This window comes from Dysidea avara, chromosome 4 (assembly GCF_963678975.1).
Source record: "Dysidea avara chromosome 4, odDysAvar1.4, whole genome shotgun sequence".
Taxonomy (NCBI): domain Eukaryota; kingdom Metazoa; phylum Porifera; class Demospongiae; order Dictyoceratida; family Dysideidae; genus Dysidea; species Dysidea avara.
The window spans coordinates 35,841,735-35,913,673 of record NC_089275.1 but is presented as its reverse complement, the minus strand read 5'-3'; the positions used below and the strand labels follow the sequence as shown (position 1 = coordinate 35,913,673).

The 71,939-nt window shown below is 37.9% G+C and overlaps 5 protein-coding genes across 15 annotated transcripts; 3 read left to right on the top strand and 2 right to left on the bottom strand.

The window, feature by feature from the left end:
• Positions 1-1,689: 1,689 nt before the first annotated feature.
• On the bottom strand, positions 1,690-4,706 carry LOC136254836 (uncharacterized). Of its 10 annotated transcripts, XM_066047599.1 has the most exons (11): positions 3,935-4,706; positions 3,236-3,275; positions 3,038-3,081; positions 2,806-2,925; positions 2,700-2,755; positions 2,462-2,570; positions 2,272-2,411; positions 2,129-2,221; positions 1,990-2,075; positions 1,876-1,936; positions 1,690-1,824 (listed from the first exon to the last, which is right to left on the bottom strand). In XM_066047599.1, exons 4-7 carry the CDS (start codon positions 2,906-2,908, stop codon positions 2,350-2,352), a joined length of 330 nt encoding a protein of 109 aa, XP_065903671.1. In that variant the 5' UTR covers positions 2,909-2,925; positions 3,038-3,081; positions 3,236-3,275; positions 3,935-4,706; the 3' UTR covers positions 1,690-1,824; positions 1,876-1,936; positions 1,990-2,075; positions 2,129-2,221; positions 2,272-2,349. The 10 variants fall into 10 exon arrangements, 3 of the variants coding, with proteins under 3 accessions (XP_065903671.1, XP_065903669.1, XP_065903670.1); XR_010700790.1 differs by lacking the exon at positions 3,935-4,706 and having other exon boundaries at positions 2,462-2,646; positions 2,696-2,755; positions 2,806-2,983; XR_010700792.1 differs by lacking the exon at positions 3,935-4,706 and having other exon boundaries at positions 2,462-2,646; positions 2,806-2,983.
• A 14,384-nt stretch (positions 4,707-19,090) lies between these two features.
• Positions 19,091-20,170, top strand: LOC136253803 (TNF receptor-associated factor 4-like). The gene is made up of 2 exons (XM_066046460.1): positions 19,091-19,147; positions 19,235-20,170. The coding sequence occupies exon 2, from the start codon at positions 19,241-19,243 to the stop codon at positions 20,168-20,170; it is 930 nt and encodes a 309-aa protein (XP_065902532.1). The 5' UTR covers positions 19,091-19,147; positions 19,235-19,240.
• Positions 20,171-20,623: 453 nt separating this feature from the next.
• On the top strand, positions 20,624-21,353 carry LOC136253802 (TNF receptor-associated factor 5-like). Its single transcript, XM_066046459.1, has 2 exons — positions 20,624-21,025; positions 21,279-21,353. Exons 1-2 carry the CDS (start codon positions 20,624-20,626, stop codon positions 21,351-21,353), a joined length of 477 nt encoding a protein of 158 aa, XP_065902531.1.
• Positions 21,354-21,966: 613 nt separating this feature from the next.
• LOC136254828 (serine-rich adhesin for platelets-like) lies at positions 21,967-70,725 on the top strand. 2 transcript variants are annotated; one of them, XM_066047585.1, is made up of 25 exons: positions 21,967-22,101; positions 22,155-22,207; positions 22,993-23,100; positions 23,801-24,079; positions 24,611-24,658; positions 24,958-25,146; positions 26,489-26,542; positions 28,249-28,314; positions 31,188-31,283; positions 32,153-32,428; positions 33,005-33,661; positions 38,408-38,683; positions 39,665-39,760; positions 39,829-40,098; positions 42,762-42,830; positions 43,172-43,657; positions 49,238-49,540; positions 51,162-51,218; positions 51,346-51,762; positions 53,062-53,364; positions 61,363-61,431; positions 62,013-62,327; positions 62,418-62,492; positions 70,465-70,524; positions 70,581-70,725. In XM_066047585.1, exons 3-25 carry the CDS (start codon positions 23,046-23,048, stop codon positions 70,646-70,648), a joined length of 4,584 nt encoding a protein of 1,527 aa, XP_065903657.1. In that variant the 5' UTR covers positions 21,967-22,101; positions 22,155-22,207; positions 22,993-23,045; the 3' UTR covers positions 70,649-70,725. The 2 variants fall into 2 exon arrangements, with proteins under 2 accessions (XP_065903657.1, XP_065903658.1); XM_066047586.1 differs by lacking the exons at positions 70,465-70,524; positions 70,581-70,725 and adding an exon at positions 64,027-64,671.
• Positions 63,923-66,252, bottom strand: LOC136254835 (uncharacterized). Its single transcript, XM_066047595.1, has 6 exons — positions 66,192-66,252; positions 65,959-66,135; positions 65,725-65,906; positions 65,564-65,660; positions 65,258-65,519; positions 63,923-65,207 (listed from the first exon to the last, which is right to left on the bottom strand). Exons 1-3 carry the CDS (start codon positions 66,229-66,231, stop codon positions 65,749-65,751), a joined length of 375 nt encoding a protein of 124 aa, XP_065903667.1. The 5' UTR covers positions 66,232-66,252; the 3' UTR covers positions 63,923-65,207; positions 65,258-65,519; positions 65,564-65,660; positions 65,725-65,748.
• Positions 70,726-71,939: the final 1,214 nt, after the last annotated feature.

Here is a 71,939-nt window from a genome sequence, read left to right as displayed (position 1 = left end):
CCACTCCTAAGGTCCAGTGTGGAAAACAACTTAGCCCCAGCAAAAGTGTCTAGTGTCTCGTCAATCTTAGGAATGAGATATGCATCCTTTCGAGTAATGCTATTGACTTTGCGATAATCGACACAAAATCTTGTCGGCCCATCTTTCTTCTGTACTAACACAATGGGCGATGCCCAAGGACTGGTTGATGGAGTAATCACATGCTTTTTCAACATGTCTTGCAATAATTTCTTCACTTCCTCTTTTGCTGGCAAGGATAGTCTGCGAATTTGTTGTCTAATGGGAGTAGCAGTGCCAGTGTCTATGCTATGTTGTAGTACACTAGTGCATCCTACATCTTGCTCATCATTTGAAATTACATCACTGAAAAGCTCTATAGCAATGCCACAATTTGTTCCTTTTCTTCATCTTTAAGGTTCTCTGGTATCAGACTTTCTGGAATGTTTGGTAATGCAGGCTTACTTGGTACCTTGCTGAAAAACAGTTGAAGACAAAAAAAAAAGGTCACAACACAGGGGCGGATCTAGGATTTATAAAAGGGGGGGGCTAACTCAAGGTACTAATCTCTTGGGTAGAGGTAGCGAAGCACACTTCCCAGCATGCGAAGCATGCTGGAACTAGGGGGGTCTGTAGATGCTAAAACACTGCAATTTGGAGACATTTCCACATAAAATTCATAATATTTTCTGCCTGTAGATATTTTATATACTGCCTTTAGATTATAGGTATGGCTCTCTGAAGCATTTTGCTAATGAAAAGTTTGGGTAGGTACAGACAACCAAGTACATGATGCACCCCTCTCACAATTGCACAACACTGAATAGGTGCATGTTAGAATAATAATGTTGAAAGTGGAAAATTTTGAAATTTGAACAATACCAGATTGAATCTGAGAGCATTTTCAATGGAAATTGTGAACCTGAAATTAAGTATTGTCATATATATTAACTGCACAAGTAGATGAATGAAGCCCTTTAAACAGACCATTTCTTTTCATTGCATGTATAGGTGCAGGCAGATTTGGAAAAATTCCGTAACAGAACCAACTACATGTTTCCAGTGAATGTTCTATTAGAGTAGTTAGCTGACTGCTCTATTAGAGTATCTCGATCTTGTAAACTTCCAATGCTGATTCGGGTCCTTGTTGCATAAATTTTAGCATAAATCCACTGATAATACCTTGGAAAGACGTTTATAAGGTGGTTTTATGAGTATTTGTATTATTAGTGATCATATAATTATGCTAAGACAAAATTTCATTATAATACTCAGCATATTGATCAAGTAAAGCCTAAATATGAAGGGGGGGGGCTTCAGCCCCCAATGCCCCCCCCCCCCCCCTGGATCCGCCCCTGCAACAATAATAGCTAGTTATCCTTTACCAAATATATCACGTCTGTTATGTAAAATAAAATCCTATTTATAGCTTCATAGGTAAGCTACACTGTGAAAAAGCTCAGAATAATAAGGTCTATAACAGTCTTATTATGTTAGTACTGGAATGAAATAGTACAGCATATATTAATAGATTAGGACTTTACTATAACAAGCTTATTGAATACATTTAAGACAGTCATATATTAGAGATTAAATCACTAGTATAGTGCGGTGTATTATCAGACTATACTAAACCTATTTCAACCATATATTGGCTACTATACTACTGTACTTTTTTACTTTCCATAAATATTTTCTATAATTATATTTGTAATGAATTTAATTCTGTAAATATGTTAAAACCACAATAGGTACAGCTAGTAAATCAATGTCTCCTTGGCCATGACAGTATCAAATCAATTTCGTCATTTATCAGTCTTTATCCAACTGCAGCAGGTAAGACAGTAAATACAATTCACAAGTTCCATTACAAATTACCTGTATTATCATCACTATGTAGAACTCTGTGACAATCGTCTGGTAGAACTGTCCCACAGCTCTAATACAAAGATGGTAAATATAATGTGTATTCTGGACAATCGTTGGACTTACAGTTTGTAACAATATGAATCTCACAAAACCGAGACCTTGTCTGGAAACCTAGTATTACCATGTAGAACGGCGGCTAGGTCCCACAACTTTATTAAAGATGGTAAATATAATGCGTATACTGAACAATCATTGTACTTACAGTTTGTAACAATCTTTTAAAACTGAAACCGAGTCTGAGACCGACAATCCATGTACAACTAAGACAAGTCTGATAAGACCAGGTCTCACAACCCTAAATGGAGGCAAACATGATTCATATTCTGGATTATTTGGTGTACTTACAGGTGTTATCAGTGAGCCTAACCAGACATAAAACAGCCACTTAGTATGTGACTTGTTGGGCTAACGTGTTATGTAAGCTCACAAGAAGCATCTGATACACTGATAACCAAGTCCAAGAATCTTGTAATCACTAAGTACAACTGAAACAAGACTAAATATAATATAATTTGCATACTCTCAGTGAACTTACTTTTGTTTGCAATACGAGCATGGTCAGTGAAATAAGGACAAACAAGACGGAACAGGTTCTTGAAAGCACTCAACTCATTTACAGTGCCAGACAAGGTAGCAGCCGTCAGCTGTTGATAAAAAGTAGTGAAAAACATGAAGAAATGAGACCGGTTCCCAGAAGAAATGAGACCAGTTCCCACAAACCTAAACGGGTAAATATAAATTGTATACTGGACACTCTCAGTGTACTTACTTACAGATGTTAGCAATAAGAAGAATCTCCTAGAACTGAGACAAAGTCTATAATTCCTACCTTATTAAAAAGAAAATGAATAAAAACACAATCAGGCTTAATGCACTTACAGCTGTAAGTAATTAGAAGATGACGTTGAACAACTCCATGCAAAAAGAACAAAACTGTCCACATATAGTCGCTACCAGATTCTTTAAAGGAAGCAGCTGCCATTGAAGGAAACTAACACTGCAGATGTTGTACACTGACATCCTGTAGAACTAAGAGGTCTGATAAGAAACTGTACCTCTGAAGAGTTATATAATATACAAAATCATAACAGCGGACCATGCATACTCTTACCATTGATGGCTGATGAACTGTGTCGAATCGTCATCCGCCATAAGCTGAGATATATAACAGGATATAAAACATGTAATACGTACACAGCAACACCAAAGTTGAATCCGGCATTTGCAGGCCATTGTCATACGATACACAATAAACAATTTAATACGGCTAAACCTATCGTACAAGCTATCATTTTAGTCTAATACTTACTCATCTAGAGCTGTTTTTGATTGCTGCCATCGAAGGAATTATTTATTTTTTATTTTTATTTTTTATTTTAACTGCTTTTTAATGCAGGCAAGGCCTGCATTAATGGTCTGTGGGCAACTGGTGTCCACAGCCAGAAAAAGTATACGTACAACTTACAATTACAATTGAATGTATAAAATTACAATCAAATTAAGTTAGCTGGCTAAGGTTATTACATACATTTACATTTGGTATATAGTTGAACTATCCTATAATTTTAAAACTTACATGTGTATTTAATAATAAACTTACTTATATAGCTAAGTACTTATTTTAAGAGAGAGCAAGAAGAAGAAAAAAAAAAAGATTAATTACTGCTGAAGTTTGGTGGGCGAGGAGACTTGGAGCAGGTACTACAAGGGCAAACAAAGTGCATACTGTGGGGATTGTCAGAGTTAAAATTGTTTATAAAATGCTGCCAGAAGATCTTGAGTAACTGTGATTTAATGGTGGGAAAAGGTTGATTTAAGTCAAGTACTGGTAGACTGTTGTAGGTTCTTGGTAATCTGTTAAAGTAGAAGTTACTTTGTTTGTTGGTTGATGTAAAATTGTGTTGAAGCTTGTTACTGGTGGAGGATCTGGTAGGATTGCGGCAAAAGTTGACATAGTTACTGATATTGAAATGATTAGATGGATGCTGGATTGATTTTACGAAGAATTGTCCACTTGGCCGCGCCACTTCACCACTACAGCCAGCAGGGATGTACAATTGTGGTCCATAACTATCATCGTGGCTCATTGGACGATGGCGCCGATCGCGCACACTCTTTCCGCGAGATACACCGTCATATCACTCACATTTACAACTGCTGTACAACAATAGCGACAAAGATGGCGACTTAATTGCATCTAATACGCATGCGCACACCACTGACCCCTTCAATTTTAAAACAGGTATTACTACGAACTTTTGCAGGTGTCCTAACTGTGCAAGAAAATCTAGATTTGTATGACTCTTAGATCGAATAATTATTTTTTCTGGTATTATATGCATTACCGTATGAAAATGTGTGCGTATGAAATTATCACAACAACTAGTTAGCTAGCTATTGTGATTAACAGAAGTGTAGCTACTTATTGTAAAATCATCATGACTTTGTTTGGTACAGTAGAAAAAAATCTTAAGTCACATGAGATGGTGAAGCTAAAAATGAGACAATAATGAGATCTGATGGTGATTCTAAAAAGTTATCACATTTAGTTAAGTAAACAAAGCCATACAAAGAATGTGTATTAAACTAAAGTATAATCTGTTTCCCATAATATAAGATGGGGTTGATAATAAAGTATAAGATAGTTAGTATAATGCAAGACTATACTGAGATTATTTGTATAGTTTAAGCCATTAGATATACCATCTTATATTCCTCTTTTTTCATAGTGCTACACTGCCTCATGAACATTGTGACTGCTTTATTAGAGTAATCGACTGCTCTATTAGAGTATCTCGATCTTGTATGCAATTTCGTGAAGGGGGGAGGGGGGGAATTTGCCCCAAATGCCCCATCCTGGATCCGCCATTGCTCTTCCACGCCTAGGGGGTTGGTATCTACGCTGAGATGCATCTAGATCTAGTTCCAATTTCTCTACTTTCTCAGCCAGTTTCTGCATTGTCCCAACCAGATCTCGTTGCACTGCTTGGATGCTCTCAACCACTGGTTCCTCATGAGTTAGTACGTGGGAAACACTGCTGGAATTCCGTCGAGTGTTCGGTTTCGTAAGGTAGGACTCCAGTTCTATAGTTGAGCTCACTGCTTCATTTATAGAGCAGTTTCAAAACCATGGTAACCAAAAATTACGCAATGGACCACACCCAAATCGCCATGTTTTTGTACCAGATTGCTTGATGTTGCAAGTTGAAATCCTCGCTAAATCCATGCCAAGACTTAATAATTTGTGAGTAAAATAGATGACAGTGATAGAATAAAATGTACAGGTGAGTTATTAGGCATTAAAAGATACGTACTGCCTCCCAACAGGGCAGTTTCGAAGGAAAGAGAAATGCGTAAAAATGGATTTGACCAAATTACGACCTATTCACCGCCCAAAGGTGGTTAAAACTAGGGGAAACTTATAGTATAGGTCTTTACCCAGCACCACAGCAGCGTACAGCCACATCCAGCTATCCCAGGATTAGCCAGAGCTCCTGAAAGGCACGAGGCAGGTAATGGCGTACTACCAAACTGTGATAAAACGCCAGCAAAAGAAGACTCTTAGTCGTGAATTTTGCTAGAGTTAAGTTTTATTGTCGAAATCAACCATCAGTTAAACTTTAGCGGTCTTATTTTGCTGTCTGATTTTTCACACCAAGTGGGAATCCCAGCACATGAGCGATTCTGGCTAACTCGGGGATAGCTCGATGTGGCTGTACGATGCTGTGGTGCTGGATAAAGACCTATACTGCAGGTTTCCCCTAGTTTTAACCGCCTTTGAGCGGTGAATAGGTCGAAATTTGGCCAAATCCATCTTTACGCATTTCTCCTTCCTACGAAACTACCCTGTTGGGAGGCAGTACGGATCTTTTAATGCGTAATAACTCACCTACATGCTTTATTCTATCACTGGCATTTCTTTTACTTACGTATTAATAAGTCTTGGCATGAATTTAGCGAGGAATTCAACTTGCAACATGAAACAGTCTGGTACAAAAACATGGCGATTTGGGTGTGTCCATTGCGTAATTTTTGGTTACCATGGTTTTGAAACTGCTCTATTGTTTTGGGCCTGCGTTGTTTCACACCAAAGGCCACTTCCGCTGGTTCTAGTTGATCCAGATATCGTGACAGAGCAAACTGTTCTTTAGCCTTGTATTCAAGGGTGGGGAAAGCCTTGTCCACTAATCGTAACAGCTCATCTCCGAAATCGCCCCAACTCTCTGCCTTGCTCTTTCTACGACTTTCAAATTCTGCCTTGGATACCTCTTGCTTACTAGTAGGCTCAAATCGTTCGGTGAGCGCCGACTTCAGTGCCACATATTATTATTATTTTATTTTTTATTATTATTATCAATTTTTCCAAAGATGGGTAACACAAAAGGCAATACTGCCTGTACAAGGTGATCCCCAACACAGAACATACATTCACATGTACAATTACACACAAACAAATACAAAAGGAACATGAACTACTTAATAATTACAAAATCAATAAACCTAATTACAAAAAAAGATAATGTTTTAACCTAGTCTTAAAACTGCCAGCAGTCCTTTGAGATAAAATTTCAAAAGGAATTGAGTTCCAAAGAAAAGGTGTAGTCACAAAAAATGAGTGCCGAAATGCGTTGATAGTTGACGACGCAAGATTTAATGTCAAAGTATGTGACCTCATAGCCAATGTGCTAAAATGAAAATACCTTGAGAAATTGATGGCAGTTCTTTTATGATAAATGGAGTAGAGGGTCCAGATAGATATATAGCTTCGACGTGTTTTAAGTGAAGGCCATCCCAGTTCACTGATGCAAACCGACGACGACTTAGACCATTTTTGAGCAGCTGCATCCCAAAAGCTTTTAATCCAGCGTGCAGCTCTATTTTGCACTGATTCCAGCAAACTAATATCCTGTGCTGTGTACGGCGCCCACACTACGCAAGCATATTCAAGGTAGGGTCTAACCAGTGCTTTGTAAGCACTAACTTTAGCTGCTTGGGTACAACCAAACATAGCACGGCGTATACGGTTCAGGCACTTAGTAGCTTTACTGACTACATATCGACAATGATCATTCCACCTAAGCTTTGAGCTGATTACAATGCCAAGATATTTAACTTTCTGTGACCATGGAATTGGATGAGATCCAATAAAGTACTCAAAGTTGATTGGATGCCGTTTATTAGTGATGTTAACTGCTTCACACTTCTTTGGATTTAATTTAGGATGCCACTTCAAAGACCAATTATAGACACTTGACAAATCCTCCTGTAACTTTAAACAATCATCATAACACGACACCCGAGAATAGAGTGAAATATCATCAGCAAAAGATTTAATTGACGAATGCTTGACAACGTGTCTAATATCATCAATATATAAGATGAAGAACAGAGGACCCAAAATGGAGCCCTGAGGAACTCCGGACACCACAGGGAGCCACTCTGAAAACTGACCATTTACAACAACCCTCTGAGAACGTGTGGTAAGAAAACAGTTAACCCAACCAAGCAATTCACCAGATATACCCAGGGCCTGCAGTTTTAACAAAAGCCGATGGTGAGGCACACTATCAAATGCCTTTGCAAAATCTAAGAATAAGCAGTGGCAACAATCACGGCATTCTAAGGCTCCAGCCCAATCATGTACAGCCTCAAGTAAGAGATGAGTGGTTGAATGATGGTTACGAAAGCCAAATTGTTGAGCACTAATCAAGTTATTAGATTCTAAAACTGCAGTTAGTTCAGAATTGATTATACGTTCCATAGTCTTGATAACAATAGATGTTAAACTGATAGGTCGATAGTTGCTAGGAACATGTTTATCATCACGCTTAAAGACAGGCACAATATTGGCACATACCCAATCTCTAGGCAAGGTACCTGTACTCATTGATTTCTGAAACAAAAATGAAAGAGGTGAAGATATTTGCTCAGCACAACACTTAAACAAATAGGCTGGAATAAGATCAGGGCCACAAGCCTTTGACACATCTGAAGTTAGCAGAGTGTCATACACAATAGATGGTGAAAAATCTACAGATGATATAATAGGACATTGATGATCCAGAGACTCTTTCAAACAACCCAGACTGGACATATCTTCTTTTGTAAAAACTGAGTAAAAGTAATGATTAAATATATTGGCCTTGTCTATATCATCCTTCACAGGTTCACCATCGTGTACCAATATAGGAATGGGATTACGTTTACCCTTTGAAGAGTTAACCCAGCTCCAGAACTTCTTTGGGTTTCCAGCATACTGTTGGCAAATTTGTTCAGTATGTCGTTTAGTTTCCAATCTGGTCAGGCGACGAACTGTATTACTCACATAGGACTGGTGCGCACATAGGACTGGTGCGCACATAGGACTGGTGCGCACATAGGACTGGTGCGCACATAGGACTGGTGCGCACATAGGACTGGTGCGCACATAGGACTGGTGCGCACATAGGACTGGTGCGCTTCAGTTGGAAGTCGTGTGAATGCCACGTGAGCTTTTTCGGCCAGCCGTACTCCAAGCCACAGCTTCTTCTCTTCTTCAGTCCACTTATTAATAGCAGCAATCCCTTCGAAATGACTAATCCACTCACTGAAGTCGTTTGCACCACTAAACTTCTCTGGCAATACCACGGGACGCGAAACACTGGCACTAGCCCGTTCGTCGTCCTGACTCATTTCTGGTAAAAAAAAAAAAAAAAAAAAAACTCATTTCTGGTTCCCACGGCGGCGTATAGCTATCTCTTATCTAGGAAAAGACAAACGGCACGAAGAGTATAACACTCGACCTTTCCAGGTACCGTTATCAAGCTATAGCTATTCCACGGTAGCTACCACAGATTATGCGAGGGAGATTAAGTTAGGCTAGGTCGAGTCTGTCGTGTCTCGTCGCGGCAATCCTGCCGACTACGCCACTGTAAGAATTGTTGCTGATACCAATAACTCACAACTCAACTGACTCACAAAAGCATGTGTCCTAACGGCTTTTACATGTGCATGTGTGGCTATTTACAAAGGAGGTGTTGATCATCATACAATACTAATAGTATTTATAAGAGTTCTTATATATCTATTACATCACTACATAGTTACATCGTTACATTAACTTAGCTGTCTTAATAAAAAAAGTAACTTAGCATGAATATAAATATTATTAGTAACTTAATAATTGTAGCTAAAATTATTATTAAAGTTAGTAGTAACTTATTATGTAATATTATTAAGTTACTCTTTATTCTAAGTAATATGTAACTGTAATATATTATACTGATATAAAAGCAATATGTAATATGTAATCTAATCAAAAACAGCCAAGCTGTAAAAAAAGGTGCGGCCCCCCAAAAGGCCATGGTGAAAAAAGATGTGAAATCCAAGGTGGCGGCCAAGAAATGGCTGTGATGGTAGGTTAATGGTTACATTTTAATAACGACAATTCAGGTGAATTTGGTGCCAAGACCAAGCGGCACAAAATTCACCTGAATTGTCGTTATTAAAATGTAACCATTAACCTACCATCACAGCCATTTCTTGGCCGCCACCTTGGATTTCACATCTTTTTTCACCATGGCCTTTTTGGGGCCCGCACCTTTTTTTACAGCTTGGCTGTTTTTGATTAGATATCACTTCTTTTTGTATTTGTATACTGCAAAGCCGGCCTATGGCTGGCTTTGGGGATTTTTTAACCCATGTGTTTTTTTCTTTACCACAGGAAGAAGAAAAGAACTTCAAGAAGATTTTTAATGCTTCAATTGTTTTTGATTTTATTAGTAATTATACAAATTATATACATATGTTTATTATATGCCCATTATTCCCCACAGGATATTTTTTTGCAGTTGATCTCTCTACTGGGTGACTTGAAATGTAGCTGAACTATATACAGGATGGTTTCTTTGTAGCTGAACTCTCTACAAGGTGACCTCTTCTAGCTGGTCTCTCTACAGGGTGATTTGTTTCTAGCTGAACTCTCTACAGGTGATTTGTTTGCAGCTAAACTCTCTACACGGTGGTTTGTTTGTAGCAGAACTCTCTACATGATGGTTTCTTTGTAGCTGAACTCTCCATAAGGTGACTTCGTCTAGCTGAACTCTCTACAGGGTGATTTTTTTGTAGCTGAACTCTCTACAGGGTGATTTGTTTGCAGCTGAACTCTCTACATGATGGTTCCTTTGTAGCTGAACTCTCTACAAGGTGACTTTGTCCAGCTGATCTCTCTACGGGGTGATTTGTTTCTAGCTGAACTCTCTGCAGGTGATTTGTTTGCAGCTGAACTCTCTACATGATGGTTCCTTTGTAGCTGAACTCTCTACAAGGTGACTTTGTCCAGCTGATCTCTCTACGGGGTGATTTGTTTCTAGCTGAACTCTCTGCAGGTGATTTGTTTGCAGCTAAACTCTCTACATGGTGGTTTCTTTGTAGCTGAACTCCCTACATGATGGTTTCTTTGTAGCTGAACTCTCTACAAGGTAACTTCTTCTCTACAGGGTGATTTGTTGTAGTTGAATTCTCTACAAGGTGGTTTGTTTGAGGCTGAACTCTCTACATGGCAGTTTCTTTGTAGCTGAACTCTCTACAGAGTGATTTGTTTGCAGCTGAACTCTCTACATAATGGTTTCTTTGTAACTGAACACTCTACAAGGTGACTTCTTCTAGCTGATCTTTCTACAGGGTGAATTGTTGTAGCTGAACTATCTACAAGGTAACTTCTTCTAGCTGATCTCTCTACAGGGTGATTTGTTTGTAACTGAACTCTCTGCATGATGGTTTCTTTGTAGCTGAACTCTCTACAAGGTGCCTTCTTCTAGCTGATCCCTCTACAGAGGGATTTACTTGTAGCTGAACTCTCTACAAGTGATTTATTTGCAGCTGAACTCTTTATGTGGTGGTTTCTTTGTAGCTGAACTCTCTACAAGGTGACCTCTTCTAGCTGATCTCTCTACAGGGTGATTTGTTTCTAGCTGAACTCTCTACAGGTGATTTTTTGCAGCTAAACACTCTACATGGTGGTTTCTTTGTAGCTGAACTCTGTACATGATGGTTTCTTTGTAGGTGAACTCTTTACAAGGTGACTTCTTCTAGCTGAACTCTCTATGGGGTAATTTCTTTGTAGCTGAACTCTCTATATGATGGTTTCTTTGTAACTGAACTCTCTACAAGGTAACTTCTTCTAGCTGATCTTTCTACTGGGTGATTTGTTTGCAGCTGAAATCTCTACATGGTGGTTTCTTTGTTGCTGAACTCTCTACAAGGTGAATTCTTCTACCTGATCTCTCTACAGGGTAATTTGTTTGTAACTGAACTCTGTACAAGTGCGTTTTTGTGGGTGATCTCACTGCAGGTTGATTTGTTTGCAGCTGAACTCACTAAAGGGTGATTTTGCTTGTAGCTGAACTCCTTGCATTGTGTCTAGTTTCTAGCTGATCTCTCTACAGGGTGATTTGTTTGTAGCTGATCTCTCTACAAGTTGAATTGTGTGTAGCTGATCTCTCTGCAGGTTGATTAATTTGTAGCCGATCTCTCTACAAGGTAATTTGTTTGTAACTGAACTGTCTATAAGGTGATTTATTTGTAGCTGATCTCTCTGCAAGTTGATTTGTTTTAGCTGAACTCTCTACAGGGTGATTTACTTGTAGCTGAACCCCTTACATTGTGTCTAGTTTCTAGCTGATCTCTCTACAGGGTGATTTGTGTGTGGCTGATCTTTCTACAGGTTGATTTGTTTGTAGCCGATCTCTCTACAAGGTAATTTGTTTGTAGCTTAACTCTGTACAAGGTGCTTTTTTGTAGGTGATCTCACTGCAGGTTGATTGTTTTGTAGCTGAACTCACTAAAGGGTGATTTGCTTGTAGCTGAACTCCTTACATTGTGTCTAGTTTCTAGCTGATCTCTCTACAGGGTGATTTGTTTGTAGCTAATCTCTCTACAAGTTGATTTGAGTGTAGCTGATCTCTCTGCAGGTTGATTAATTTGTAGCCGATCTCTCTACAAGGTAATTTCTTTGTAGCTGAACTCTCTATAAGGTGATTCGTTTGCAGCTGAACTCTCTACATGGTGGTTTCTTTGTTGCTGAACTCTCTACAGGGTGTTTTGCTTGTAGCTGAACTCTCTACAGGGTGATTTGTTTCTAGCTGATCTCTCTACAGGGTGATTTTTGTAGCTGACCTCTCTTCAGGGTGATTTTTTTTCTAGCTGATTGCTCTACAGGTTGATTTGTTTGTAGATGAACTCTCTACAGGGTAATTTGCTTGTAGCTGAACTCCTTACTTTGTGTCTAGTTTGTAGCTGATCTCTCTACAGGGTGATTTGTTTGTAGCTGATCTCTATACAAGTTGATTTGTGTGTAGCTGATCTCTCTGCAGGGTGATTTGTTTGTAGTCGATCTCTCTACAAGGTAATTTGTTTGTAGCTGAGCTATCTATATGGTGATTTGTATGTAGCTGATCTCTCTGCAGATTGATTTGTTTTAGCTGAACTCTCTACAGGATGTTTTGTTTCTAGCTTATCTCTCTACAGGTTGATTTGTGTGTAACTGATCTCTCTACAAGCTGATTTGTTTGTAGCTGATCACTCTGCAGGTTGATTTGTTTCTAGATGATCTCTCTACAGGTTGATTTGTTTGTAGCTGAGCTCTCTGCAAAGTGTTTTGTTTGTAGTTGATCTCTCTACAAGGTGATTTTTTGTAGCTGACCTCTCTTCAGGGTGATTTGTTTCTAGCTGATCGCTCTACAGGTTGGTTTGTTTGTAGCTGAACTCTCTACAGGGTGATTTGCTTGTAGCTGAACTCCTTACATTGTGTCTAGTTTGTAGCTGATCTCTCTACAGGGTGATTTGTTTGTAGCTGATCTCTATACAAGTTGAATTGTGTGTAGCTGATCTCTCTGCAGGTTGATTTGTTTGTAGCCGATCTCTCTACAGGGTAATTTGTTTGTAGCTGAACTATCTAAAAGGTGATTTGTTTGTAGCTGATCTCTCTGCAGGTTGATTTGTTTTAGCTGAACTCTCTACAGGGTGATTTATTTGTAGCTGAACTCCTTACATTGTGTGTAGTTTGTAGCTGATGTCTCTACAGGGTGATTTTTTGTAGCTGAACTCTCTACAGGGTGATTGCTTGTAGCTGAACTCCTTACATTGTGTCTAGTTTCTAGCTGATGTCTCTACAGGGTGATTTTTTGTAGCTGAACTCTCTACAGGTAGATTTGTTCATTGCTGATCGCTCTAAAGGTTGATTTGTTGCAGCTGAACACCCTGCAAAGTGTTTTGTTTGTAGCTGATCACTCTAAAGGGTAATTTGTTTGTAGCTGAACTCTCTCCACAGTGACTTGTGTGTAGCTGAATTCTGTGTAACTGAATTCTCTAGAGAGTGACTTAATTGTAGCTGAATTCTCTACACAGTGCATGACTTGTTTATAGCTGAACTTTCTTCAGTGTGACTTGTAATGTTCTGAATCTCTATAGTGATATATTTGCATAACTCTCCACATGGTGACTGTCTTCTTGCTGAACTGTCTATAAGATTAACTGTTTGCAGCTGAACTCCCTACAGAATAACTTGTGATGTAATAAAATTCTATAATGGAAATTATGGAATAAATAAATTAGCCAAATGCTCTATTAGGGTGACTGTTCTATTAGAGTATCTCGATCTCGCATTTGCTACACGGAGTTGGCTTTCGAATCATAACTCAGTGGTTTGTATTCCGATTCTTCTGTACTACTGCAAGGACTTTCTATGAAGATTATTCCAGCTATACACCGATTTTCAGCTCATTGCTCTAAGCGGTTTGCCTAGTAGGCGTGAAAACTAATACTTTTTTATTCATAAAAATCGATCGCGTAATTGTGACACAGGTTGGGTTTTGTGTCATATCTCCGTGGTCTTTATCCCGATTCCTTTCAAACCACCAAAAGGCACTCCTACGATGGTTACTCCATCTACATAGCAATTTTCAACTCATTCCATGAAGCGGTTTACCCTGTAGGCGTGACAACAAATCGATCTTGTTTTACGCGAATAATCGGTCATAACTCCTGAACCATTCATCGGATTTGTACCAAATTTGATGCTAGGATTCGCCGTTGGACTCCCTTTCTGTGTGCCAAATTTCAAGGCGATCGAAGTACGCGTTTGCTTGTTGTAGCAATTTTTGCAAGTGTGCGAAAAGACGAAGAAGAAGAAAAAAAAAACGAAACTTTGGCAGCTCGTATCTCGGAAATGGCTGGAGCGAGTTCCTTCAAATTTGGAATGTAGACTCCCTTGGCTGGCGGGCAACTGTGTAGCAAATTTGGTTCCAATCAGATAAGTGATCACCGAGATACAAATGTGTAAAAATGACGTTTTCGTTCTTCCTGTCAATATACTCACGGGTGTGGCGCGCCAGCTTCTTGGGCCGCACGACACACTACCGTGTGTCTTGATATACAGAGTTGGGGAAGTTACTTCATGAAACATATTACTTTTATATCAGTATAATATATTACATTACATATTACTTAGAATAAAGAGTAACTTAATAATATTACATATTAAGTTACTAACGTTAGCTACAAATATTAAGTTACTAATTTATATTCATGCTAAGTTACTTTTTTATTAAGACAGCCAAGTTAAAGTTAATATATAAACCACATGCAGTCACGTGGTGCTCATCAGTCACGTGTACATGCAACACCTGAGCACCATTATAGATGAAAGGTTAATGGATTAAGGTGATTAATTAATAGTAGAATGGATAATTGGCAGTAAAATCCATTTATAATGCGTTACTTGTAGTATAACTCGTTACATCGCGATTAAGTCACTCGTTACTTTTCGCTATTTTAGCTACTCGTTACGTAATAATACAACTTTTTCGTATTAGTAACGAATTATAGTTTCCTAAAGTAACTTAGTTACATAGCTACATTTCCAAAAGCAACGCGTTATATTACTCAGAATCGTGAATTGTAGCTAATGCACATTACGTAACGCGTTATATTACATAACGCGTTACCCCATATCTATCTGCGACTTCTGCCACTCTGGAACATGGTAGCTAATTGCAAATTCAATCTATAACTATCTATATGCTAGCAGTAATATTTCACAGCAAATAATCACTCTCCATGCAGTAATGTTTCACTGTTAAATCTTACCATTTAGCCCTTTAGAAATGCAACTTTCTTTCCTTTTACAATAAAATTATGGAACCAACTAGATGATCATATTATCCAAGCTCCATCTCTTCATTTGTTTAACAATTATATAAATTTGTAAATAAGTAGCTAACTACATATGTACGAATATACTCATGATTGTGTTTGTACATTAACAAATATATATGTGACTGGATTTTGGAAAAACGATCCAAATCGCACATTAGAAGTTCCGAGATAAACGGTTTTAAAGAATTGAAGCCAGCATAACTCTCCAAGGATAGCAAGCACGCGTATGAAATTTACACAAAAGATGCATCAATCTGTTACCTTTCAAGCCACTTCCAGTACTTGTAGCTGCTTGTACAGTTTCCCGCCAAATAAGATAGAAAATCTGAGCAGTTGGACGAGCGAAGTAGTATCACGAGTGCTCACAAAGGGGTGGAGGTTGGGGGGTGGAGGTTGGGGGGTGGCGGGGAGGGCAAAAGATAGACCTCAAAATGGAGGCAGACCACGATTGGAGTCCAGACACCAGATTACAGGGCTGTGCTGGCTCCTTAGTGGCTGATATGTAGCAAAATCAGCAGAGAACACGTCTGGCCAACATTATAAGGCTGTCCACCAGTAAACCACTGACTCTTGCCAAGCCAGGTCCTACACAAGGCCTGAAACCGCCATTTGAGCACTCCACACCACCCAGAAAAGACGTGTGTAAAAACCAGCCTCGTGTAGTTTGAGTAGTGCTGAGGGTCAAAACTTGTAGTACGATAGTGTAGCTATCCACTGGTGGTGTTAGTTTGATTTTGCCTGATGTGCGATTTGGATCGGTTCTGTGAAATCTGGTCACATATATAGTCTTTATAAGTCAACTGTCCAGCTGGAGTGACATCGAGCAGTGAAAAAATCAGCCCATACTAGTTACCAGGCGAATTATGCTTGTCTCAAGGTATCAGTCACATTCAATCAGTCAGTCAGTCACCAGAAAATTCCGCTATTTTTTTTAAAAACTAAATTTCATAGCAACTTGTTGAAAGCGTTTCAGGTCAGTCTGAACTGAGGCTTGTTTGGATTTAGTTTTACCTGACCAATGTTGCTTCATCAAACGAGACTGGTTTTTGGATCAGCGTTGAAACCGGGTCGGGTCATCCGGGTCACATTTTCTCCGGGTCATCCGGGTCTGACCCGGATTGGATCACGTGAGAAACGAAATTGTTCGTTTGACGACGTGGAGACTTATAAACGCTATCGCGTAGCTCTTTCGTGAGCCACGCCCACTTATCGCAATACCAACATACGTTCAGCCACGCTCATTTGTTAGTAAGGCCATACCAAACAAATCTTATGTTTCATGGATTATTTTCCCCTCAAAGGTGACCCGGCAGGTCGAAAAATAAAAAAAAAGGAAAAAAGAATGGTGCCTGTCAAGTTTATAAACTAACGGAATTAGAGTTTATGTATAATATTGATTTTATGATTTTATCATATGCTATAGCCTCAAGTGGATCATGAGCACATGGAGTAAATAATAAGGCTATAGGGATGACAAGTACAATGATGGCATCAAGAAAACAGTTCAGATTACATTGTATAGCTAGAAACATAATTATACTGTTTATCGAATATAATATTATGTAAGTTAGATCCATCCATGTGTGGAATTAAAGGTATTAACAAATTCAAGTTTAATGTAAGATAACGTCACATGTCAGAACACATCATGTACAAAGTCAGCATGCATCATGTACAAAAAACATCAAAGTACATCATGTACAAATGTCAGAAAACAACAGTCCTGTAAAACAGCATGTGATAAGAAATTTTAAAAAATGGCTGCTACAAATATAAGTTTCCAGAAGGCCTGTACCATGAAAGATTATTATTATTATTAATGGACAAAAATTGCTTGGCAGTACAAGACTGTCGAGCTAGGCCGCAGGCCTTTGAGAGTGCCCATATCTTGTTGTTCTCCATATATCATCAAGATTCTTCTTAAACAATGCCACGGTTGGTGCAGAAATAACATCTGCTGGAAGAGAATTCCACAAATTAACTACTCTGTTGGTGAAAAAATTATGCCTCACTAGCAGCCGAGATCGAAATTTAAAGAGTTTACGGTGGTGACCTCTGGTGGTATCGGTATTACTCAAAGTGAAAAATGAGGTAGGGTTGATGTCATAGTAACCATTCAATATCTTGTAGGTCTCAATTAGATCTCCCCTTTGACGTCTACAATACAGTGAATATAAACCAAGTCTCTCTAGACGAGTTCGTATGGTAAATCAAATAAACTAGGTAATAACTTGGTGGCACGTCTCTGTACTTTCTCTAGGAGATCAATATCTTTCGCCAAGTAAGGGCTCCAGACCTGGATGCAATACTCCAAGTGAGGTCTGACATACATTTTGTACAAAAAAGTCAACAAGTCAACAGAAAAAAGTTTGAAGGACGAAACAACAGGCAATAAACTTTACCTATCAAATCATTTTCCAAACGCTGGTCACTCCTCAACTGCTTTCCTTCAGGGGGAACTAGTATAGAAGGTAGGTGGAGTTTTCTAGCGTTTTCCATTAGCTAGTAGCTAATGAAAAGGCATTCTTTTTTGCCTGAAGTGGAATCAGCACTTTCGAAGTATATACAGCAATGTTTACAATTAAATAACCTACAAACACTGATAGCTACTTCGTCTAAATAACCTACAAACACTGATAGCCTCCATAGCTACTTCGTGGACGTCAACAAACTTTTCATCTGCAGAAATCACCACCCTTTTCACTCTTTCCTCTTCCAATTCCGGTGCGACTTTTCTAACAAGAGTTCCAAACGTTTCGGCTTCGCAGGAACATTGTATTCTTAATAATTACTACGTCTCACTTTACTACAACACTCAACCACTCATTTAAGGACGAGTTTATCGACAAAGAACATTCACCAGCCATGTTGAAATGGTCACGTGATTTACATTTATTTTTGGAAACCAGAAATTGTGACCCGCCGCATCCGTGAAACATAAAATTTATTTGTCATGGCCTAAGTGTAGTATGTAGCACGAACTTGAGGGTATCTATGGTGAGGGGTAGCTATTGTCAGTAGGTGAAGACCTTTTTTTTTTTTTTTTGGTCTTCAACCTACAGCTAGGCTGAAGTTGCAATATTTACACAAATCGAACGCTCAAAATGTAGACTCGTTCGCTCGCTCGAGACTAGCCGAAACACGTCTCAGCTTAATTAATCCGGGTCAATCCGGGTCACATCCGGGTCAAATCCGGGTCTGACCCGGATTGCTATCCGGGTCAGTGGGTCATCCGGGTCAGCAGTAGTGACCCGGTTTCAACGTTGTTTTGGGTGATGTTTTTTTCATGGGCCACGTCCAAACCTTTGTGGTCCCTAGGCCTAGTATACAACTGTGTGATACTGTACAGATATAAAATTACTGTAATATGATTATGATTAAAGTACCGGTAAAGGCTCAGCCTGTATACCGGATCTGCACACAATAGTACAATTAACCATTATACAAAAATAAATCTCGAATCAAATAAGTGATTATCTAATAAGGATTTAAAATTATTTACAGAATTTACGTTAACTACAACTGCAGGCAAAGCGTTCTACGGCAATCATTAATTCAGTAACCTATTAAAAAATATTTTGATCGACAGTTTAATCTTGAGTGATATTTGAAAAGCTTAAACTGATGCCCCCTTGTAATGGTGGTATCGGAGTAGGTATATAGAGTGGAAAAGTCTGATTGAAATAGTTATTGATAATCTTGTAAAGTAGTATCAATATGGTTGTTTCATGAAATTGATATTAAAAGTTCCCAAAATGGCATTTCTAGGCAAAAATATTCCTGGAGGGGCATGCCTCCAGGTCCCCTATAGAAGACTCATTTCGAGGCTCATGTTGCGCACTTTGCTGACTGCACTGTTCGCTTTTTAGGCGCCGCCTGTCCGTTCGCCTAACTTTTGCGAAGAAGCGGGCGGCCCCAGACTATTTCTTGATCACGTGGTTTGACCTTTGCTGCTTTCATGTGGTCAAATTCGCATACGTCCATAGGCGTGGCAAATCCGTAGGTCCGATTTCGAACAGAAGCACAGGTGAGGCGTAAGAGGATGTGGTAGACGCTCGGGTAGACACGTCTTCGAAAATATTGTCGAATAGCTAGCTATTGCATACTTTTACAGCCTGTAATGGCTATAGCCACGCCCTCAGAAGCTGGCGGATATGACTACAACTTCACCAATACTCCACCAGATACTCTTGTTTGTAAGATATGTCACCTTCCCAGTAGAGATCCTTATCTGAGCGTGTGCTGTGGACACAATTTTTGCAAGTCTTGTTTGGATGATTACAACAGAGCCATTACAATTTATACTAATGTTTGTCCAGTTTGTCGCAGTGAAGAGTTCCATAGTTTTTCCAATAAACTAAGTGATCGAGAGATCAAAGGTCTTCATATAACGTGCACTAACAAAGACAAAGGTTGTGAATGGCAAGGTGAGCTGAATTGCATTAACAATCATCTTGAAAACAATGAAGGGTGTCAGTTTGAGGATGTGACATGCACCAATGGGTGTGGCCTGGTATTAGAACGCAAATACATGGCAACTCATGTTGAGATTACATGCCAACGTCGTCAAGTTCACTGCCAGCACTGTCTTATTGTAGGAGAGAGACAGTTTATTGAGCGGAAGCATAAAAAGAAGTGTCCCAAACTCCCCCTACCCTGTCCCAATATGTGCGAGGAAGTGAATGTCCCACGTGAAGATATGGAAGTGCACAGGAAGGTGTGTCCTCTTGAAATGGTCCAATGTGAATATCACAGTGTAGGATGTGAGGAAATGATGGTACGGAATAAGAGAAAGAAACACGACGAAGACAAAATGGAGGAACATTTGATGATGACAAAGCTTAAACTTGCCAAAACTGAAGACAAGTTTCAACAAATGGAAGTGTTGGTTCATCGTTTAATCAACAGCACTGGATCTTCCAGTCATCTTATTGACACAACACAATGGGCCTCTCATTTAAATACCATAGCAACAAGAATTACAACAGTCATTCAGATATGTCCAGTAACTAGGGACCCGTCGATTTCGCCAGCAAAATTTTTGGCATAATGGTTGGGTAAAAGCAATGAGCAAAATGCTGGCATAATAGGTGCAATTTTTGTGAAGTGGACATAAAAATTGCACAAAAGATCGAGATACTCTAATAGAACAGTCAGACACGCTAAAATATCGACAATGCATAGCTAATTGTTACAGGAACAACAAGTGACAATCGAGGTACCCTAATAAAACAGTCACACATGTTAAGCAATATTAGCTGGCTTCTTGCTTTACATGTTAGAAGTAATTTTTGATCGAGATACTCTAATAGAACAGTCACTTTAAGGCGAAACTATAGCTTTGCACTTGTAAATATTCAATTAACAAAGATCAGTGCTGAGCAAAATTTATAATTCTTGAGCAAAATATGGAGCATAATAGGTGAAAAATAAAAGAATTGCTGGAAAGAAAAATAGGTAGAAAAAAAGCAAAATAGACTGGTCCCTACCAGTAACACTAAAGATGTCACAGTTTGCTGAATACAAAAAGAAGGCTTGGTGGACAAGTGAACCATTCTACTCTCACAGCAAAGGATACAAGTTGTATTTACGACTCATTCCTGCTGGCATTGGTAGTGGAAAAGGTACTCATTTGTCCATATATCTGTACCTTACAAGTGGTCCGCATGATAATGAGTTATCGTGGCCATTGAGAGGAGGGTTTTGTCTCAAGTTGTTGAATCAGATCAGTGACTGTGAGCATTATTCAAAGACAAAAATCTTTGGTGATCACACTTCAGGTGGTAGAGTCAATGAAGGTGACAGAGATATATCATGGGGATATAGTCAGTATATATCCAATGAAGAATTTCTTAAAGTTACATCTAAGTGTCAGTATTTAAAAGATGATTGCGTTTTTATCCAAGTTAGTAAACTGTAGCACATTATATTTGATATTATAGTATAGTGTGCTGGCTTCATACTGAAGAAGTTCACTAGCACATACACATGCACACAAGCACGCAAAAATACATAAACACATGTTATACTAATTATATACGTGACTGCATTTTCAATCAACTTTGTTAATTAGAATACTTGTTTGCACACCTACAATACATTCAGTGGTATTTGCTTGCATTATAGTATTAGTAACATTTGATTGTAAAAACATTTAGGAAAGAATGGAAGCTGTCAACCAGCAACTCCGTCTTGGGCATCCTATTCAATTTCACTACACAGTTACTGCATGAACTCAGGTCATGTACAGCTACTAAAGTCAATCTTTTGTCATGCACAATGCTGTATAGGTTGACTAGAGGCTACTGAATTCCACCTCAATAATTCTTTTTGACAATATGTAAGGTGAATGCACTGGTTTATAGGTCTTTGGAACCACATATAGCTAAAGCTTGTCGGATTAGTGTTTACTGCATGTGCACAGGCTAGTTTCCATAAATTATCTATAATCAATTAATTACATTAAGGCTATTAACTTGAAAACAGGACATGTGGACACAATCTACAACCTGTCACATAACTGATATAGCTAATATCTCAGTATTGGAACAGAATACTGAATATCTACTGAATACTGAATATCTAAGACTAGATTATATAACTGATGCAAGTTGCAGAACGCAAATATTCTTTTCCAGTGCTGAGATATGTGATAGGATGCAGTTTGTGCCCACGGCATGCCTTAATTGTTTTCGCAGGCCCGGTCACATATGCTCGAGCATATGCTAGTCTCGCGTGACTAGACCCTATTTTTCTCGGGGTAGTTCTTATCGGGTTTCAATTGCCTTCTGTACAAAACCTCCAGTGCCCAACTAGTAGACTTGATAATTATAAACGCCCTCGCTTATTAAAAATTGATAAGCGCACCGAGAAAGCTCGCGAGAAAGTAGGGCCTAGCCACCCCGAAGGCCACCCTAAGTACATGCTGGCATACAACGTGAGGTGAAGAAGTAGGCAAATAAGGTGTAGTGACCATACCCGGTACGACAGTTTATAATTGACCACACCTATCATTCCTTGGGTAATCCCCTTAGATATAATCGTGATCAGCACTTCGTGAATACAGCGCTTCGTCGGTCAACATCTCGTAAGTTTACTACTTACCATCGACTGTGCGAATGTCACATGTAGCTATATTGTGGTTCGCTATACTGTATTTCACCATAGATAATATACCCCTATGATTTCACATAGATTGAATAGAGGCGGTGCCAAGTGCCTCTAAAATCTGCTATGATTTTTTACTGGCATAGTATAGCTAATAAAACTTGACAACAACCATTCGTGCACTAAAGGTAGTACACAAAAGCATTTCCTGAAGGCGCTGCATGAAAGGAATAGAAGCAAAGGGGTTGTGTTAGCTAAGTATGAAACCAAAATAGAGTCAACAGAAATGTGGCTTGTCACTATAATACTTGCCATACAACACCATAGAATATTATGAGGGTCTCCAGCTCTCTAATCTGTGACGACACAATGTAGAAACATTTGGATTGTGGTCATCAAGGTTTATGCAGTGTTTCATCCTCAGTGAGAACATGTTGTGAAGGGCTGATATTCGCTTAATATATCATAAACCAATGATGTGCGTGTGTGTGTGCTCTGAAACTATGTATACTGTATCTAGTGTCTGCATCTCTAAAAAGGATACTGCATACAGGGGTTTACTGACAGCCGTTATGTAACAGAGACAATTATATGTACAGTATTGCTTGAACATAACTTCACGGTGCATACGTTTTGCATGTACACATGTGAATTCATCATGCACACGCAGTTCAGTATCAGGTACACATGACTACATGTTGATAGATGGTCTCGAAAATCATAGTACTACTGAGTAGTAATAATATTATTGATGTCTTTCATTAGGCTGGACAAGCTGGTGCAGTAATTACATGATACAGTAATCATCACTCATTGTCATGTCATATGACTTGTTAAATGACTGGGATGATACACCAGAAGACGAAAAGGAAGGTAAATGTATAACATTATGTATTTGTAGTGAATTTCATGGTCGTACATATAATACAGTGCGTAGGTGAGTGTGGCTTCATGTATGCTACAGACAGTACCACACATTCCTGATAAGTAGGCAGGGCACTATACATTAAGTTTCTAAGTATGCATGTACACTCGGCTTTCCAATTTTTCCATCAGTGCAATCTAGCTTGCATACTATTGTCACATATGATCTGATTTGATTTCTATAAAGCAGATCAGACCAACTGATTTATACCCAAATGACCCAAATTAAACTGGTTTCATTCCTGGTACATATCTGTCCTCTATACAGGTGTATATATGTTTATGGGTAAGTGCATCAACACTTATGCCATAGGGAATTGATTTCTTGCCAATAGTGCATTCTTGGTTTTTAACATGCTGTACTTATTTTTAATGCCGTTGTGTATGACATGAATGTATAAGTGTATAGTGTACGTGCTTTTATAACTGTGATCTGTATGCGAATAGTAAAATCACTTCTAATCAAGTCAGCAGTGTAACCACTTGTGTAAATTAATTACCTTGAATATACCCCACCCAATGCAACCATCTATACTTATACATTTTTGACTTATGTAATACAGGCTTTTGTGTACATACACACATGCACACGCACACACACTAACACGCACATACAGGGTGTATGTACGTATACCTGATAATTTTGTAGCACTACTGGTACTCAAAACATACCATCATTTGTTGTACCAACTGCTCCACATTGACTACCGACATAACATTGAGATAATACGACGACATTGCACCATTTCTGCATATTTTGACAAACACTTGAAGTCTGGTGCTAGTCCCAAAGAGTGTAATGACAGGATCCTCACTTTTCTGGAGGACAGGTTTTCACGTCATTGTGAATATGAGGAGTTCATTACTATCTTACGGAAACTGGTTGATATGCCTCATGCCCAGACTATCTTGGACCAAATGCAGAAAAGTAAGAATACATCTCTGTGTGTGCGTGTGTGTGCGTGCACATGTGTTGTCTGTGTGTGCGTGTGTGTGCGTGCACATGTGTTGTGTGTGTGTGCACATGTGTTGTGTGTGCACATGTGGTGTGTGTGTGTGTGTGTGTGTGTGTGTGTGTGTGTGTGTGTGTGTGTGTGTGTGTGTGTGTGTGTGTGTGTGTGTGTGTGTGTGTGTGTGTGTGTGTGTGTGTGTGTGTGTGTGTGTGTGTGTGTGTGTGGTGCATGTGTGTTAGTGTGGCGTGTGTGTGTGTGTGCGTGTACGTGCATGTATGTGTGTGTAGTGAGTGTCTGTACACATTGTATAACCATATGTGTAAACTATACTGCATGTTTTTCCTGTTACCATGATGTACACATTCATTAAACTATTGTAATGGCTGTTTGTATCATACATCCCACATAGTGTTATGGTATATGACGCTCATTGAGTCCATAAGAATGAGTCCTCCGGACTGGATGAGCTTCTGATGGTAAACATTGCATATACTTATGTATTACAGAATTGAATGAGTGCTTCGTTAAGAGGAGAAAGAAAGAAAAACTTCAAGGTATTACACCAATACTGTATGTGTAGTATGTATAATTATACCAGTCTAAGTTTACTTGTATACATATACCAATGAAAACTGTACAGTGCTTCTGGTACCTTGTTATAACTACATTAATGTAGAGGGGAATGTGTACGTGCATTTCTACTGAAGTTGGCAAATTACTAGTTCATAAACATTAATGGATTTGTACTTATGTATACTTACACAATGTAATTTGTACTAATTTTTATGTGACTAATTTTGTGATGTTTCTTGAGATCAGGTCACATGTAAATAATTCCTTCCACACCTTATAGCAGCTGGGGTAACACAGAGCAATGCAGCACAAGCCAGTAACACAACCAGTAACACAACTAGTAACATAACCAGTAACACAACTAGTAACACAACCAGTAACACAATCAGTGTGGTGGATAGTAAGAAGAAGGCTAAACCAGTAGTGAATGGTCCTACTAGTAATCACCAGCCAACTAGTACTGTCACTGGTACGTAAGTGTTACAGTGAGCATAGTTGCACACAGTGTTGGGAGTAACGTGCTACTTATGTAACGCGTTACGTAGTATTATTACTTTTGTGGTAACAAAGTAATATAACGAAATACGCTATAAAAACAGGTAATATAACTCAAGTTACTTCACTTACAAATGTAACGCGTTACCTAAGTAATATAGTTACTGTAACGAATCTAATATTACGTAATATTATTACTAAAAGTAACGAAGTTACTAATCTCGTTAGTAACCCACTGAGTAACGCCTTGCCACAACGAAGTAATGAAGCCTACTAAGTGAGGCTTATTCACCAGCTACTTACTTATATCAAGACTTGCACATTGTCCAACAACGCAATCGTGTCACGTGATAAGGTGGTAGTTTCACACGTGACAGCTTAAGGCTATGGACACAAAGTAATATAATATGTAATATTATTACAGTTACTTTATTTTATGGGTAATATGTAACTGTAACTAAATAGTTCAGCTGCAAGTAATATGTAATATGTAACTAGTTACTTTTATAAAGTAACTTGCCCAACACTGGTTGTACATATCATATGGGATGTGTAATATAATGTGTGTGTAGTGAGGCAAATGTTTGGAGTACACCTCGTAATTGAAAGGTTCCAGTGTCCATGTTCAGTAATGCCCAGTTGCTTTTGTATTTGTCATTTACTAAGTTCTTAGTTGTACAAATGGGGAACTGTTGTTAACTGGGAATGCTGTGGGAGCAAAATTCAACTGTCCTCATTTCACATAACTGGTGAAGTTTCGATTAGATTTTGTGTGAGACATGGTCTGCAGGGTACCAATCCTGCCCCCAGGAGGATTAACTTAGTGGTACTTAGGTGGCTTAGTCCACTGGACAAGACTCAAGTGCCTGAGTGGTGCACAGGCATTCCAGTGCTGGTCACTGGGCTGTGTTTTACACAGCTACCAGCTTTGTATGCGCGCATGTGTGTGTGTGGGTGCGTGCGTGCGTGCGTGCGTGCGTGTGTGTGTGTGTGTGTGTGTGTGTGTGTGTGTGTGTGTGTGTGTGTGTGTGTGTGTGTGGTGTACAGTAGGTGTGTACAAGTACATGTACATATAGTTAAAGTACTGTACATAGCGCAAGTGTATAAGTGTGATACTTTCAACATGCTGTGTGTGCTATTACAACAGTTGCATATAGTACGTACAGTATGTACTGTATATGGCACATCAGATATTGCTATGTGATATGTGCAGTACAATTCTACAGTATGTAAATATACATTTCTTGTACGTTAACTGTTGTTGTGTTGCTATTACACCAATAATTACATAATTATATGTAACTGGCCCTATACAGGAAACAGACTCACTACCAGTACACATACTTCACCTCCTACTGCTACAGATACTGGTATGCAGCCATGTGTCTCTGTGTATAATATGTATTACGTACATACATGTATACAGTGTATGTACTATTTGTAAAATTAATGTGCAGTGTACAACTTGTACAAAATGTTACTGTGCATTAAGCCTTTCATGCAAGTGTGTGTATATTTCAAAAGGTCGTTAATGTATATGATCCATTCCATTTCATTTGTAAAGTACAAGGACAGTTGCATCCTACCACTTTCATGTGATATTAATTCTTGACCCCAGCTACACCATTAATCCCATGTACTAATCATGGTGGAATATGACTAATACATATCACCTACTTACATGTGCATAGCCTACATTCGTATGACCGGATTTGCGATAAGGGGTCTTTCCAACACACGTCCAATTCTGTGAACTTGGGAGACCATAAATTAGTGTGTAAGTAACATATATATCAACCTGAAATTTTCTCCATCTTTAAGCTGTGTTGGTACTTAACTACTGGTCAAGTTTCAAGCCAGCAGCTTTTTTTAAATCAGAAGCTATGGATCATAAATTGCGTGTGTGTGGAAGACAACCTTTCGCAAATCCAGTCGCATTATTATGCTGTACACTGTATAGGTGATCGGCTATTTACTGCAGTTTGGAGAACAGTAGTTTTATTATTCAAATATTTTCATGGGTTGATTAAATAAATTATGCAAATATGTACTTTAAACAGCAGCGTGATTGTTATTGTAACCTGAGCTAAGTGATATTGGTCTACATGACTTAGAAAGATGTGTTAAAGTTTTGCATTAGTACAAATCATAGCACAAAATTGTAATGTTATAGCACCACTCCCCAGGACATAGCCAAAATAGGTGAGGCACACCTGACTGGTCTAATACACTCCAGAGTAGTGTGACTGTTCTATTAGAGTATCTCTACTGCTCCTCTATAGTATTGTTGTGGTAGTATCCATACCTATCTGTTATACCAAGCTTCATATTTAATTTATTTTCATCCTAAATTAACAGATGTCTTCTGACATAGTGATTGTCCACACATAGTGCTTCTTTGATTATTCGAAACTCTATTATCCGAACACACTTGGGTATCCGAACAATAGAAGTGACTGCTTTATTAGAGTATTTTGTGTAAGGTGTAGAGTACTGAACAGGGTTTTTGAACATGTCGTGGTCCCAAGGCGGTCAGATAATCTAGGGAGCACTGTAATGATTAAAACTATTTCCCTGTTTAGCATACAACAATATAATTTCTTTCAATGAATATTTCTAACCATGAAATTTCCCCAGACTATGGTTTGTGTATTAATTAAAACATTGTATTTTAAAAAATATATGCGACTGGGCCTGCAATAATAGGGCATGTGGGCACATGATTTTTGCCTACTTTTTCACACTTTCATCACTATGCTATGACATTGCATTTTTCAGCGCTTAGTAAGCATTTAATTGGCATCATGATGCAAGTTACAGAATGGAAATATACATTTCCAGTACTGAGATATGACCTGTAGAGTGATGGGGTGTAGTTTGTGCCCACATGCCCTGTTTTCACAGGCCCGGTCACATATGGGGTAATAATACGTACATACATCACTTGTCAGTAGTACATAGTTGGTTGCATGTGTATGTGGGTGTGAAAATACCCTCATTAGTGTAGTACAAAACTAACATGTGCACACATACAGTATGTATTTATGTATGTTTGTGTTTACCCATGAACTTATAGAAACTAGTGTTAGTCTAAAGGCAACTACTGCTACTGCCAAGCCACCTATTACAACTGCAGGCATTAGTAAGTATGCACACACGTGTATGTATGTAATACATTATGTGTCATGAGGTATGACTATGTACCTACGTATATACAGTAGAACCTCTCTAATCCGACACCTGTGTAATCCAGAATCCTCTCTAATCCAACCAAAATGTCATTTTCCAACACTTTTGTATAGAAAACAACCTCTGTAATCTGACACCTTTGTACTCCGTAATCCGACACAAAATTTGATCCGTTTTTGACCTTTGTAATCTGACAGAGAATAATAGCAACATTAAAAACAATCAAAGAAAATAATTTTAAGCTAGCAATCAAAGCATTTGATTAGTTGACCATGTTAATGTTGAAATACTTGCATGTTCTACAGTATAATTCATGTTTAAAATCTTGGGTGATCCGTTTTACCTGTAATTTACTGCATAATCTGACATACATAATTCTAGATATTGTTACAGAGGTGACTTGATAATCCAACAACCTCCTTAATCCAGCAAAATTTATGGCTCCCATTTAGTGTCGGAATAGAGAGGTTTGACTGTATTACATACTTGATTGTATGATTGTACTACTGTAGTGTAGCAACAGAACTATCAAGATAGTATAGTTTGGTTTCACATGCTTGTAGAACAGTTTGGATTTTGTCTTGAGATGCTATCCCACTAGGGGCCTGTGAGAAGGTTAAGTCTATGAACACAGGGAGTCAGAAATATGTAACTAAAACACTGTCGGTGGAATGCAAAAAATAATCCAGACCCAGTATCTTCAACAACATGCAATCTAGGCATGCACCAAAAGAGCCACAACAGCAGGGATCTGGAATCTTTTCTGACTTAAAAAAAATTGTACATATACTGACTCTGATGATAGGAAATCCCCCTGCTGACAACATGCTCATACTAGTAAAATGTTCACTTCAGATAATCGAGGTCATACTCTATTCACCTTATTTATTTATTAGTGCATATAATTAATTTGTATGTACTTATGTAGAGTGTGTTTAGCACATGACCACTATGGTAAAGTGTATGCGCCGCACAGTCTGTGATGTAGCCAGATATTTTGCCATGCCAGGCACTGGGTGGACTAGCCATTTGGCCATTCACCATACAAACATTCCCGTCTTTATTATAGACATTTTAAATGTGAAAAGGACCACCCAAAATGTTGTGAAAATGTATTCAGAAATGAATAGAAAGTAAATTGAATACTCTGGGATTGGAACCCATACCAACCTATGCAAAGTCAAGGAGTTTACCGCTTGGCTACAAGATCACTTAGCGTACTACAGTACTTTTAATAGTACTTATACTACTTTTCATATTACCCAAGTTGAATATATGTGCATTCTAGACTTGCAATTGACCGATGCCAACACTCATAATATCGGCACCAATATCAGTATTGGTACAGCTCTATTGAAATGTGTTGTGCATCACTATCTATTTGCTTTACCCTAATACTCTAACTGTTAATAATTTAACCTTACTCATTGCAAATGCTAACTAGATAGCTATTGTACTTCTTAATACAAATGTACTACAACAATTTACATGTCTTAATACCTGACTAGGATGAAACTTGAATAAAAGCACAGTCATGTCACACGATGACTTTGAACTGGAGTTGTCAACCCCCAAACAGAAAAAAAGAAAGAAAACAAATGCTGTCTAAACAAGTACTCCATACCATTTGAACTACGTATCAATCTAAGCAGTAACCACCACACAGCTAGATGGGTGCTATTGTCTCAAATATTTTCTAGGCTGTCTCTACTCAAGTTTTGTCCACACTTCAACACAACTCAATTGTGTGTACTGTCCACTGCACTAATAGTAGGTTCAATACCAACCTGTCCTTGTCTTGAGGTTGCCCATGGCTTATCATCACATGATTTACTCCCTCGGTACTGCAATCAAGTTACTCGTAGGGAAAGCCCTATGGAAAAACCCATCTGCTGGAAAGTAAAGTCTTGGCAAAGTTGACACAGACTTTAGGTTGTGCCAGCTATTCTTGTACAAATCATGGAGGTTATAAGCAATTGTTCATCAATGGATTCAGCCCACATCTTCATTACACTCTGGGTAGCTTATAGTAGGGCAAAGTAGCTTGATGCCCAGGTCTGCAAGCCCAGGTCTGGCTATGCCACTGCACACAGCATGTCCTGTGTAGAGTTGTTTTCCTATTATGCTTATCCGGACACAAAACCAATGGTGCGGCCTTAAAAAGCTTGAATGAACAAATTGTGAAATCAAAGATGGCAGCCAAGAAATGGCTGCAATGATAATAAATTTTAACAATGCACACACAGCCTGTATTAAATTTTTTTAGCATTAACATCAGTGCAGCCATTTCTTGGTCTCCACCTTTGTTTTCACAACTTTTTCACCGAGGATTTTTAAGGCCGCACCATTTTTTCGCCACTTGGCTGTTTTGGGGGGATTTCATATCTTTTTGTACTTTATAAGGCCCCAAAACCAGCCTATGGCTGACTTTGAAGTTTGTCTTTGCTCACACTTCTTCTTTTCTATGCAGACACAATGATGATTATTGAAGACAGACTTATAAATGTATTGCATTGCATGATTTACTTCAATATTTGATAATATTATTGTAATACTCTAATAGAGTGCACAATTTTTGAGGACTTCTAATACAACATACATAGAAGTTCTAGAACAATCCGATACTTCTATTGGTAGATCTATGAAATTACAAATGTTTAACTATAAGCAGATTTAAACAAACCATTAACTATATTAAAGCAGATTAAACTAGAATTTGCATTTATAAAGCAGAAATTAAGTGAAATGATCAGCCAAGATAGTAGTGGTTAAGGATGCGGGTGTTAGGTATGGAGTGCTTATAAAATCATGTGTTATTTACTATAGAGGCCAGTGTTAGTGCTACTACTGGTGGAGCACAGGAGAGGTCAGCTAAGAGTGTGATGACTGATATAATAAATGAGCAGCTTCACTCCACACCTGGTGAGTGTTCTTCGAAAAATTTAAATGCTTTGTGACAAATGCTGAACATTATAAGTTACAGCAACCTGACTCTGACACTCACTGTGTCTGTAGCACTTACCATGTCTGTATATAGTGTATGTGTGTATATACATACCTATGTACATATGTACAGGGTGTATGATAATGTACATAATACAAGTATATACTTCTATGCATGATTGTATAAAGCTACTGATATTTGTGTATGTATTGTGTACATACATAATATCCTGTACATCCATTGGTAGCACAGGTGTATGTACAAATTTATGTATGCTGTATGTACACACGTATGTACAGCATATGTACTTATGCCATGTACAGTGTATATGCTTTTCTGAATATTTATACTGGCTTGCTCATAAGTATACCATAGAGTCTGGTTGTTAAGCGCACGTATATATTAAGCGCATATTACCTGTTAAGCATATACCCGTTTCTTGTGCTTAATCATGGTTGTTAAGCACATGTGGATGAACACAAAGCTCCAACATGAGACGAAACTATACAAGAGAAGAAATGCTAGAAGTTTGCTACAGTAATAGTGCATCATGCAAAATTTCACGAAATAAAAAGCCAAAATACGTGCCTTTACCAAGCAAAGTGGTCTTCTGTAGTGTGCTCCACATGAAGGATTCAGTATACAAAAACTGGACTCAAAATATTGGTATATGTAATGACTTCAATTCACACCACCCCAAGAGAGTGAATCCTTAATAATCACGGCGAGGTATATTTATTAGGCGCATGCACTTAACAGCTATATGTTATTTTTTCTCAAACTTTAATTAGTACTATGAGCCTAACAACCAGACTCTATGGTATACCACCTGTATACTCCTTCACAGGTTTTGATATACTAGAGAGCTATAGAGATCTTGTGTGTGATAGTCTACCTGCTGACTATAACACTACAACAGATAGACTACAGACACTTATTGGAGCCTCAGATCACATGATCCAGTGGGTACTGACTGGTGACATGTCACAAGTGAACCATCGTATCTACCAGATTGTGTTAGTGTATGTGTGGTGTCAACCCCACTTCATCAAATTCTGTGACATCATGGAAGTACTGGCTGATGACAGTATCACTGTGGGACATATTAAAGCACTGAGGGAAGGTGAGAAAGTCTCTTTATAATGTGTTTTGCATGTGTACATGTGTTTGTATCGTATGTGTGTGTACGTGTGCACGTAAGACATCACATCCAAGTGGTAGACCACAGACCTCGTAATCAGAATTACGTAAGATTCCAGGTTCATTGTGCAAGTAACTTTACTCAACTCGCATTGCTTTAGACCTGGTGTCATTTGGGGAAGCAGCCGTCAGCTGTAACATCAAAGTTAACCAGATAAGTAAATGCCAACTGTCCATTTTTACTTGGCAGATGAAGGTCCAGGTGAGACTTTGGATACCCACATCTTTATCTGTTGAGATACGGTCCATGCAGTCTCCTTTGGATTACTAGTCTTGCCACAGAGAAGGATTTTCCTGCACTGACTCGTAGCACCTGAGTAGTGCACAGGTGCCCCAGTGCAAGCTCACTGGATCGGCTTGCCCATGCTAACATGGTAGTGGAAGACTTTGCTATTCACTTGTATGTGTGAACATAATTATACTCATATGTATACTGTATGTATATTACGTGTATGTACTTTTGTATATACTTTCACATTACATGTTAATGTGTCTGTAGATCTTATCAGACATCTGCACAGTGATGGACACATTACGACTGAAGAAGCATCTCACCTCAAGTCACAAAAATTGTTTCAGGCACCAACTGCTTCACCTCCTACTGAGGCCAGTGGAGCTGCTACAGTTTCTGTCATCCACACCACCCCACTATCCAGTGGTGGTACCAACTCTACACTGAGTGCCACTAACCCTACTAATGCTGTACTCAATTTCATGAAGGATATCACTACCAGTTATCAAAGTGTTACATCTACTGGATCAACTGTGATTGCAGTAACCACTACAGCTACTATTGCTGGTCAGAGCACTACAGCTACCATATCCGAGGTACCTGGTCAAGTTTCACAAGCCATCTCAACAACATCACACCCAGCCATTACAATAACACCTAATACACCACTGTCTTTACCACAAGGAACATCCCTTAGGGCTGATGTTCTTAAACTGACTGCCACAACTAACCAATCATCACTACAGCAGTCTTCACTACAACTCACTGATCAAGGTCTACCTCAGACTGATAATCTGACTGTTAGTGGGGACACTTCACAACCAACTTCATCTCTAGCTAGTTCAGAGAATGGTGATAGTAATGATGATCACTATTATATATCTGATCCTTTTCTGGAACCTGATGTTGTACCATCTGATAACGGTAATGTGTTTGAGATTGTGACTGAATGTAAACATGATTGTCCTATTAGAGTAGTTGAGTCTTCTAATAGGACAGATGGGTACTCGATTAGAGCACTTCTAAGTTGTAATTGTTTCAAAATTTTAATTATCTGCCTGGTAAATGAGACTCCACTTATACATACAGCTGCACCATGTGCAGTTTACAGTGATTAATAATTCTTTAAATTATTAATGTTGCACACAGTAAAATAAGCCTTCTTGTATAACTTTTTTAGCTTTCCTTGAAAACTAGTAGATATGGTGTTACAGCTAAGTACAGCCATCCTCTTACCCACTGGGACTCACTGTATATGGCTGCAGTAGTGAAAGATGTATGTGTTATGGTGTCACCATTCCTTTCAGTTGTGGTACTGGCACTACTTTGATTAGGCCACTCCAAGTGGGAAAGTAATTTCCTGTCCGAACTTTTTGAAAATTTGGTGAGGGAGGGAGGCTAATTATCATTATTCATTATTACATAAATGGCTTTTGAGCCACAAAACTAATTATGAAATGAAGTCAAAAACGTACTCAGTTTTACATGCACAGTACTGTTATAATCTTGTTTCATACTCACACTTCTTGAGCTTGTGACTTTTTGCTTATTACACTCAGTTAGGCCTTGCATAATCTTATAGAATCTTTCATTTTGTATGTCATTCATTCTTTCAGCATATACCAAAGGGCTTTGAGGTACATGCTTAGCAGCAGTCCACTATGAGAAACTCCACTGCTATAGAATGCTGAGCTCCAAGTAACCAATTATGGTACCAGCTATTGAATATCTCCATACATCACATATTCTGAGTTCTATGTTGTCAAAGGATGACTTGACTGCGCAACAGTGACTTTTCTAATCTTTCCCACAGAGTATCATTATAGTATAAGGAGATGCCTCCCAAGACTCAAGTCATGATTTTGAAAGCATTTGCCAGTCGGCCCAGTCCTTGTTGATGATGATCATGTGTTCTCACGTAGCTATGTAGTAGCTATTTACTAGTAAATTTAGACACTCAAGTTATATTCACAAATTGAAGACTGCAATCACAACGATTATAGATTGTGGTTCAACTGTTCATATTTCATCAACAGTTGGTAAACAATCCGAACAAAATTATGGCATTCTAGCTAACTATTAAAGCAGTATTTATGGTTTGTTTTGCCTGGCCAATTTACACCAAGGCTTAAGGTATTATATTATTTCTAATTGCCAGTTGAGCACTTGCTATAGTTAATGTGATGGTAGCTGTCCATGCATGCAGAGATTGACATTCCATTATCTAGGTCAGTATTGCTAACCTTACTTAGATTTTCCTCAGCTTTCCACCTTTCATCAGCTTTGCAAAGTGGCCAATCAGTTACAAGGCCTCTTAGAGCCATTCTTTCAGAGTTTCAGCACATAATTACACAGATCCATACACGTACACGTGGTAGCACTACCAAAAAATAATTATGTTTTCATAGTTAGAGAACAATGACAAAAATAAGGTAATAATGACTAATGTGGGTGCTCAGACGTGATGCAAGCGGAGGACAGGAAACTACAACCTCATTTAAAAATGCCCTTACAAATGCACAAATTATATTAATGGCAGCTGATATGAAGAGTCACATGACTTTGCAACTGATTTACATACCAGATCTGTGGTTTCAAACAATGCATGAAGGGGATAAAATTGCTGCCAAAGCTTACTAAACCTCCAAAGTTCTCTGAAGATTTAAACCTTTGTCAATGCCTTATAATATTATTGTCTAATCCAAAACAGCCAAGCTGTAAAAAAAGAGTGCGGCCCTGAGAAAGGCTATGGTGAAAAAAGATGTGAAATCCAAGGTGGCGGCCAAGAAATGGCTGTGATGGTAGGTTAATGGTAAAAATTTTAATAACGACAATTCAGGTGAATTTTGTGCCAAGACCAAGCAGCACCAAATTCACCTGAATTGTTGTTATTAAAATTTTTACCATTAACCTACCATCACAGCCATTTCTTGGCCGCCACCTTGGATTTCACATCTTTTTTCACCATAGCCTTTCTGAGGGCCACACACTTTTTTTACAGCTTGGCTGTTTTGGATTAGATTTCACTTCTTTTTGTATTTGTATACCCCAAAGCCGGCCTATGGCCGGCTTTAGGGCTTTTTAACCTGTCATTTTTTCTTTACTACAGGAAGAACAAAAGATGAAGCAGAGTGATTTCTTTGTAGCTGACCTCTCTGCAAGGTGATCCTTCTAGCTGATCTCTCTACCGGATGACTTGTTTGTAGCTGAACTCTCTACAGGGTGATTTGTTTGTAGCTGAATTCTCTACAGGGCAATTTCTTTGTAGCTGAACTCTCTACAATGTGACTTCTTCTAGCTGAACTCTCTACAGGGTGACTTGTTTCTAGCTGACCTCTCTACGGTGTAACTTGTTTCTAGCTGAACTCTCTACAGGGTGATTTGTTTGTAACTGAATTCTCTACAAGGTAACTTCTTCTAGCTGATCTTTCTACAGGGTGATTTGTTTGTCTCTACAGGCAATTTGTTTGCAGCTGAACTCTCTACATGGTAGTTTTTTTGTAGCTGAACTCTCTACAATGTAACTTCTTCTAGCTGAACTCTCTACAGGGTGACTTGTTTCTAGCTGAACTCTCTACAGGGTGATTTGTTTGTAGCTGAACTCTCTACAAGGTAACTTCTTGTAGCTGATCTTTCTACAGGGTGATTTGTTTGTCTCTACAGGGCAATTTGTTTGCAGCTGAACTCTCTACATGGTAGTTTCTTTGTAGCTGAACTCTCTACAATGTAACTTCTTCTAGCGGAACTTTCTACTGGGTGATTTGTTTGCAGCTGAACTCTCTACAGGGTGATTTCTTTGTAACTGAACTCTCTACAAGGTAACTTCTTCTAGCTGATCTTTCTACAAGGTGATCTGTCTGTAGCTGAATTCTCTACAGGGAAATTTGTTTGCTGCTGAACTCTCTACATGGTAGTTTCTTTGTAGCTGAACTCTCTACTATGTAACTTCTTCTAGCTGAACTCTCTACAGGGTGACTTGTTTGTAGCTGAACTCTCTACATGGTAGTTTCTTTGTAGCTGAACTCTCTACAATGTAACTTCTTCTAGCTGATCTCTCTACAGGGTGACTTGTTTCTAGCTGGACTCTCTACAGGGTGATTTGTTTGTAGCTGAACTCTCTACAAGGTAACTTCTTCTAGCTGATCTTTCTACAGGTTGATTTGTTTGTAGCTGAATTCTCTACAGGGCGATTTGTTTGCAGCTGAACTCTCTACATGGTAGTTTCTTTGTAGCTGAACTCTCTACAATATAACTTCTTCTAGCTGAACTTTCTACTGGGTGACTTGTTTCTAGCTGATCTCTGTACAGGGTGACTTGTTCCTAGCTGAACTCTCTACAGGTGATTTGTTTGCATCTGAACTCTCTTACATGGTGGTTTCTTTGTAGCTGAACTCTCTACAAAGTGACTTCTTCTAGCTGATCTATCTACAGGATGACTTGTTTCTAACTGAACTCTCTACAGTGTTATCTGTTCATAGCGGAACTTTCTACTGGGTGATTTGTTTGCAGCTAAACTCTTTGCATGATTGTTTCTTTGTAACCGAACTCTCTACAAGGTAACTTCTTCTAGCTGATCTCTCTACAGGGCAATTTGTTTGTAGCTGAATTCTCTACAGGGTGATTTATTTGAGCTGAACTCTCTACATGATGGCTTCTTTGTAGCTGAACTCTCTATTAGGTACCTTCTTCTAGCTGATCTGACTACAGGGTGACTTGTTTGTAGCTGAATTCCCTACAGAATAACTTGCAATGTAATATAACTGTGTAAATTATACATGCAGCTGAATGCTTTATTAGGGTGACTGTTCTATTAGAATATCTCGATCTCGCATTTGCTGCACGTAGTTGCCTTTCGAATCATAACTCAGTGATTTGTAATCCGATTCTTCTGTACTACTGCAAGAACTTTCTATGATGATTATTCCAGCTACATTCTGATTTTCAGCTCGTTGCTCTAAGCGGTTTGCCTGGTAGACACGAAAACTAATAGTTTTTTTATTCATAGAAATCGATAGCGTAATTTTGACACAGGTTGGGTTTTGTGTCATATCTCCATGGTCTTTATCCCGATTCCTTTCAAACCACAAAAAGGCACTCCTACGATGGTTGCTCCATCTACATATCAATTTTCAACTGATTCCTCCAAGGGGTTTACCCTATAGGCGTGACAGACCCTCGACCTTATTTTACGCAAATAATCGGTAATAACTCCGTGAATGTTCATCGGATTCCTACCAAAGTTGGTATGGAGATCCGCCTTAATGAGCCCTTTAAGTGTGCCAAATTTCAGCCCAATCCGAGCACGAATTCGTGTTTTATGGCGAATGTTGCGAAGTGTGCGAAATGAAGAAGATGAAGAAGAAAAAAACGAAGAAATTAAAACGAAATGTTGTTCGCTCGTATCTCGGAAATGGCTGGAGCGATTTTCTTCAAATTTGGTATGTAGACTCCCCTAATTGGGCGGCACGTCTCTAGCCAATTTGGTTCTAATCAGATAAGGGATCACAGAGCTACATAGGTGTGAAAGTTGCGTTTTCTTTCTTCATGTTAATATACTCACGGTGTGGCGCGCCGGCTTCTTGGGCCGCACGACACACTATCGTGTGTCTTGATATGTATGTACATGTATTCAAAAGGTATTTAAGGCCTAAACACAATGTACCATTACAGGCAACCAAGCTGCTACATTTAAACAAGTTGTTGTCCCATCAAGAGAGAAGTCACCAGTAGCTACTATGCAGGCACACTCCACTAGTGGAGGGGATCATGGAGTAACTGTTGTATTAACACCAGCTGGTGTGGGTTCTGAAATGAATCAACAGATTAATGCTATAGTGGATCATGGGCTGCTCTCCTATGATCAGATTGTTTCATTCCTCTTGTCTTCTCAACAGGAGAGAAGTGATACATTGATGAAGATAATGGAGAAAGCCAATCAAGCACAAGGTGATCCTTAGAAGTGCTTTTTACTTACAACTGATTAATGAATCAGTTTATTATTCAGTACAATAGTACTATATATTAGGGATCATGGAGGTATCTCTTACAAAAAAGCATTGACTACAAACCATATACCTTCATGCCACCTTGGCAGTTTTGAATAAGTATAACCAGGCCCAAAATTTCCTTTAAGAGACTTAAAATGATTCTGATAGGCTACTATTTTTATGTGCTTAGTAAAATTTTTTGCTGACTGACTGGCTGGCTGACTGACTGACTGACTGACTGACCGACCGACCGACCGACCGACCGATCGACCGACCGACCGACCGACTGACCAACCAACGTACTTGCTTACTAATTCCTTCGGACAAGCATAGCTCAATAATAGCTAAAGTTATAAGTTTGATTTTTGTATTACTTAGACATTGCTTCAGACTGACAGATGCTTCTTGGGATACCAGTACTTACAATGCATGCATCATGGGTTTATGTACACGCCTTTGTCTTCCTTTGTGTTCCATTTCTCACAGTTCGCATTAGCATTTGATAGCTTTCCTACATTTGTAACCCATATTTTCCACAGTGACTGGATTGATTTCAGAGGCACTTCTACTACTATTCTTTGTTCGTAAAAGTGTATAAGGAGCCAAACATACTGTAGCTGAAAATGAAGCATAATGGCCACTTCACTTTTCAGTAATTGATGATGAGATGTGCATTCAAATAAAATTATTAAGTTTAGTGCCACTCTTTCTTTTGATATGGTATGCATAGGTTCACCAGTCATACATAATAATGTTACAAAATAAGTAAATAAATAAGTACTAGGAATTTAAGTTTGCTGTCACTGCTGGTGTGAATATGTGAATATCTGTATTTGCCCGCACACAAGAAATGTGTGTGTACGTACATGCACACTTTGTCTTGTTGTTATCTAAGTGTGTGTGTATTTGGTCACTTATAATTTTCTTGCATTTATTTCAGCTGAAGCAATTGTTCAGACAAAATCTATAACCACACCCAAACACAATGCGGATCCAACTGCTTTAGCTGAAGTACAGGGAGTTTTTCAAAAGCCAGGTATGTAATATTTTTCTTCTACATGATTCCTACCTACGTATGTTATTATGTATTTATTTACATTTTAGACTTTGCCATGTTGAAAGCAAGATATGCAGAGATTCTTGCCTGTTTTCCTGAGAGTTTTGAAGCCACTGTTAATGTCCTACAAGAAGTACTCGACCCATCTCAAATATGGGAAATTGTGTCAGCAACTTCTGGTCACAATCAAAAGATACTTAATACTTTGATCTTGAAAATGAACAATAAAGAAGATCTACTTGACTTCTGTGACAACCTTGAGAAGATACCTGGTGCTCCTCCATTGTTGATGCTGCTCATTGAACAACTTAGAAAAGGTAAAGTTAATATGCAGCAGAACCACTCCCTGATGCAGCGTGTGAGTCATGGAAATTTTTATCTAGGAAAATTGTCCTCGTGTGTAATAGTGTTGTTTATACTTGTGAAATCGAACATTTCTCTGATAGTTGCGGGTCTCAAGGTGTCACTAATATCACTATAGATAATATGTATATATGTAGGGCTGGGAGATTATATCGATTATGGGATTAATCATGATTGTGTCTGAACATCGTGATGTTGATATGTATTATATGAACATCATGATGTTGTGACATCACATGTAAACAAATTCAAATTGTGACGCATACTATTGTGGAAGCACTTGATCTGGAAAACAAGCCTACACTTCTGAGACTGTTCATTGTGTGAATAAATCTTACTACTGAAAAGCTTACCTGTTACAAACCGTTGAATTTCTAAGGGCACTATTATTCAGTATACTGTTTGTATTGAACTACAGTATATAGCTGGTCTGGTCAGTTGTACACAATTTCACCTTGTTTTGTAATTTATACGTAGTTGGCATATACGATAGTTTGATGCATGTAAAGATATAACATCGTGATTGTTATCAGAATCGTGATATGTTGCATTCTACAATCGTGAAGGTAGCAAAATTTCACAATCGCTCAGCCCTATATATATGTATATATAATGTGCATGAATTCAAAATGTGTGCATTATGATTGATGCAGTTTTACAGAATTGGTAGTGAAGACCTGTGTCAGGGGCGGAGAAATAGGGGGGGAGGCAACTGCCCCCCCCCCCCCCCCTCACTTTTTCCAATGCTCAGTTGCCAAAGTAAAACAACTGTTGTAGTCATTAGCCAACTTTCTCTGCCTTGATTTACTATTTGTGCTAAAGGTTATGCAAGCATGGAATACTGCATGAATCAGTGCTGGATGTGCACGAGATCAAGATACTCTAATAAAGCAGTCACCTAACTACTCTAATAGAACATTTGGTGGAATCATATGAGTTGGTTCTGCTATGCAATTAATTCAATCTGTCTCCTTTAACATAATAATTATATTGATACGTAATCAAGAGCATGAGTCTGTCTGAAATGTCTTCATTTACTATTGTATCTGCAGTATCTTAATGATGGTCATTGTTATGATATTATAGGAGTATAGTGCATGTACCACTGAAAATACTCTCAGATTCAATCTCAAAGCATTCAAATCTCAAAATTTTCCTGTGGGGGGGAATGCCCCCAAATCTCCCTAGTATTGGCAAGCTTTGCATGTTGGTATGCTTTGGCAGCTTTGCTTACTAAGGTACAGTAAATGATTTTAAAACACTTTGTAACTTACAGTCACCCCACATGACTTGCCCCCCCACTTTTGAGTACTGTTCTCCGCCCCTGACCTGTGTAAAACAGTGTAATTCTTTCACAGTTGTAGATGCTTATGGGGACTTTCCTTAAAGCAGCCTAGTCTCCTTATTATCTAAAGTATTTTGAGTATTGCATATAGTTTACTGGTTAAGCACACTTTTTGTGGTAAGTGTGTTACTCCAGTATGTTTTCGTTCGGTAATATCTCAGACTAGGCAATGATAAGACAAAAGGCAACTGCTGAATGTAGATAACTGTGTTTTAATAGCTCCTTAGCTATTATAGTTAAATAATTCAATGGTATTCCATGCTGAATTATTGGGTGTAGTCAGAGGAATGAAGTGCAAATGTTTGTGTAGACTAATCATAGCAGTGGAAATGTATACTCAGAAATTCTGTTCGCATGAAGGAGCAGTAACTGTTTTGTTTTGTTTTTTATCAACATAATGTGGTAAGTTAGCATTGTGTGAAGGTACGCCACAGTGAAACTTTCAGGAACCTATGTTGCTGGTAATGGGAACTGTGTGACAGCTCTTCATTATGAGTTAGTGTTAGTAACAGTTTCATATAAAACATCACCTTTCTCCACATAAATGGTTAGTTTCTTAGTTTCAAATTCACATACATAATTTTCTTATCGCCATGTCAGCAGATTGGATTTTATACCCAGAACACAAAGCTACATGAATAGACTACTGTACCTAATTTTACAATCAAAATCAGCTAGACTTGAGTGGTCTGGTTTTGCTGGCTGCTTTTCCCAAGCCCAGTGGCAATCTGTATGTGCAGTGTGGGGCCTTAATGGAGCTCTGGTCATACTGTGGATGGCTGTATGTGGCTGTACAGCTCCGTGATGTTGAGTAAATACCTCTGCTGTGAATTTCCTTTCGTTCTAGCCACTTTTGAGACCTGAATGGCCCATAACGTGGCCTAATTCATCCCTACGCCTTCTTTTTCAATTTTTGAACAGTCTTTTGCCCTCCTTCTTGGCTCTCGCCTCCCTCCCCGTTTACAGCCTGCCTGATACAGTCAGGCAGCCATGGTTTAAAAACTATCTAAAATGGCGGGAACCTTAGTTGTTGGCTACTTGCACAGTGGATGCTCTGGAAGGTAAGGAATTGATGTACAACGTGTGAAAATTTGGTACATGTAGCTTTAACTATTGGCGAGCTACAATACACTAAATACTTTAAGCCGATGTTTCTCGATACTTTAACATAGGCGATAAGACCAGTTTTCCCAGACTGGGTCACATTTACAAAGTCATTTTCAATGGGTCTCACTGCATACATATATATCATGTGCATGCATTATTGTGTAGATGTGATAGAACTGCTCCAAGGTATGTCCACCCCAACTGCTGAACACAAACCACTACCTGCTCCTGAATGTAAGTAATCATATATATATATATATATATATATATATATATATATACGTTAACTACTAAATGTTTATAGTGAATTCAAGTATATTATTTGCTATATCTCTGACAACACGTTTATGTGTGTATGCACATTATAGTGTATTTGTGTGTGGATAAAGAGTGTAATTAGTTAGTATTTATCCACTAGTAGCTGATTACTGTTTAATTTGCTTTAGGTGCTGCTGTTTATAGACATTTATGTTCAGCTCAGTATACGTATAAGTATCTTTTAGTATAATAAACCAAAGTGGTCTAGGGGCTTTTAACTTGACCATGTTACTATGTGCTATCATGTGTCTGTATAGATGAGAATGCTTTATCAGTGGCAGTGGATGCTCAACAGTCCAGGAAGATAAGTGGTATCAGTACAACTAGTATGACCACCTCAGCTGATTCTAAACCCACCACCATTGTTAGCCCAGCACCCACTGATCCTCAATCAACCAGTAAACATGTTGATAGTGATAAGAGACATGATCATCCAACTACCTTCACTGATAGTAATTTAAAGAAACCATCAGCTTCTAAGATGGCTTCATCCCAGACTACAGCAACTACCATGACCGATGATAATGATCTAAAGAAACCATCAACTTCTAAAATGGCTTCTTCTCAGAGTGAATCTGGTGGCACACAACTCGATAAACCTGCTGTGAAATCACAAGCTAGTGGAGGTAGTGAGATTAGTCAGCAGAAAAGTGTTGTAGTGGATAATGAAGTGGTAACTCAACCTCCAACAATACATCAAACAGTAATAGGAATGTCTGCAGCAGAGTCTTACACACCATTAGGTTAGTGCATATGTACACACCAGACCAATTATGACATAACATTATTTCCATCACTTGATCTAATGGTATAGTACATATTACTGTGTATGTACATTAGCTCTTATGGCATAATTTATATTAATGAAAAGCACTGCTTGTCTGCTTGTCTGCTACATGCAGCCATGCAGTAAGCATCTAAATTTGTATACTTAGAATGTCTTCAGATTTGTAACAAACTGTAACAGTTATCTTAAAGAGATGTCGCATGTGTTGCAAAATCTAATCATTCTTCTACACATTAGGGTTGGGAAATATTTTAATGAACCACCAATATCACCTAATCAAGTGCCTGCAATACAAGTATCGCATGTACGTGTTGCCACCATTATCCATCCATCAGTTAACTCAGCATTTTGTTATCCGAACAGTGGAAATGATTGTTCTATTAGAGTATTTTGTCTAAAGCGTGCAGACCAATTGAATGGGGCTCTGTATATATATATATCTAATCCAAAACAGCCAAGCTGTAAAAAAAGTGTGCGGCCCTCAGAAAGGCTATGGTGAAAAAAGATGTGAAATCCAAGGTGGCGGCCAAGAAATGGCTGTGATGGTAGGTTAATGGTAAAAATTTTAATAATGACAATTCAGGTAAATTTTGTGAAGCGGCACAAAAATTCACCTGAATTGTCGTTATTAAAATTTTTACCATTAACCTACCATCACAGCCATTTCTTGGCCGCCACCTTGGATTTCACATCTTTTTTCACCATAGCCTTTCTGAGGGCCGCACACTTTTTTTACAGCTTGGCTGTTTTGGATTAGATTTCATTTCTTTTTGTATTTGTATACCCCAAAGCCGGCCTATGGCCAGCTTTGGGACTTTTTTAACCTATGTTTTTTTTCTTTACTACAGGAAGAAGAAAAGATGAAGTAGATGTACTTTAAATATTTTATCAGTAAATGTACAAATTATATATATAATACATATGTGACCAGATTTACGAAAAGGGGCCTTCCACATACATCCAATTTGCCAACTTTGACAATTGATGACTTCAGATTGGAAAGAGCTATTGCCTTGAAATTTGGACAGTGGTGATTTCTTTGCAGCTGAACTCTCTACATGATAGTTTCTTTGTAGCTGAACTCTCTACAAGGTAATTTCTTCTAGCTGATCTCTCTACAGGGAGATTTTTTGTAGCTGAACTATCTACAAGGTAACTTCTTCTAGCTGATCTCTCTACAGGGTGATTTGTTTGTAGCTGAATTCTTTACAGGTGATTTGTTTGCAGCTGAGCTCTTTACAGAATGGTTTCTTTGTAGCTGAACTCTCTACAAAGTAACTTCTTCTAACTGATCTTTCTACAGGGTGATTTGTTTGTAGCTGAACTATCTAAAAAGTAAGTTCTTCTAGCTGATCTCTCTACAGGGAGATTTGTTTGTAGCTGAACTCTCTACAGGTGATTTGTTTGTAGCTGAATTCTGTACAGGTGATTTGTTTGTAGCTGAATTCTGTACAGGTGTTTCTTTGTAGCTGAACTCTCTAAAAGGTAACTTCTTCTAACTGATCTTTCTACAGGGCAATTTGTTTCTGGCAGAATTTTCTACAGGGTGATTTCTTTGCAGCTGAACTCTCTACATGATGGTTTCTTTGTAGCTGAACACTCTACAAGGTAATTTCTTTTAACTGATCTCTCTACAGGGTGATTTGTTTGTAGCTGAACTATCTACAAGGTAACTTCTTCTAGCTGATCTCTCTACAGGGTGATTTGTTCGTAGCTGAATTCTGTACAGGTGATTTGTTTGCAGCTGAACTCTTTACAGAATGGTTTCTTTGTAGCTGAACTCTCTACAAGGTAACTTTTCTAGCTGATGTCTCTACAAGGTAGCTAGTTTGTAGCTGAACTCTCTACATGGTGGTTTCTTTGTAACAGAACTTTCTACAAGGTGACTTCTTCTAGCTGATCTTTCAATAGGGTGATTTGTTTGTAGCTTCACTCTCTACAAGGTAACTTCTTCTAGCTGATCTCTCTACAGGGAGATTTGTTTGTAACTGAACTTTCTAAATTATGGTTTCTTTGTAGCTGAACTCTCTACAAGTTAACTTCTTCTAGCTGATCTCTCTGCAGGGTGATTTGTTTGTAGCTGAATTCTGTACAGGTGATTTGTTTGCAGCTGAGCTCTTTACAGAATGGTTTCTTTGTAGCTGAACTCTCTACAAGGCAACTTCTTCTAACTGATCTTTCTACAGGGCAATTTGTTCGTGGCAGAATTTTATACAGGGTGATTTCTTTGCAGCTGAACTCTCTACATGGTGGTTTCTTTGTTGCTGAACTCTCTACAAGGTAACTTCTTCTAGCTGATCTCTCTACAGGGAGATTTGTTTGTAGCTGAACTCTCTACAGGTGATTTGTTTGAAGATGAACTCTCTAAATGATGGTTTCTTTGTAGCTGAACTCTCTACAAGTTAACTTCTTCTAGCTGATCTCTCTACATGGTGATTTGTTTGTAGCTGAATTCTGTATAGGTGATTTGTTTGCAGCTGAGCTCTTTAAATAATGGTTTCTTTGTAGCTGAACTCTCTCAAGGTAACTTCTTCTAGCTGATGTCTTCACAGGGTCACTAGTTTGTAGCTGAATTCTCTACATGGTGGTTTCTTTGTAACTGAACTCTCTACAAGGTAACTTTTTCTAGCTCATCTTTCTACAGGGTGATTTATTTGTAGCTGAATTCTGTACAGGTGGTTTGTTTGCAGCTGAGCTCTTTAAAGAATGGTTTCTTTGTAGCTGAACTCTCTACAAGGTAACTTCTTCTAGCTGATGTCTCTACAAGGTCACTAGTTTGTAGCTGAGCTCTCTACATGGTGGTTTTTTTGTAACTGAACTCTCTACAAGGTGACCTCTTCTAGCTGATCTTTCTACAGGGTGATTTGTTTGAAGCTGAACTCTCTACAAGGTAACTTCTTCTAGCTGATCTCTCTACAGGGAGATTTGTTTGTAGCTGAACTCTCTATAAGGTGATTTGTTGTAGTTGATCTCTCTGCAGGTTGATTTGTTTTAGCTGAACTCTCTACAGGCTGATTTGTTTGTAGCCGATCTCTCTACAGGGTAATTTATTTGTAGCTGAACTCTCTACAAGTTGATTTGTGTGTAGCTGATCTCTCTGCAGGTTGATTTGTTTGTAGCCGATCTCTCTACAGGGCAATTTGTAGCTGATCTCTCTACAGGGTGATTTTTTTGTAGCTGACCTCTCTTCAGGGTGATTTGTTTCTAGCTGATCTCTCTACAGGGTGATTTTTTGTAGCTGACCTCTCTTCAGGGTGATTTGTTTCTAGCTGATTGCTCTACAGGTTGATTTGTTTGTAGATGAACTCTCTATAGGGTAATTTGCTTGTAGCTGAACTCCTTACTTTGTGTCTAGTTTGTAGCTGATCTCTCTACAGGGTGATTTGTTTGTAGCTGAATTCCTTACATTGTGTGTAGTTTCTAGCTGATCTCTCTACAGGGTGATTTGTTTGTAGCTGATCTCTCTACAAGTTGATTTGTGTGTATATAGCTGATCTCTCTGCAGGTTGATTTGTTTGTAGCCGATCTCTCTACAGGTAATCTGTTTGTAGCTGAACTCTCTATAAGGTGATTTGTTTGTAGCTGATCTCTCTGCAGGTTGATTTGTTTTAGCTGAACTCTCTACAGGGTGATTGCTTGTAGCTGAACTCCTTACATTGTGTCTAGTTTCTAGCTGATGTCTCTACAGGGTGATTTTTTGTAGCTGAACTCTCTTCAGGGTGATTTGTTTCTAGCTGATCTCTCTACAAGTAGATTTGTGTTGATTTGTTCATTGCTGATCGCTCTAAAGGTAATTGATTTGTTGCAGTTGAACACCCTGCAAAGTGTTTTGTTTGTAGCTGATCACTCTAAAGGGTAATTTGTTTGTAGCTGAACTCTCTCCACAGTGACTTGTGTGTAGCTGAATTCTGTGTAACTGAATTCTCTAGAGAGTGACTTAATTGTAGCTGAATTTTCTACACAGTGCATGACTTGTTTATAGCTGAACTTTCTTCAGTGTGACTTGTATAATGTTCTGAATCTCTATAGTGGTATATTTGCTTAACTCTCCACATGGTGACTGTCTTCTTGCTGAACTGTCTATAAGATTAACTGTTTGCAGCTGAACTCCCTACAGAATAACTTGTGATGTAATAAAATTCTATAATGGAGTAAATAAATTAGCCGAATGCTCTATTAGGGTGACTGTTCTATTAGAGTATCTCGATCTCGCATTTGCTACACGGAGTTGGCTTTCGAATCATAACTCAGTGGTTTGTAATCCTATTCTTCTGTACTACTGCAAGGACTTTCTATGAAGATTATTCCAGCTATACACCGATTTTCAGCTCATTTCTCTAAGCGGTTTGCCTAGTAGGCGTGAAAACTAATACTTTTTTATTCATAAAAATCGATCGCGTAGTTGTGACACAGGTTGGGTTTTGTGTCATATCTCCGTGGTCTTTATCTCGATTCCTTTCAAACCACCAAAAGGCACTCCTACGATGGTTACTCCATCTACATAGCAATTTTCAACTCATTCCATGAAGCGGTTTACCCTGTAGGCGTGACAACAAATCGATCTTGTTTTACGCGAATAATCGGTCATAACTCTTGAACCATTCATCGGATTTGTACCAAAGTTAATGCTAGGATTCGCCTTTGGACTCCCTTTCTGTGTGCCAAATTTCAAGGCGATCGGAGTACGCGTTTGCTTGTTATAGCAATTTTTGCAAGTGTGCGAAAAGACGAAGAAGAAGAAAAAAAACGAAGAAAAAAAAACGAAACTTTGGCAGCTCGTATCTCGGAAATGGCTGGAGCGATTTCCTTCAAATTTGGAATGTAGACTCCCTTGGCTGGCGGGCAACTGTGTAGCAAATTTGGTTCCAATCAGATAAGTGATCACCGAGATACAAAGGTGTGAAAATGACGTTTTCGTTCTTCCTGTCAATATACTCACGGTGTGGCGCGCCGGCTTCTTGGGCCGCACGACACACTACCGTGTGTCTTGATATGAATGGGCTTCGTTTATCTGAACTTTTCTTTTTGATTATCTAAATGTACTCAGGGCAGCCCAATGAGCTTGAGGGACTACTATATTTACCCTTTGCAATGATAATATAATATTTATCACATTTTGCAATATCACACCTATTGTCTAATATGTGCACAGTGTATTCTGGTCTCATGTTTAATACAGTTCATGCATACTACGTATGCCCATTGGTGAACTTTTTAATAAAAATTTTCTAATTCTCATTGAAAACAATCACATTGCACACTTTTCTTACTTGTGGTTATATAATGAATGCATTAAATAACTCATGCAATAATCGCATGCCACAAATTAAATATTGCCCCACCTACTACACATATATGCACATTGATGCTGCAGATAGTGTACTCTACATACAGTATGTATATATTTGCTGTATATTTCAGAAAAAATAACATCAGTGTGGTACAGTTTAAATAAGTGACATGTGTTTCATTCCTTTCTCCCAAATTACATTATAGCTTTATGTGGTTGTATTATAAAAGCTTATTCATTGTATAGAAACAGATTCAAGTCAAGAGGATACCAAGGCAGCGTTCACTGCATTTATTGAGTGTCGTCCTCAGTTAGAGACAATTGATCTAGATGCTGTCAGTCATACATTTATACAAACTGGCATACTATCCAAACATTTTGACACATCACAAGGAGCTGCTGTACACCTCCCCAAGGAGGTTAAAGGACAGTGGATATGGGATGATATTGGGAAGGCTATTCATGTCAGAGGTGCTATAATTTTTCAACAGCTAACTACTATATTGAGTGAAATGCCAAATTGTTTTGATGTATCGACTCAGCTGAATGGTATGGTATAAACTAATCATGTATATGTTCATAGATGTGTACATTCACCTTAAATATACACAGATACTAAGAGGTAACTCTTGCAGACACATTTTGTAACTTTGTAATAATTATATGCATTTGTATTGCAGGGTTATGTAAACTGCTGATGTGTTCATTACTGCACATTTAATACTGTACACATAGCCCCTCCCTGTAGTACAGTTTTAATGAAATGAACCCCCCCCCCCCCCCCCCCCCACACACACACACACACACATGCATGAATGTGAGCATTTGTGCTTGAATGATTTACAATTCCTACTCAACATTTTCTTCAATCTCTAGTGCTGACTTCAGTCAAGTAATATTTGAATGAGTGCTCAATATACGTACGTACATACACACTTGAATCAACTAATCTACACTAGTGCTAAGAAACCCATTTAAGTGAAAGTATAACTAGTGTATAGTGTAGTTCTTAATTGTTTTTGCTGATGTCAACATTTTATGTACATGAGCCGAGCTGCATGCTCACATGGCCAGATGATTAACAAGGGTATAATGCACAACACTATGAAGTACATACAGCTACTGTAAAATCAGGTTGTTAAGCACATGCGCTTATAATTTCGGAGAAAACTTTTTGTAAAAATCATACTATCTATTAGGAGTACACGCCTAATAAATAATTATGGTGAGTGTAACACGGAATCACTACGTTGTAATAGAGTAGTTAATAGTTTGTGCTGGTCACCACGCCAGTATGTAAGGATATTTGACTCCATTTCTGGGTAATATTCTTCGTGATGAACGAGATTATCACTATCCAGATGGCTGACTTGCTGTATACATAGCAAAGAGAGACCTCAAGGGAGACGTAAGCACTTGAGGAGACATTAATTTTTCAATACTTTCAGCTTTTCTTGCAGTTTCTTGCTGTGTGTGGCTTTATTGTTGCATTTTGCCATGTACGCTTATCATCCATGGTTAATCACAAGAAATGTGTATGCACTTAACAAATAATATGCGCTTAACAGATACGTACATGCACTTAACAACCCGACTCTACAGTATTGTATTCCAAAAGCTTCAACTTTACAACAAACTTCAGCTTGTCATTTTGCTTTGATAATGTAAATTTCAATTTGCTTTGGTTAATTTCCCAGATGCTATGCTACATTACACATGTCTACTCCTCATGTCAATGTGGGATACACGTTTGATGATCATGACCTTTAGTATATGCAACAGTTTTTAGTACCACATATCCTTTCATAATCTGTATATTTAATTCACCTCTAAAATGCCATCAAATGTACATATACAATAGTACACACACCTACTGACTTGTACATGGAACATTTTATTATTATTATTATTATTATTAATACTTTACAATACAGTAAACGTATTGAGGGTCAACCAACAACCTGTGTTGGCAGCCCGATCATCTAGATACGTTTGATGGAATATGCAACTTTCACAGCTTTACTATGGAATATGTATGCACAGTCCAATTAGCCATCATATACATTCAGTATAATATATGTTCTGATTGCATAATTGTGCATACATATGGATGCTAAAAGTATGTATTAATGCGTTTGTGTTTGTTTTGTTACATTAATTTTTATCATAGATGCATATGAAAGATGTAAAAGCCCACAGGCTGCTACTACTACTGCTAGACAACATGGTATAGTTATATAAAAAGTTTTGCAGATTTACTATTCATTTACGTACATGACAAATCTATATGCATACTGTATGTACAATTGTACATACTTACCTATAATGTGTTTATATGTATTTCTGTGTTGTAGGTATTCACAATGATTCTGGAACACCTTCTGGTCAACTACACTATTCCCAAATACCGGATCCTAGTGCTAAATTAACTTCTAACAATTTTAGTATGGAAACACTTGAGTCTAAAAGTAACTGGCCAAGTGATGATTCTTCAGGAACTAGTAAAAGCTTTTCCAAAGATGAAAATACAGAAAGTGAGAGTATCACCCCACAGCAGGTTTCAGACTCAGATGAAGCAATTGCAGGCTCAACTTCATATAGTAACAAGCTGGCAGTAGCTAGTGCTAATGTGGTCTCCTCAATTGCATCTACTGAGGAAAGTGTCACACTGGAGACATATAACAAGGAAGATGCTGGAGTTACAGTTACAACAGATGAGATGACAACTAATACTTTTAGTGACTCACTTGCAGCAACTGCTACTGTGGGAGGTAAAATTTTCTTTTTCTTCTTTCTCACCACTAAATTGTACTTCACAGTTCTATACATATGAGTTTTCTCTGTGTTGTAGTGTGTGTGAATGGTTATGCAGTGTCTGAGTATATATATATAAATATACCACACCTGTGGTTGAGATCAAAAGCACTGCGCTGTGGTATATAACTGATATACCATGGCAAACTGTGGTATATAACTGATATATACCACACCTGTGGTTGAGATCAAAAGCGCCTCGCTGTGGTATATAACTGATATACCATGGCAAACTGTGGTATATAACTGATATACCACGCTTTGTGGCTACGCTTACCATATATGGTGTAACTTCACACATTCCGTGAAATCCTTATCTAAACGGTAAACAAGTCTCTAATAACAAGCGCCTAAATCAACCAACAATTATTCACCTCAGGAACTGGAACAAGTTTCGATGAACTCTTGTCTCCTTTGTGGATAACTCACTAATCACAACTATGTGGGCATGGCACCGTTAAAAGTGTAAAACGTCTGATCCATCAAGAATTTCTATTGATTTCCATCTCCAGGAGGCGCTGTTTCACTATAACTCACTATCTATAATCGTTTTCATCTAGGGTGTAGAATATAACAGTTATAACACGATTACTAGGGATATGACTAAATATGTGCACTCTTGTGAATCGTGTGTATATTTTAGTCATATCCCTTGTAAGCATGTTATAACTATAAAATATACCACACCTGTGGTTGTGATCAAAAGCGCTGCGCTGTGGTATATAACTGATATACCACGGCAAACTGTGGTATATAAGTGATATACCACACTTTGTCAACCCAAAATTATTCACCTGAGCAATTTTCGATCAACTCTTGTCTCCTTCACTAACTCCTGTCTCCTTCAATAATCATGAGTATTAGATGGGTGTGGCACCGCGAAAGAGTCTAAAACACCTGATCCATCAAGGATTTCAAGTCTCTAATACTGACAAGAGCCTAGAATCATTCACCTTAGCAAGGAGGATTTTTGATGAACTCTTGTCTCCTTCACTAACTGTTATCTCCTTCACTAATCTCAAGTAGGTGGGCGTGGCACTGCAAAAGAATCTAAAACATCTGATCCATCAAGGATGTCTACTCGTTTCGATGTTCAACAGGTGCTGTTTTACTATAACTTGTTATCTATAATCATTTCATCTACTGGGGTGTAGAATATAACAGTTATAACACAATTACTCGGGATATGACAATATCCCTTGTAAGCGCGTTATAACTATAAATGAATTTAATGTCATTATTTTTCTTGCTATTAGATGTATCATCAATTTCTGACAATATTGCTGCTGTTAAAGCATTTGATGAGTACATTTCAGTAATGCAGGATTATGTTGATCCGTTTGTGTTTATTCCCAAGTGTATCTCATGTGAATTGCTTGAAAGAGATGTGTCTGCTTTTGGTGGAACAGCATTATTCCTTACTAATAAATTGAAGATGGAAACGGTGTTGAAAGAGATCAGGAATAACATATCTCTTAATGGAGTTAAGAAGTTACGTGATCTAATTGAGCTGTTTCATTCAGAACCTATTTACAATGAATTGGCAAATCACTTGGAAGGTATAGCACCATATACACACATACGTACCTTATGTACAAAAAAATTGTTAATTTATAAATGAAGCAGGAATTTATACAATAGAAAGTAATGAAACAAGAGATAAATATTACAGCATGGCTTGGTGGGAAGTCCCTACTTTGGCAGTGAACAAAATAATTGTTATAGCTAGTGTGCCAAAGTAGGGACTTTCCCACTGAGCTATGCTGTAATACATCATTCATCTCTTGTTTTTTGTTGCATTTACCCCTTTAAATTAACATTTAAAAAAAAAAAAACTAGTTTGTTTGGGTTTTTTGTTGTTGCACAGCTAGCTACAGACTACAGTGAAACTTGTGACTGTTCTACATATTAGAATATCACACACGACTGTTGTATTAGAGTGACTGTTGTATTAGAGTATCTCAAGTCAGCCAAGAGGTGTGCAGCTAGCTAGACCAATCAAGGGTGAAGTCATCTTGTTTGCTGTTAAGTAAATAGCTATTGTAAGAGGTATGGTCTCCATACTCTATCATTATTAGTCCGCCTAGATCTTTATTTGATGGGTGTGGTCATGAACCTATCGCAAAATGGAATCCCAATTGCAAAGGTGCAGACATCTAGCTAATGTAGCTCTAATAGTACCACCAGGGCTGAAGTGCTTCTGAAATCCATAATTCTGTGGCATCTAAATATGCTGTTGAAAAAAGTGTTGCTATGGAAAATTATACTTCGATATGGTTTCTTTTAATGAAGAAAGCAAAAAGCATGATTGAATATAAAAGAAAAGACAAGGTACAGAGGGCCTACACTTGTCAGAACCCCAGAAGGCACATTCCACTGGTGAGTTTGTTATTGTGGCATGCTTCATTCAGTCTGCTTTTATTTCCTCTACTGCTTCTCAGGCTGGTGTGGCTTCTGCTGCTGGTGAGAAGGCTAAGGATAACCAGTACCTGGATATTGGTAACAAGACTGGTGGAGACTATAGCTATTTTAAAAATTAAAAATTTCAAAAGGAAGTAGGGGTTGATATAATATACGCGCTACAAAAAGTAAGGAAACAAGCTCAAAAATGTTACAGCTGAAATGAGAAATGATCCAGCAGTAAAAAGTAAGGAAACAAGATTAGATGACTACTTGCTAGAATGAGACACACTTTAATGCCTACTTTTGGCTAGCATCTTGAAATGAGACCATCAAATTAGCCAAAAGTAGGGATTAAAGTGTGTCTCATTTTAGCAAGTAGTCATCTAATCTTGTTTCCTTACTTTTTACTGCTGGATCATTTCTCATTTCAGCTGTAACATTTTTGAGCTTTCCTTACTAACATGTTCCAAACTAAATAAGAAGTCAAAACTTTTAAGATGTAGCAAGTTTTTCCTCAAAACACAGCAAATTTTCTGTGATGTACCAAATTTTACCCTTGTGTAAGAAGCATGGTTCCTACATGTGTAGGGCAACATTAAGAAATTTTCTAGGAAATATTCCCACACTGTTGAATTTTGTAAGAAAGATTCCTACACATAACATATTGTGTAGGAATTATTCCTACATTTGTAAGAACAATTCCTACACTTGTGGGAAATATTCCTACACTTTTAGGAATTATTCCTACACTGCAAGAAGATGTCTTACACTTTGTGCCATGTGTAGGAATCTTTCTTACAAAATTCAACAGAGTGGGAATATTTCCTACAAAATTCTGCAAAAATTCTCAATAAAGCTCTACACATGTAGGAATCATGCTTCCTACACAAGTGTAAAATTCCTTCCAGCACTTTACCTCAAAATTATGATTTCTTATTTAATTTGGAATATGTTTACTTTTTGTAGCGTGTATATTATATCAACCCCTACTTCCTTTTGAAATTTTTAATTTTTAAAATAGCTAGTTTGTTAATTTATTTTGTCTAACTAGCTACGTAGCTACGTTTATTATACTCTTGTTGGTTTCCACATAGTATAAATATCACTTGAAGCAGCTATCTTTGCCTTTGTACGCAATAAGCATGCACCTCTAAAATAATTACCGTTTTGTCTTCAGTTTAATACTATTACAGCAACTGTTTAAGGCTTCAGCTGCATTTCTAATGGCCTAAATGTTGATGGTTTTACAGTAAAACATCGCTGGAGTGTCCACCATTATAAGAGTGGAACCCTCGCTTTTAGAAGTCTGGATCCCGAGGTGGATCTGCCCCTCAAAGACATTATTAGCCAGCTACCTCACAAATAAGATAAACTGGTAATTAAGACTATATAAAACGACTACCCAGCATTAATAAATGCTAGAGACAATTCCTTGGGTACTGCACCATCTTACGCACACGTATTCACACCTTCATTAAAATCATGTGTTTGGGTTGAGGCACACGCCGCAACTGTTCAGTGCCTCAACTATTAATTGTTCTTCGAGAAGAACAAAGATCGAATGAATGATGAAAGCAAACAGCATGGTGCAGTGGACAGAACGTAATCAGAACAACAGATTCGTGAATCCGCCATCATTACCTTGGCTGTCTGAAAGTTCTGGAGCCATACACCTAGTGCTACCTGATCTTACAGCAGGCAGACTGGCAGATGAAGTGTAGGTGAATTTCAAAATTTTTAAAACTCACTGTACATCAAAACATTCGACCTTTCGCTTCGTTTACCCAAGGTACAGCATCATTATAACAATACTAATGCATTCCAGGTGATTTTTTCAGGTAAAGCGTATTGCAAGGCCGTTTTTAAGGTGCAAAAATCCACAAAACCATATGATTTCTTACCAACCCCTACTATACAGTACTATCGTATTGTATGATATTCTACTTGTTTGTGAGACCTTTGGTGAATGGTCTCCATTTACTCTATCCTGCCTTTTTCAATACCTGACAGATCTACAATTAAGAATGGTTTGCTCCCGAAAATTGCTTGATGACAGTTGCTGCAGCAACTTTCTGTAACCCTGTGTCGTTATAACACCAGGATGATTCTTCTCCAGTATGCTCTCCCCTCAGAGGATTATTTAGATTTTGGTTAAATAATGTAACTGCTAGATCCACCATGAACCTAGATGCACGAATGTTGTCTTCACAGAAATATCACTTTTTGTATCTCATGAGATGCAAAATTTATTTTTAAAACTTCGTGCTCCACACAAAGGACTGGATGCCAGATCTTATCTACAGTTGTTGTAGTTAAAAAGTACACACATGGTTGTAGTTAAAAAGTACACACAGTTGTAAGCAAATCATTTGCTACATTCATGGCACAAGGCTGCTTTCTTTTAAAAATTACAAAATGAAACACGAACTTTCAAATTCAAGCTGCCCTACCACCCAAGACAAAATAAGCCAAATATTCTTCACAGTATTGTGTTAAGGTTGGTTGCATGTATGTCTATGCTGTAAGTCTGGAAAGGATCTGAGACTTCTCATCATCTGGGTGATGAGCGTCAAATTTTCTGCAACACTTGGGAATTATATCATGCCTTCTGGCCATTTCCAATGTTTCTGCAGCCACAATACCCATCAATGACGGACTGGAACGATGGCTAAAGATGTCCCTGGACAGTTGGTGCTGGTGGTTGTCAATTATTATTTCATCGATACCCTCCAATGTTGTTCAGAGGCCTAGACCACTGGAGGCAGCTAAATCATCCAAAACTGACTTCACATCTCATGCTCCACAGTGGCTTCAAATCTTTACTAGATCACCCTACAGCACCATCATGTTGCAAAATATCAAAACTAAACTGAAAAAAAGCACGAAATCTTTCATTTTCTGATCAAGCTAGGTCGGGCTCCTGGCAAGCTGCTGGAATACTACATCATATGAAATCACAGAAACAATGACTGCTTCTACTGCCAAACATTTTGGTCCATCTTTTATCAACAAAATTAGGTGATCAGTGCGGCATCAGAAGTCCTGGAAGGGACTTCAGCGTCATTGAGAGAACCCTGTTAAATAAAGCACAAAAATTTTGCACTCATCCCCCAGATGGTGAGAAGTGTCAGATCCTTTCCAGACTTACAGCATAGATAGACTATGCACCCAACCTTATCAGAATACTGTGAAGAATATTAGGCTTTACTTGTCTTGGGTGGTAGGGCAGCTTGAATTTGAAAAATTGTGCTTCTTTTTGTGATTTTTGAAAGCAAGCAGCCCTGTGCTGGAAATCATTTGCCCATTGCTGTGTGTACTTTTTAACTACAACAACTCTAGATAAGATCTGGCTAAGTAGCAAGTTTCATCTAGTCATCTGTGTGGAGCACGAAATTTAAAAAATAAATTTTACATCTCGTGAGATATAAAATTTGTGAAGACAACAATCGTGCTTCCGGTTTCATGGTGGATATAGCAATGGTATGCTATGATGAACATCCCTTAATGGTAGGGTAATCAATTTATAAAAGTTGATTTTTCGGTTTGTGGACCCTACCATAGCTACCTTATAGGTAATTATCTTTTAAATTCTATATCCGGCCACCTGTAAGTGTTTTATTATATTTAATGTGTTATATGGACTATAGTATTATTCCATAAAGGTCATTTTTGTCACTTAAAATGTCTCTAGGATGATTTTTAAAGGCGGAATTTTGGCAACGCATGAAATTTTTGGGGCGATCCCTACTTAAAAGGTGCTACTGTACTATTTGATAAATTATAAATAAATATGAATTTTAAGCAACGTAGTAGAGATTATTGTTATAAAACAGTGCTGAAGTTTTACAGGCTAGTAGGAATCATTACAGCTAAGTACTTAAACAAAAGAGATCACCATCTGATGTGCCAATTAAACTAGTTAACCATAGCTGTCTATATAATAGTTAAACATCAAAACACAGGGTTCTACAAAATTTAGTAACCCAAAAAGCCACCCGAGCGAAGCAAGGGCAGTACTACAGGGCCTGAGGGTTTCTTAATAATAGTTAGACATTGAAGCTCAGGGTTCTACGGAATTTAGAAACCTGAAAGGCACTGTGTTGTGGCACACGAGCGAAGTGAGGGTACTACTACAGGGCCTGAGGGTTTCTAAATTACATAGAACCCTGTGTTTCAATGTCTAACTAATTTAGACCACAGCTCGTTCATGTACCTTCGCTGCTGCTGTTTGTTGTATGTACCTTCCCAGCTTCTTGTAACAAGAGAAATGTAGTGTTCGTGAGTAGAACAAGCCCCCTGTAACTTGTAACGGCACTTACTATCTAGTTAATCACCCATGGGTTGCCAATGTTACAGGCGCGTAATTGCTGTTTTGTATTCCCCAGAGAAGGGATCTATTGAGACATAAACAAGAGATCTACAGGATTTAGATACCTGTAAGTAGCCATGAAATTCGAGTATGTTAACTTGCTGTGATCTAAAAATTCTGTAGAACCTTGTGTTTCGATGTCTAACTTATTTAGACCACAGTTCAGTTTTTGTACCTTCACAGCTGCTTGTGACATGAGAAATGTAGCATTCATTAGTAGAAACAAACCCAATACACTTCCCCGTAACTTGTGTACTGCACGTATATATAAATATATAATAGCATTTGTTCTTCAATTAAATTCCCATGCATGCGTTGCCTTTTGTATCACCCAGAGACAGGGGTCTATTGAGACAAGTACACAGAAAAATTTGGAATTTTCAGCTAGAGTAGGACACATCGATAAAAAGTACTGAAACAAGCTGGAGTAGTGCACGGTATTAATCACAGTAAAACAATAAGAAGTATTATATCCCTACTGTGCATTTCCACTATGGTATCTTGAGCACAGTAGGGATATAACACTTTTTATTGTTTTACTATGAATTAATATCATGCACTACTCCAGCTTGTGTCAGTACTTTTTATCGATGTGTTATGGTCCCCACTCTAGTTGAAAATTCCTAATTTTTCTGTGTACTTGTTTGTTAACTTTTTTTGTTAATAATAATTATGACTGGTGAACCCACGCATACCGCATCTGAAATGGCACCGCTTGCCCTAATTATTGTCTGAAAAGTGAAGTATCCATTACGCTTCATTGTCAGCTATGTTCAACCCGTTACACAGCAGTATGAATCAAGAACTGTTTGAAAAGCACCTCTGATATCAAAATAGCCACTATGACAAATACGGACGATTTCTGTTACGAAGGGAAGCCATCATGTGCTATTGCCAAATCGACACTTTTTGCTGTCAGCAAAGATGAATGGGACACAAAGGAGGATACTGGTAAGTCCATGAAGAATGCATTGTACGTACTGCGGTATGCCAAAAGGCACCTGTTCTGGCCGAAGCAATTGGCCGAAGCGACGTCAAACAGTGAAAAAATCAAGCCCGTAGCCATAGCCATTATCGAGTTACGCTTGTCTGAAGGCATCGGTCAGTCAGTTACTTACTTACTCAGTCAGTAGAAAATTCTGTTAAAATACATTGTTTTCAAAATTCCGTAGCAACTTGTTGAAAGCGTTTTGGGTCGATCTGAAAGCTTTTTTGGGCTTAGTTTTACCTACCTCATTGTCGTCAGGGGAAATTGAGGCTAATTTTTGGGTGATATTATTTCGTGGGCCACGCCTACTCCTTGTGGTCCCTACTATACAGTTACTATCGTACTGTATGATACACTGCATCAAAGGAAAGAAAATGATATGAGATTATAAGAAAAAATGTGTGCCCATACTTTACCTACAGATAAATCCAATTAAATTCCCATGCATACGTTGCCTTTTGTATCATCCAGAGACAGGGGTCTATTGAGATATAAGCAAGGGATCTACATACCTGTAAGTAGCCAATGAAATTTGAGTATTTCAACTTGTTGTTGTCTATGGGCAAAGGTAAGAGGTTGCACTTCAAGAAGATAACGATTTAACACTTTTACTATAATGATCTACAGTAAAAGTGTTAGTGTTTTACTGAAGATAACGATTTCAACACTTTTACTGTAATGATCTACATACATCTTTCAAAATTCTTCCTTACATCTGTTTGTTTCCTTTCTTGTATACACTGCATCAAAGGAAAGAAAATGGTATGAGATTATAAGAAAAAAATGTGTGCCCATACTTTACTTACAGGTAAACATTTTACTTAGTTTTCCACAGTGGAATACGCTACATGAATCTTTCCTAGAACATCTGCTTGTTCTACTGTTGGAGGCATGGCAAACTTAACCACCTCTATATGTGTATGCAGAACCTTTCATCCTCACAGCGTTACAATGCCTCGCAGTACTAGAATGATTTCTGTTCTTCAGTATGTGCTTAAGTGCAAGTGCTAGTGTACTTGATTCTATGCCTGCTTACAAGACTATGTACTAAATAAAACTAAAGATACTACAACTAACAATAACAACACCACAATCATGTACTGTACGTAACAAAAGGACAGTACACAATGAAAGCTAATTACAAAGATGATGATGATACACAACAGGATGAAACGCTGGCCCATACAAGTATGAAAGATGTACTCATGTAAAGTATAGAATACCGGATACAATTCCAAAGATACATTACATAACAACAAAAAAAGCTTTCTGACATTAATGGCTAACTTCAATGGAATGATAAATAGTGGGTGGCTTCACAATGAAATCAAATAAATTTCCAGTAGTGATTAAAGTTGATGTTTGTTGTTATACAGCAAGTATAGACATACAGTCCTTAATGTTAATTACAGTTAGTTACTGCAGCTATTGCCATGCCTCCAGCAGTCAAAGTAAATTAACTTTAGGATAGTTTCATGTATTGTTCTCTTTGTGTAGGGTTATACGTACTGTATATATCAAGGGCCATACATACAATACATTAAATACATACTTACAATAAAGGGATAAAATTTGTACTTCAGCCCCTTGCTTAAGGCACTTTTTGTTATCCATGGCTTATTTAAATGTAAAAGTGTTACCATGACCATCCATGGTTTAATTATATATGTAGCCTACAATTTGCTATGCGTAGGTGGCTTCATGGTACATACAGACGTACAGGGTGTATATGTATACATGCCTCGGTTTTACAACTACATGTGTATATGTTTACACTTGAGGTCTATTAATGTGCAGCAACGTTTACTGAATTAAAGAAACACAAAGAGCAAGCTGATCCTGAAACAGTTTTCCAAATGGACAAAGGTATGCATGTGTTGTGCATCTACAATAAGCAAAGAGATTGTATTCTTTGACATTTACAATTGTATAATTTGTATGTGCATTACCTATGTAATACACAAGAGCACAATTTAGAGTACATAGTATAATGGTGTGTAATGGTTGTGCTCCAGGAGTGTTCCTTTATGTATTGCTCAAAAGAAGATTGTTTGTGATATTACTCTTTTTGTTAACCTACCTTGAGCTATCATGTGATAATTATGATAAACAGACACAGCACACTATTACTTGCTTGTTTTACTCACAGTTATTATCTCATCACAATGAAGTCAACTATATTACTGTGTAGCCTACAGGATATAATGACAATACAAAGAACAAGGGCTCTGGTAACATGCATTTGCAATGAAGGCAGGCTGTAGTGCTATTCAAGAGTGGCTCTATATGTATAATTAAAAATATACCTACGAACAAAAACATTGCCCTATATAGTAGATACTGGTACTATATTCAATGGTTCAAGTAAATAAGTAGTTATTAATTGTGCATAGTTGTGCTAAATTGTGCATACACCCTTCTCCATTATCATTTGTAAATATTGACAGAAACATCATCATCAGAAGAAGATCCTATTAAAAACAGTTCAGCATTAAAAGCATTTGACAAGTGTTATATATTGATTCTTGAGCATGCTGATGTTGATGTCATGATGATCGCAATAAAATGTGTTAGATATGGAGTATTAGAGAGATCACCAATCAGTGGCGCTGCAGAATACCAAACTAATAGGATGAAGATGGAGATGTTGTTGACACCGATCAGGCAGAACATTGGTTCTGGTGGAGTGGAGGTTTTTTATAAGCTGGTCAGAATGTTTCAGAGCATGGGCAACTACACTGATTTAGCAGTACAATTAGAAGGTACAATAATATTACGCATGGGTCTATGTACATGTACATCTGAAGAGAACATGCACTATGCAGATTGACATAACTTATTGTACCACACAGCTGCATATCAGAGGTATGAGCAAGGTAAAGAGAGCCCTGAGCCAAGTGAATCACTGCCTTCTGCTTCTAATGCAGGTATATAGGCAACATTTTGTAGTCATATATATGCTCAATTGTTGCAATATAAGTCTTGCTAATATGTGAATTTTTACAATCATCATGCATATTATATTGTATGTATTGTACATATTATGCAGCTGTACTGTAGTTTCATTTACATACATACTATTTTAGAAACACGTGGTCACTAAATTAAGTTGTATAAGGCAGAGTAGATGTACATACACACGTATATCTGCTTGCCACAGTAACTGTTCTATATTAAAGTATCTTGACCCTGTGATTTTAGACTTGTTTGAGTTCATTTCGTAACTCTGTAGCTGTTACTCCTTCATTTTTCAAACCATCAAACTGTAATGGTTAACATTATCCTATGTACATATTGGTTTTTTTATTCCATGAGATTTACCCTGTAACCATGGCAAAAATTCAATCTCTTTTCTTCACACAAATAAAATGTCAATAACATCTGGAGTATGTAATAGTTGGCCCGAGGACAGAGGGCATACATATCAGGCAAAGCCCGAATTCCCGTGTTACAGCTAATATGTAACACTTATTGGCAATCAATCACCCAAGCCAATACAAGTGCAGCCACTGAATGTATTATATATGCATACTTAAAATTTTCCATTGTGGGTCAGCAGCTAGTATATTCTGGTTATGTTTGGTTACAATAAACGTACATATCCTAGAGATAACATGGAGAATTTCAGTTACGCGTGTTTAATGTTTTAATCAGTGCTAGCGAATCGTTTATCAAAAAATTACGAAGTTCACTGAAGGCCTAGATAGGTAAGCTTGCTTGTAGAGTGGTTACTCCATGCAGAGTGGTAGCTTTGAGATGGGAGCATGTCCGTATTTGAAAACATGCAGAAACGATCAATGAATAAGCTATAACACTAGTTCTTACCTTAGCCTGACGTTTTTCAACTTGTAGGATGGTGAGGATAACAAAACGCTCTCTGTCTGAACAGTTTTCATGGTGAAATCCAAGTCTTGCATCCTAATCACGTGAGTATTAATCAATTCCCACAATCGATGTCGGCCTCAATGTCTATATAATCACTGCCCAGAGGAGGTTGGACGCGTTATAAGCGCTAGGTAAAACATTTAAAGATAATTGAAGTTTAATTGCATACTTGGAATATTAAGATGATGGAAGGGTCTACTGCAAGTGAGACTGTGAGTTATCACGAAACGGAAAGTAGAGTCGAAGATCGTGAACCTAAAGAAGATGATTTTGTGCTTGTTACTGTTCTGGGAATAGGAAGAATATTTAACTACGTCGTTCCTAGTTTTCCCATTTTTAAAACCACTTTGCAAGAGGTTAAGTTGCAGTTTGAAGAACCTGATGGTACTGTGCAAGTCTTCAATGGCTTTGCCAAGTGCGGAATGCTGGATGAACGCAGCTTACCCGCTTTGGCCAAGATTAATTTCAGCTTTGATAATACTTTTATAATCGAGGTATATGAAGTACATGTAGGTATTAACAATGTATATTTAACATTTGTAAATACTGTAGTAATGAAATGTTGTATTGTCACAGAAAGAGGAGTTTGGGAGGTCTGCTGATATCAGTCAGTACCAGCTATTTAAAGATCAGCTAGCCTTTGTAATGTGGAACTGTACATGGATTGAAGAAGATCTGGATGACTCTGACAGAGATGTTGACTGCCTTGAAGCGTCAAGAAATGATGTGGAACAAACTGAAGATGAGTCAACTGATAATGAATACATACTGCATATTACTCATTCAGTGATTTTCAAGTGTATCGGAGTTTTAAAGGAGAAGTGGTACCAGGAAATCCTTGCCCTTTCTAGCCAGAAATTGTACAACAAGGAAATTGTTGCAGTTAAGTTGCAAAAGGAGCCAGAAAACAAGAAAGATTCAAATGCTATAGCCTTTATGTGCAAGGTTGGCACCGTTTGGGAGAGGAATGGCTATGTTGTTAAAGAAGCTCTTGATGATGTACATAATGCAATGGACCATGATAAGATCCTCAGTGTCCAATTTGATTGGGTGAAATATGTTGCCCATTACAAAAACCTGGCTGGTATACTGGGATCAAAATCACCAGAGATGGAGAATGGTCTCAGACTGTACTGCGTAGTCGTTCTACTAGGTGTTATTAGCGTTATTGCTATTTCTTTTTAGTATTATTGTTAGCTGAATAAGAATGTTCATGAATAAGCTGGTTGCTTGCTCCAGGAGGCGGTGGTAGTTCTATGGGTGTATTATGAAACTTTGTACGAATGGAGGTATTGCCGCACACGGCTAGGGTCACCCTATTGTTAGATCCCAATAGCTCATATTTGGGTATCCGCTTTGGTTTCTTCTGGTGGTGTTTGGATTCCCTATCAAAGTGTGGCATTAAACCTTCATAAAACGTTGATTTCCAGACGTATGATAGTAAAATGGTAAATCTGGATCCAGTCTTTTCAAAAACTCATGGGTTGCTTTCCTCCAGCCGTACAAAACCTATTGCTATGGACTAAACATCACATTTGTTTGTCCTTATGTACCTCTTGTAATGTAAAATCCCTCCCAACACTGTCTCGAAGAACACTGAAAAAGCATTCTACATCATTGGTATAGTGCTGGGCCTAGGATGTCCTGGGGGCAAATTATGCTGTGCATGGAAGTGGCACCTCCACTCTCTTGTCTCTATGTTGGCAAACAATGCTATTAAAGTCTCCCGACTAAATCCTCCAATTCCACTGATACTTCTACATTGACACACAGTCAAGCATATTATACATGTATACCTATAGCATACCTGTTGACCTCCAATAGACTGAAATCATTTAGTCCCTCATCCTTATGATAAGGCATAAGGTTGTCTAAAATATAGTCCAGGAATTGTTGGTTATATTGGCTTCGCAGTGCATCTGAATTTCCTCTCTTGTCACATGCTTGCCTCCAATTATGTACAACACGGAGACATGAAGCTGCTGGTGTGTACTGCTTTTTCTCCATCCATGATATCAAAGAAGAACTGAACTAGCATTCAACATCTTCCACAGACTGTTTACGGACACCTAAGAAAGGATGGCTGGCAAAATTCATTTAATCTGTGAATTACCTGATAGAGCAGTATATGTCAATCCTGCTTTACTGTCATGTAGCTCTTCTTCGAACCTCTCTAACTGCAAATTTCGTGGTCCACCCTGCCGTAAGCTCTGACCAATACGTTAAAATACCAAACACATTATGAAAAATAACTGATAATTCATTTCCATTTACCTCCAAAATATGTCCATAATCTTCTCATTCACAGAACTCCGTACCAGTTTTAGGGTGTATCTCTGGTACATAAACGTAATCCTTAAATGGGACACCCTTAGCTTGCCAAGCATTTATTTGATGGGTATATTCAAGCTGTGCCAATATAGACCGAAGCTGCTTTACTGGGGTCTCATCTTTACCTATATAGAATAAAAATTTTTTTAGAGATGCCAATGTGAAAATGCCTAATACCATCAATCCAGTTGTGAACAGTATCCCTGTGTGCAGGTGGTACGGTTCTCTTCCTCAATCGTACGAAAACATCTTGATCAGTAGCACCTTCTTTCTTCCAGGACAGTATCTCCATCAGTAATGTATTACTAACAGCTAGGTTGGGTACTTTACCAGTAACATTTCCATCAGAATCATCTGAAATATAAACAATAACCTTAGTATACAGCAGGATGCAATTATACATAACTTACAAACTGGGGTTAACATTCCAGCTAATCTGGCTAATTTCATGTGGGCATACTTTGCTCTTGCTTCACTACGAACTTGAAGAATTGACAAAGGCCTTGTATTTCCTTTGCTTCGTAGAGAATTCCATTCTCCATCAGTTGTAAAGCCTATTTAAAATTGTAATGTTACTTTGAAAGCAAGTATCTTGAGTTATTTACCTGCCACTTTCATTCCTCTTCTAACCATTTCATCTATTATCTCATTTGCTAACTTCTGCACCTTAGAATCTGATAAACCTTTGTAGGGTAAACATTGCACGGGTAGAGCATAAGGTTTTTTGTCCCTTTCTTCATTGCTGATCATGAAGACCAACACATGTGTTGCAGCAATGCACTGGTGGCGGACAACACCTTTGATAAATGTACAAAATATTTGTCGAATCTCGTGGAGGCTTCTTGGAATGTTGACACTACGATCACACTCTTCTGTTGGCAGTTTACTGATTAAAAGATTTACTTGTGAGAAAATTTTTCTTCCATTTTTCATTCAGATCACTCAGCTCTTTTACTTTCCAAGTCAGGTTGATCGTTATAAAGCAGTCACAGTATTCAGAGAAGCAGTGTAGCAAGCTATGTATATAAATATATACTTTATCAGTGACATTAATTTATAGTTAGTGGAGGGCAGTTATTCTCAGCAGGCAGTTACCTTTTTTATCTTTCATCAATAGTCTAGCTGTGCTTCTGATCAGAAACCAGTCACCAAAAATTGTGGAGCCACCTATGGTTTAACTGCCATATCCTCCTACTGTTTTCTTTGATGTAGGACTTCAGTGGGATAAAATTATCAGATTCAAACAAAATGTAGTGCATATTTCAAGACACACGGTAGTGTGTCGGGCAGCCAAGAAAGCCGGCGACCACACCGAGAATATTAACAGGAAGAAATAAAACAGCTTTTTCGTGCATGCATAGCTCCATGGCCCCTTCTCCAAAGCACATAATTTTTGCATTATAGCTGTTCCCCAGGTAGGGTATGCCACACGGCAAATTTGATTAAATTCGCAACAGCCATTTGCAAGATATGGGTGTTCACAATTTAGTTTTAATTACTTTGTTTTTTTCTTTTTATGCCATACAGGCTACAGGGGCTTCGATTTCTTTTCGTACACTTTGCAAAAATTGCTATAAAATGCAAATGTGTAACTCGATTGCCTCGATCTTTGGCACAAATGAAGAGCGTGTAACAGTGGATTCATGTACCAAGTTTGTTGTGAATCTGAGGAATGTTCAAGTAGTTATGAGCATTTATTCATGTAAAAAAATATCAAACTTCTGTCACGGCTACAAGGTAAACCGAGTATAGAAATAACTTGAAAATTGGTGTGTAGATAGGCTGATCATTGTAGCAGTGCCTTTTGATAGTTTGAATAGCAATAGAGTTACAGCGACAAAGTTATAAAGAAAAACCAAGCAAGTGTAAAATTGCGGGATCAAGACACTCTAATAGAGCAGTCACCACAGGGTAAAAAAGTGTGCAAAAAATGTCGAAAAAACTTACCAGAGTTTGAACCAGGGACCTCCATACCTAACACCTGCATCCTTAACCACTGAACCACTACTACCTTGGCTGATCACCTTATTTAATTTCTGCTTTATAAATTAAATTTCTAGTTGAAATCTGCTTATAATCAAATGTTTGTAATTTCATAGATCTACCAATAGAAGTACTAGATTGTTCTAGAACATTCTATGTATGTTCTATTAGAAGTCCTCAAAAAAATGTGCACTCTATTAGAGTATTACAATTATATTATCAAATTTATTGAATTAAATCATGCATTGAAATACATTTATAAGTCTTCAATAATCATCATTGTATCTACATATAAAAGAAGAAATGTGAGTAAAACAAACCTCAAAGTCAGCCATAGGCTAGTTTTTGGGCCTTATAAAGTACAAAAAGAAGTGAAATCCACACAAAACAGCCACGCTGTGAAAAAGTGGTGCAGCCTTAAAATCCTGGGTGAAAAAAGCTGTGAAATCAAAGGTGGCGGCCAAGAAATGGCTGCAATGATATTAATACTAAAAAAATTTAATAATGGCTGTGTGTGCATTGTTAAAACGTATAGAAGCATTAACATCATTGCAGCCATTTCTTAGTCACCACCTTTGATTTCACAACTTTTTTCACCCAGGCTTTTTAAAGCCACACCACTGTTTCACAGCTTGGCTGTTTTTGTGTGGATTATATCTTCACCTTTATTATGCTCTTTGTCTGCACTGAAAATTAAAGTTAGTTCAAGTTACACATTTGTGTCTGATTACAATTTTTACAAAGTGTGCAAAAGGACAAAACAGGTAAAGTCTTGACCCTGTAAACCCCTTAGGAAACAAATATAAGAAAAATTAGGAATTTTAAACTAGAGTAGGGACAATGTAGTAACATGATAAACATTACTCAAACAAGCTGGATTGGAGTAGTATGTAATGTACAATTGTTGTAAAACAATAAGTAGCAAATATCCCTACTGTGCTGTAGAATTTCTATACTTGTTTGTGAACTTTTTATGCAAGTTCTTGGCTACTCACAGTATGGTGCACTGGCTGTCTTGGCCACACAATACATCTCGATTAGCCATCAATCAGATACATAAGAGGTTCCTTTCAAATGTGAAGTTTAAACATGTATCTATAGACTTGCAGCAGAAACATTAAACTACATAACTACATATCAATATAAATTAAAGGTAAGAGAACAGAGTACAGTATAGCTAACAAGAAATTATATTGATTTCCTCTAAAGTGGATAAAGGGAAACCTAAACCGTTCTGATCATTGCTATACTCTAATAGAGCAGTCAAAACTAGCTGACTGGGATTCATAACAAAAAATGTTACAAACACGTAGGTGCTGATTAAAGAAGAGTATAATGTAGGGCCTAAGAAACTTTATAAAGAAAATCAGAGCCATTTAAATTAAAACTATAGGCCTGAATTTTCAGAAGAGTTAGCTATCCATTTATTACTAGTTTTGTAATAAATTAACATTGATACCTATATCTCATAAGCCATGCAACCATCAGCCATAACTATAGCTGCTGTAACATTAAGGGACTTAATAGGATACAATATATTCTTATATATACAAGTATAAGGAAAACTTTAAAAGTTTAAGCTGATTAGGGATCATAGAAAAAGTAGGGAAACAAGGGAGGTCACCTACTGCTACACCTGCAGAAATACTAGTGAACATTTAATCCCTACTTCAGTCTATACCCATGACTATAGGGATTATTGTTCATGGTGTATCTGCAGGTGTAGGTGACCTCCCTTGTTTTCCTACTTTTTTTCTATGATCCCTAGAATTTCTAATTAATTTTTTCTTATACTTTTTTGTTAACTTTTTGTAACATTATACGACTGGTGAGTCCGCACATACTACATCAAACAAAAAGATGGTGCCAGAGTTAATGTTTTGATTTGAACACTTGCCCAAACTATCAATTACTGACTAGTGGTCATTATGCTTCACTTTCAGCCCGTTACACAGTGCTACAAACAACAGTAGAAGAAGCGATGCAGTCACCATGTATAATGCAGAACATGGGGAAGCCATGCATCGCACTACCACAAAATTTACACCTTGGGCAGTTAGCAAAAAGAAATGGGACACAAAGGAGGACAAAGCTAAGTCCATGATGCGTGCATTGTATGTACTTCGGTATGCCAAAATATACATCTCGGAATGAAGTGATGTCAAACAGGGAAAAAATCAACCCTGTAGCCTTAGCCTTTTATATCAAGTTATGCTTGCCTGAAGGGACTGATCAGGCAGGAAGTTAGTCAGTAAAAAATTCCACTGAATATATTTTTAAAATTTTGTAACAATCTATTGGGGTCATACTGAATGCACTTTTGGGCTTAGTTATACCTAACCAATGCTGCCAAGGTGTCAGGATGGTATTGTGAAGTAGTGATTTTTTTGGCTAGAAAAACCCAAACCTCCATGATCATTAATATACAGTACTACTGTACTGTATAATATATAATAGTGGTTTGAATCCATAGAATCATGAATCTGATCATAAACTATTTTAATGTTCAAAGTGCTGCCTGCCCATGCAGACTACTGTATCTCTGACTCAATACCAAATGTGGAAATCCTGTGATGGTGACTTTTACAGTGAATGTGTCTGTTGTAACAGGTGCAAACTTTGTTTTAGTTTACACAAAAACAGTGCATGTTGGATATGATCTACATAAAGTGATACATATGTGTTGTATATACTTGATAGATCACTTGACAACACAACAAGTTAATACTTCAAGTGTTGGACAAGCTACTGGTAGTACAGGTAGAGTTTTGTGTTAGTAATACAAGTACACATGTATAGAAGTTTCTTTAATGTAGACACTTCAATCAGAACAAAGTGGAAAGTAAAAGCTGATGGAAAACATTCTGAGAAAGGACACTTGTAGCACACTAGCCATGTATAGTAACTGTATATCACTTTTGTTCATTGAAATATATTTTTTTAAATCACTAATTATGTTTACACCTCTCTATATTATTATTATTATATGGTAGCTATTATATATTACGTGTTGGGGCACACATTATTGCGCATGCTGTTTAACTTTTGAACCAAGACACATCATGTACCTTGTGTTGCAAAAAACGAGATACTCTAATAGAACATTCACAAGGTAAACCATCCTTTAATATAAAAAATAATCCTGGCTTTTTGATATCTATAAGGTGTGCTGAATCTCACCAGTGAACTTTGATCTGTAGACATGCTCTGCAATTTTTGAAAGTGACAAAGAATTCAGAACATGGTCAGTATCTACTGTATAGCTGGAAATTTTCGAATGATAAAACCTTCATGAAACTGTGTAAAATACAATTTTTGCATTTTTTTTTAAATTCATGAAAGTCCAGACAACTGTTTGAGTTAAGGTAATAGCTATACGTATAAACATTTTACAATAATTTTATTTTCACAAATTAAGCAAAATTCGCAAAAAAAAATTTGTCCCTTGAAAATTTCTGGTTATATGGTATTTGATCACTGTATACTCTATAGTAAAATCGGTTCTTTGAGGCTTTGTGAGTACTACAAAATTTAAATTTATAATTAATACTTTTAATACAAATTTTAATATTATTTGTAGTCTGCAAAAAGGTATCTTATAGCCTTTTCTAATTCCCAGCACAACCTCTCATGTTTTTAATCTATCACCTTAATATTACACCAAGCCATAGTGGTATGTTAGGGGTATAATGTGACCAAGTTTCAAGATGGTACCATTATCACAAGTACAGTTATGGGTTGCCAAGTACATGCAATTGGAAAGACTATAAGATCCCTTTTTGCAGATCTGGTCACATTTATGCTTTGGAAACTGAATGTACTGTGCTTGCATTGTTTTGATGAATACTTAAGTTACATGTACTTCAATTAAAAATCAAATGACTACTTGAACATTATGAGTATGATATCTGTTACGCATGACTTGTTCATATCAAGCTTATAGCTTATGCAATCCAGGGCTTGAAATAAAATTTGACAATCAGCCAATTTAATGTTAACGACAATCAGCCATGTTAATTTTATTGTTGTCTGGACATTGTGGCTGGATAAATCAGAACTGCTGGAGAGAGAGCAGCCTTACAAAGGCAGTAATGCTAGTAATATTTAATTAAGCTGTTTGTTTATGGTTTGTGGCCACAAGCTTTACCTCAAGCTAAAACAGTGAGGTTTAAACA

Coding starts and splice junctions, on each gene's coding strand:
- LOC136253803 (XM_066046460.1), top strand. CDS start 19,241: ATGGCTATAGCCACGCCCTCAGAAGCTGGCGGATATGACTACAACTTC.
- LOC136254828 (XM_066047585.1), top strand. CDS start 23,046: ATGTCATATGACTTGTTAAATGACTGGGATGATACACCAGAAGACGAA. Junction 49,541..51,161: donor TGTATCGACTCAGCTGAATG/GTATGGTATAAA, acceptor TTTTTATCATAG/ATGCATATGAAAGATGTAAA. Junction 62,493..70,464: donor GCCTTCTGCTTCTAATGCAG/GTATATAGGCAA, acceptor TATACTTGATAG/ATCACTTGACAACACAACAA.
- LOC136254835 (XM_066047595.1), bottom strand. CDS start 66,231: ATGAAATTAGCCAGATTAGCTGGAATGTTAACCCCAGTTT. Junction 66,136..66,191: donor TGGAATGTTAACCCCAGTTT/GTAAGTTATGTA, acceptor TTTATATTTCAG/ATGATTCTGATGGAAATGTT. Junction 65,907..65,958: donor TGTTCACAACTGGATTGATG/GTATTAGGCATT, acceptor TATTCTATATAG/GTAAAGATGAGACCCCAGTA.
- LOC136254836 (XM_066047599.1), bottom strand. CDS start 2,908: ATGGCAGCTGCTTCCTTTAAAGAATCTGGTAGCGACTATATGTGGACA. Junction 2,571..2,699: donor TCTTCTTATTGCTAACATCT/GTAAGTAAGTAC, acceptor TTTTATCAACAG/CTGACGGCTGCTACCTTGTC. Junction 2,412..2,461: donor TGCTCGTATTGCAAACAAAA/GTAAGTTCACTG, acceptor GTCTTGTTTCAG/TTGTACTTAGTGATTACAAG.
- LOC136253802 (XM_066046459.1), top strand. CDS start 20,624: ATGTCACAGTTTGCTGAATACAAAAAGAAGGCTTGGTGGACAAGTGAA. Junction 21,026..21,278: donor ATGATTGCGTTTTTATCCAA/GTTAGTAAACTG, acceptor AAAAACATTTAG/GAAAGAATGGAAGCTGTCAA.